At 48.1% G+C, this 71898-nt stretch overlaps 1 long non-coding RNA gene across 4 annotated transcripts; it reads left to right on the top strand.

Moving 5' to 3' along the window:
* Positions 1-44181: 44181 nt before the first annotated feature.
* On the top strand, positions 44182-48817 carry LOC141414766 (uncharacterized). 4 transcript variants are annotated; one of them, XR_012439613.1, is made up of 4 exons: positions 44182-44279; positions 44552-44679; positions 45117-45423; positions 47711-48817. It is a non-coding gene; the product is annotated as an uncharacterized lncRNA (long non-coding RNA). The 4 variants fall into 4 exon arrangements; XR_012439611.1 differs by having other exon boundaries at positions 44182-44327; XR_012439612.1 differs by having other exon boundaries at positions 44182-44679; positions 45156-45423.
* Positions 48818-71898: the final 23081 nt, after the last annotated feature.

The raw sequence follows: 71898 nt of genomic DNA, 5'->3' as shown, positions 1-71898 counted from the left end.
AACAAGCAGATGACGTATGCACAATATTTAGCATAATATGAAATGCTTTGTTTTTGGCAGTACTGGGGTTTGAACTCAGGCCCTCATGCTTCCACCACCTGAGCCATGACCCTTTTTGCTTTAGTTTTCTTTTCAGATGGGTCTTGAGCTTTTGCCTGGGGTCAGCCTCAGCTTATGGTCTTTCTACCTCTACCACTAGAGTAGCTGGACTATAGCTATGCGCCACCCAGCTTGCTTTATGAGATATGGTCTAATAATTTTTTGGGGAGGGGTCCTGGCTGGCTTTGAACCTCCACCCTTCCATTTCTGCCTCCTGAGTAGCTGGGATTATAGGCATGTACCACCATGACTCACTGAAATGCATTTTAACAGGGGAATGTAAGGAAAGGTCAAGGAGGTCCGAAGAGAGATCATGGAAACACCACGAGAGAGGTGACCTTCAAGGTTAGAGGATTTTGCCAGGAAGACAGGTGGGGTGGTACTCTGCATCTGCACATACAGGAGGCCAGAAGGAGCATGGAGTCCTCATAGATCACCAATGCTGAATGAAGGGTGGGGAGGGCAGAGGGATGGGTGAGGAGGCAGGAACTCTCAAGGAAAGGCACAAGTCCTCGTCTAGAGAACCTGGACTTCATCCCGGAGTGCCAAAGACCCTTGAAAGATTCTGAGACAAGAAGCACCTGCACATTTTGATCTGAGGGATGAGGGAGTGACAGGGCTGAGTGGGGAAGGGCAGGACGGGCAGCTTTCCTTCTGCAGCCCCAGCCCTCTGCAGACCTGCACGTGACTCTTCTCAGGGAAAACCGAGGCTGCTTCCTGCAGATTTAATTCAATGTCAGCTGCAAAGCTCTATTAACTAAATTGGCCATCAACCTGCATGTCTGTTTCACATAATGGGGTTTTGTACAAAACGAGTTTTTCACTGTGTTAAAAAGTGTCATGTTTGAATCAAAACTTATTCCAACGTTCGGGCTAATGAAAGCCTCAAATGAGAGCTGATCAATGAGTCCTGAGGTGTTTCCATGGAAACAGAAGCAGAGAGGCAGCACACCAAGGTGATGTTCCAGGGTGATCATTGGCAGGATCCCCTCCCCCATCAGTGCCACCTGAAGGGTGGAGACCTGGAGGTGCGGAGAGCTGACTCCAACTCCGTGTGCAGTGTGTGGTGTGAGGAAAGGGGGGGCGGCTCAGAAGTACCTTGGCCTGCCCTGGGGCTCAGTAGCAAGCTCTGAGTTTAACATGTCTGTTGTAGCAGCCAAACGTGTACTTGTGATGTATTTTTGCATTTTTACACACGGCCTCAGTGCCTCAGTTCAACAGACCTCCTCATTCAGGGCACTGGCTTAGCTGTTGCAGCCTTGGACAGCCCTGAGCACACTGGGGCAAGAGCAGTGAGGCCTTAAACCGGTGCCACACAGCAGACCTGGGGGAATCCACTTCCCCTCTCCGTGTCTAAAATAAGAATTAGACCAGGGTTGCCATATTGGTGACTAGGAGATCTGAATTCCAGTCCCTGTCTGCAGATGGCTTAATCGCTCTTGGGTAGTTTCTTCATCCCTGAATCAGGGACAGTGTCTTGGATCCAGACTGCCCTACTACCTCTGCTAGGATAATGTCACAGTGGTGGGCATCCCACAGGGCTTGAGCCAGCCACACAGGGAGCCTAGATGCCAGGGTGACTTTCACAGGGCCTGCAAGGAGTGTGTGGTGGGAGCTTTGCCTGGGGCCTTCATGTCCCTGGGGCAGGTGTAGGCCCCTTGTCATATCGCAGACCTCAGCCTAGCATTGGCCCCTTCCCAGTTGCAGCTCTTCCCTGGTCATGTTCCTTACCTCTCATCAGCTGTCATGATGGGAAGATTGCAGTTCTCTTGTCACTGTGAGACCACCGACTAGGGAAGATGACCTATTGTTTTGTGACCTGCCTTGCTCTAAACCCAGGGCTCGGCCTGTGCTCTTTCTGCTCTCCAACCACAGGGGACTGTCAGGTGCAACCTTCCTCCCTGAGTCAGTCTTGGGCCAGGGCCCTGGAGCCCTTCCTTCTTCTGGGCTGGTCTGTGCAGGCTGCTATGAGGCCTGGCTGCTGGCCACACGTCCACCCAATTTACCCACAAGACCACATGGCCAGGGTCTGTGTTTCGAGGGGATGCAGAACCAATGAATGGCCTGGTCTGTACCAGGAACCAGGGCCTGATTCGATTTAAACCTGCCTGTCCGGGGACCTGCCCGGGGGAAGAAAGACTGCTCTCTCTGAGAGGCGTAGCAGGCTGCAGCCAGAGGCCCTGTAATCAAGTTTGTGGTGGCCAGCCTCAGCCCCAGCGCCGGCCCCCTGCCCCATTATCACCCGCCTCTATGGGGTCAGTGTGGTGGCACGCCTGCCCTGTGGCAGCACAAGGCTCCTCTTTCCCCCTTAATCAAATCCGGCCTTCAGCCTGGCATTCCCCTGGCCTGAAGTCATCTCCGTGGGGAGGGAGCCAGGAGGGCATAAGGCACGAAGAGCTGAAGGCAGGGATAGCTGGAGCCAGGAGAGACCCAAGAAATCACTCATAGTGCATCCCGCATAGAGGCAGGGGTGGAGGAGCAGAAAGGAGCAGCTCGCCTTTTCAAGGGTCATGGGATTGGCCCTTGAGAAGTGGGGGACCAGTGAGCTTGGGACCCCAGGATCTACACGTGCAAGGAATTCTCCTTCCTTTCTGCAAAAAAACAAAAAACAAAAAAACACTTGGAAGGTTGAAAAGGGAATGAACAGATTAGTGTTCACTGAAGCATTGGCAAAGCTTCTACTGTAATAAGGAGAACCAAAAGACACAGAGCACACAATATACACACTATAGATCCCGTCTGCAAGGATCAAACATGGGGGCCGACCGTGGATATAGAGGGCAGAGGCCCCTACCTTTTCAGGGAAGTGGTGACTGAGCAAATGGGGAACTTGCTGGGATCTGGTAAGGTCTAGACCTGGTACACAAGCGTGCTTACCTTGTGACCATCCATCAAGCCATACACATAGGATTTGTAGATCTTACTCTATCTATGCTATATGCACTTCAATAAAAAAGGCTTTAAAAATCTGAAGGTTGAGAGAGAGAATTTTTAAGGAAATACTTGCATTCCTGTCCCATTCTTACCCTTTGCTGGGTGATCAGAGGAGAAAGGCATAACTTATAGCTATAATAAGCTCAGGACAGTCAGCAATGAGACAGTGCAGGTAATGTGTGTTCAGATGGACAGGCAGGCGTAACGCTGAACTGCTGAGTGTGGTGTGTGAGGACAGGAAGATCCTGAGAGAGGAAAGGTGTGGCCAGGTCTCTGCAGATGGAGGCTCTGGTAGGGTGTGGGAGGGGAGGAAGGTGTCCCCACACAGAGATCAGCTTGTCTGAGTTACACTGGTATGGGCTGCAGAGTGCAACCCATGAGGCTGTGTCTGAAAGGATTCTGTGTCCCTGGAAGAGCCAGTCTGTAGGAGCCTGGACAGTGAGCAAGGAGCCAATGACTCTACACTGGACATGCTCTCGGGTCATCCAGAGAGCTTGGTTTGCACCCAGGACAACAGGATCAGAATCTCCCAGGGTATCAGAACCAAAACAAAAACTGCAAAGAGGGAAGCCATTGGTGAAGTGTCAGCAGGAGAAGTGGATGATCAAGATTAACTCCTTAGAGACATGGTCTGATCCCTGGTCCAGACCAGTTAGGGAAGTGCTGAACCCTGGGCCAGTGAGAAGATCAAGTGGTTCATAGCTAAGGCTGTAACAGCTGAGATGGAGGGAGAGGGTGACAGCCTAGACACACAGGGAAGGAACATTGAGACACTTGAATGAATTTTGTAGCTGGCAGGGAGCTGCAAAAATGATGCCCAGGTGTCTAGGTTGAGGTAGCATCACAAGATAGGAAATCCTAAAGAAGCAATCATGAGAGTAAGATGTTGGGTTGGAGAGGCTGTGGAGGGAACGTTCAATGGCCCTGAGCAGTGGGGCGGGTGACTAGTGCAGTGGGAAGCATGAGGACTGGACAGAGGGTTTGTTGAGTCCTCCAAATGGAGAGATCCTATGTACAGCCTCCAGGGCTGACAACACCTCTTAGGATGTGTGTGCAAAGAGCATGACAAGGGTAAGTGGAGGATGAAGCCTTGGAGCATGTGTGTTTAAAGGCTTTAGGGGCATGGCCAGCTGGCCCTAGTGGAGGCTTATCCCTTAGGGAGAGATCTTAAATGGCTCATTATAAAGCTGTCAGCACAGAGCTGGCATGAATCTACGGTGATTCTTATCCTCACCCCACTCTTTAACAAGGACCCATGTTCCTTCACTACTGTTCCTTCTAACAAAGGCACTTCTGGCTTTTCCAGGCAGACCTGGTCTTTGCTGATCACCCAAGAAATGTGGACGCTGCCCAAGGTGATCTTCCTCAGGCAGATGCTTGAGGCTGGAGAGGAACCTGTGTTCTGGGCTGGCCATCAGCTTCAGCACCAGGCCCATTCTCAGTCTTCCTTCTGGCTGGACATCTGTCAGCAGAGAGCAGCTCGGTCCTCAGACCTCAACCCCACATCTGAGATGGATTGAGGAAATGCCATGTGCCAACTCAATGCATGGCACTCTGGAGGTACAAGAGACTGTCAAAGAGTCTGGACATTGTCTATTCCGTCACCTCTTCTGCCCAGGTGAACTGAGGCCCAGAGGACACAGGTTCTTTCCCAAGCTCAGGGCCCAGGTTTAGAAAGCTAGCTGGTTCCCTGCTCCCGTCTGAGCAGCTGGCTCTTCTTCCCTCCCGACTTGCCATACAGATAAAAACGTGCAGCGCACAAGAGACTCAGGCCTCAGTCAACTATAAGCCCTGTCTGCCATTTTTGTCTTTGCTCCTTGACCCTTCTTCCCCATCTCTCCCCATCTCTGTGATTTAGTGATTTAGTTATATTTGGCGTGAAAGTGCTTTTCTCTGGTGGTATCCACATGGTTGGTTTTGATGGACAGTTAGTGCTCAGTACTGGAGAAGGGGGCCAGGAAGTACCCTGCCCTGGGTCTCTAGCCTCTGTGTGTGTGGTGGGGGGGTGGGGGGTGCAGAGAAGCCGATCACATGCTCACTAGTAACGATGGCACAAGACTGGATGATGGCAGAGACTCATCCCTTCCATCTGCCCGAAGCTCCCGAGTGTAATTACATCCATCCGCTAATTATTTTTCTTCTCACTTAAAAAATTGGGACATAATTTAATATAGTAAAATCCATTCTTTTCTGTACACACTTTGGTGGGTTTTGACAAATGCATCCAGTCATGAAAACACCAGGGAAATCAAGATAGGAATCGTTCCATCACCCCAAATTGCCCTGCACCCCTTTGTGGTAAGCCTCCTACCTCCCACTCCCTGGAAACCTCTGGCTTGTTTTCTGTTCCTATAGCTTTATTTCTTCCAGAATGTCAATGTTCTGGATGTGCCAAAATTTGTTTGTCCTTTCGCTAGGTGAAGGCCATTGTAGTACATGGCAGAAGGACACTTCGGTTAGTGGTGGTGGCTTCCTGAGATTGTAACAGCACTGACAAACTTCCGCAGATAGCGCATGTCATGTGGGATGCATCACTCCCAGGTTTTGGATGGTGGCTGCAATTATGCACGGTACACTGCACGGATAATGGTAATGAAAAACCACGTTACTGGCTCTGTAATAACTCTACTACTTATCTTCATTTTAGAATGTGCTTCTTCTGCTTATCTTGTTAAAAAGGTTTCCAATAAATCAGTGTGCTGTGTGCCAGCAGCGACGTCTCAGACTTCTCAAACTTGTCTCGGTCCTCAGACCTCAACCTCACATCTGAGACGGATTGAGGAAATGCCACTTGCCAACTCAACGCTGTGTCATTTTCTGTAGAGGTTGATTTAATCTATGCTCTTTTGTTCCTCTCGGTCCCATCTAGGCTGACCATAGACATCTGCAGGTGTATAGTGGACCGTACCAACTAGGTTTGTTTAAGGACACTCTATGGTGATCACACTTAACAAAATCACTAACTGCCCACTTCTCAGAAAGCGTCCTCATCTATAAGCAATGTGTGGAGCCTCAGATCCACATTCACATACTAGATTTGTTTTTATTTTTTTAATTTTTACTGTTTTATTATTCATACTAGATTTGTTTTTAGATATGATCTCACTATTTAAGCCCAGACTGGCCTCAAACTCATGATCTTCTTGCCTCAGCCTCATCTAAAGAGATTATAGGTGTGTGCCACTGTGCCCAGCTCACACATTAGTTTTTATATTCAGTTCTCTTGGAAAAGAGACTACAAGTGAGATTGTTGGATCACACGTTAGTGTGTGTTTAACTTTATAAGAAATGACCCAGTTGCCCAACGTGCCTGCCTCATTTTTCCTTCCCCTAATAATAAATTAGAAAAGCTGTGGTTGTTCACATCCTCATCATTGACGAGCATTGTTCAGGGTTCTGCTACGCCTTTTTCTTCAGCCCTTCTAACAAGTGTATAAGACTTCATCTAATTTTGGTTTGAAACCCCTCATAAAACAGCCAGGCATTATTCTTACTTGCATTTTTTTCGGAGGCAAAAACAGGAGCTCAGAGCAAGCAGACGCACGGCCACATCATACTTAGTGACTGTCAGGACTGATGACCAGCTGGTATCTTCCACCTGGGACGCGGACTGTCCCTGGTGCTGAGTGGGGCCGATTTACCCAGGCCACAGTGAGGGTCTGACAGGGACACGAGGAGTACAGAGGATAGCTGATCCAAGTCCCGACCTAAGCAGGGGCTGAGATGGTGAATTGGAAGACAAAGACAGGGAGGAAATCAGGCAGAGGGAAAAACACAAGCAGAGGGGTAAAATATATGAGCATAGTTGGGGCTGTTGGTGTCACTGTGGAGTGGAGCTGCAGAACAGGGCTTGGAATGTCCCCGGTGGGCTGCAGGCGCAGCTCAGATGGTGCTCTCCCAAGTGGGGATTATGGTATTCCCTTGCAGTGCTGCAGAGGGGTCAGAGGCACGCTGTGTGGTGGGAGGAACAGTGAGTGCTGAGGGCTGCCGTGCCCACACATGGTAGGAAGCATTCACGGTTGTCTAAAAGAAGGAACTCCTGTCAATCCCGGACGCAAGACAAGTCCTCGCCCAATCCATGCAACATCCCTCCTAATCACATGCCCCCCGAGACCCCGCTAATTCTCCTTCCTTCCAAGAAGCTGCTGCAGATCTAGTTGTCAACACCCATCCCTCCCCAATCCAGGCTCCCGCGAGACTCTGCAAGGAATCTGTCCTGTTGACGGCTGTTTGTCATTGTTATCGTTGTCGTAAAATACACAGAAACTTATAAGCTAAGATGGACGGTCTCAGCCATTTTTAAGTACATGGCTTGATGGAATTACATACACACACCATGTATAAAATCATCTCTGTCATTTATTTCTAGAACTCCTTCATCTCAGAGTGAAGCTCTCCGCCCCACAGACTCCTCATCCCCACCCCGCAGCCACTCTTCTCCTGTCTATGAATCTGACAACTCTTCGTGCCTCGTGTAAGTGGAATCATGAAGTATTTGTCCTTTGGTGCCTGGCTTCCTTTCCTGAGCAAAATGTCCTCAAGGTTAACCTGGGTTGCCAGTGTGGCAGTACTGTATTGTCCTAAATCACATTTCGATGCGTGTGTGTGCCACCTTTGTCTATTCATTCAGCATCAAGGTTGCTCCACCTCTTGGCCACTGAAAATGATGCTGTGCTAAACACAAGCTTCGGAGCAGTGTCTGTTTGCATCCCCGCTTCCAGTTCTTGGGAGTGTCTACCTAGGAGTGGAATTGCTGTGTCGTGTGGTATTATTCCATGCTTGACTTTTTAAGGAACTGTGTCCTAACGCAGGAGTCTGAGGAGGGCAGAACCCATGCTGCAGTCACCTCCATGTAGCAAATCCTAAAGGGGTCTTTGGGACAATCCCGAGTTCAAATCTAACCTCTCCTCAATAACTGAGCCTCCATTTCCTTGTTCTTGAAAGACAGATCATAACCCCTACCTCAGACTGTTAGCATAATTATTCAAAGTACTAATAATGAAAAATGCCTGGCACACTACAGGTATGTAATAAATATTCACCCGGTCTCTCTTCATCTCCTTCTGTTTCCTCATCTGTAAAAAAGCATCCTATTTACTGAATGTTCATAAATCCCAAATGCTTTCAAACTGGGAAGAAACATTTTGTGGTAACTTTCTGTAGAAAACATGCTCCTCCCCTCCCCCATTTTAAAGAAGCTCGTAATTCCTCCACATGCCTTCCCATCTGTTCCCCCCAAATGTGATAATTAGGAAATGATGCTGTCACTTTCAAAAGTGAGAAAGCAGCCCCTCCCATCCCATCTCTGGGAGACATGGCAGAAGGATGAGCAGATCCTCATGCTGTCAGTCGGCCTCATCCCCAAGCCCCAAGTGCACACGTGACCCAGATTTCGATGGGGTCAGAAATCAGGTCTAAGAAGCTAGCCCAAGGTGTGGGGAGACGACGTCGAATCCCAGGGAATCTCAGTACAAGGTGCTGGGAAGTCACATTAGCCATCCCACTGCCATTTGGGGTCATTCTGTCATCAAGTCCTCACAGCATCTAGTATGGGGGAATTGAGAGGTCACCTTCAAGGCAAAGTGGACTTCTGAGTAGATCAGGTTGTAGGGGAGCCAAGGCACCGCCCATCTCTCTCCCCTTGCTGCTGACGACATGGGCAAGGCAGCAACCAGCCCCTTCCAGTGGGCTGACGGCCTAGTTTGGGCTTAAACAGGATGTACTAGCTTAAGAGTGTCTGCTCCAAATTCTACCCAGGACCCCAGAATGTGATGCCATGTTAGACTTTTTTTTTTTTTCTGCTGTACCAAAATGCCGGAGACTGGGTAATTTATCAAGAATAGAGCTTTATTTAGCTCACAGTTCTGGAGGCTGGGAAGCCCAAGGGAATGGCACGACATCCGCTTAGCATCTGGCGAGGCCTTGAGACATCTGAACATGGCAGAGCACATCACACCGTCAGGCTTTTTCTTCTTCTTCTTCATATTCTTTTTTTTTTTTGGTGAGACTGGGGTTTGAACTCAGGGCTTTGTGCTTGCAAAGCAGGTGCTCTGCCTCTTGAGCTACACCTCCAGTCCATTTTGGTCAGATTATTTTGGAGATGGAGGTCCCGAAAATTATTTTCCTGGGCTGGCTTGGAACCATGATCCTCTTGAGCTCAGCCTCTCAGGTAGCTAGGATTACAGGCAGGAGGCACTGGCACCTGGTTGCTTTTTAAAAAAATTATCATATTATTGTTGTACTGGGGGCACACTGTGACATTTAAGTTCTTACAGTATATCATAGTTAAATTCACCCCCCCACCACCATTCTCCTTTATCTCCCCTCTCCCCATTCCTGGAATAGTATCAACAGGTCTCATTTTTCCATTTACATACATGAGTACATAATATTTTCACCACATTCACCTCCTACACCCTTTCAGTATATCCTCCCCCACTGCTTTGCACTGATAACAACCTCCAGACAGGACCCGATTTACCTTCCTGTTCTCCATGTTTGAAAAAAGACATTTTTATTTGTTTAAGATAGCTATACAGGGGGTTTCATTGTGACATTTCCATGTATATATGTATTATAACCAAAATTAGTTGATATCTTCTATTTTTCTCCTTTCTACCTTAGTCTCTTTCTTATGGTGATTTCAACAGGTTTAAAAATTCTATATCCTTTCTTGTATAGAAAGTACATCAACCATATTCACCTTCTTAACTTCCTTCTTTTACCCTCCCTCTCCCATTAGTGGCCCCAGCTTTATAAGGGCTCATTTATATATAAAATTGCCATGATGGGGATCCTCATGACCTCACTTAATGCTAATTACCTCCCAAACACCCCATCTCCACATATCCTTAACATATGGCTTTGGGGATTAAGTTTCCAACACATGAGCTTTTGGGGGATATATATAGATATAAGATCTATCTATATATAAATCTTATTTAGAATTTGGTTTTACAGGTTTAATCAAGTTAAGATGAGTTCATAGGATTAGGATGGACTGTAATCCAGTATGGCGACTGGTGTCCATACAAGAAGGGGAAACAGAGACACAGATGAAAACAGTCAGTGACAGCCCCAAGTGAGGCTAGAGACTGGAGAGACTGGAGGGATGCAGCTAATCCTGTTTCCAAGATAGTCTGATGTAGTGGCAGGACTGTCCTCACAATCCAGGTTTGTTCCATCTCTCTATTCTGACCCCCAGTGTCAGCCCTGGACTTGACTAGCTCCACTCGCGCCTTGGAGAGGGTATTTTGCACTTCCAGCTAATGCACCTGACAACAATGTCCCCAGAAGAGGAGTGTGTATTTTTGTGATTCCTGTGGAAAGTACAGGTAAGTTTCTCAGAAGTCCCCATCAGACGTCTCTTCGCAATGGATTGAGAGAATCTTGGCCCCTATAAGCTAAGTGACACTGTGGCAGGAAATGGGATTATTGTGACTAACTATTGTTCTCAGTGGTCACTCATCCAAGAGTAGAGGATGGGGCTACATTCCATGAGCGTGGGGTTTCAGGGAGAAGTGGATGCTTGGAGTCTTGGAATCAAGCAGAAAGAGTTCATTACTCACTTTCTCTCAGCCTCAGTTTCCTCCTTTATAAAATGAGGGCAGTGAGATCTACTTTGTGTGGTCAAAATTAGACTTAATACTAACACCTCTTTAACCAGTTCAATTAGTCCATAGCTCACTATTCTCATTGCCACCAATTTGGTCCATCTCTTCTCTCTCTCTCTCTCTCTCTCTCTCTCTCTCTCTCTCTCTCTCTCTCTCACACACACACACACACACACACACACACACAGACATCTTCTAGGTTTTTTCATTGCCATATCTTGCATACAGAAGGTATATAAATCTTAAATATACAGCTCTGTAAGTTTTTGCATATGTATATCCCCAAGTAACCATTACTCAAATCAAAATTTAGAGCATTTCTAGTACTGCCAGAGAGGCTCCCTCGTGCCCTTTCCCCGTAAGTATACCCCAAAGGTGACCTCTGTCTGACCCATACCATAATATAGTGTTTTGCTTACTTTTGAGCTTCACATAAATGGAAGAGTCCAGTACATATTCTTTCGTGCTGGCTTCTTTGCTCAGCCTAAAGTCTAGGAAATTAATCCATGTTGCAGGTAGCATTTTTCACTGCTACATAGTATATCATTGTACGAATGAGCCAAAACTTATTTACCCCAATCTATTGCCCATGGAGATTTGAGCTGTTTCCAGTTTTTGAGTGTGTGTAATGCTGCTAAGAGCATTTTGTACATAGCAGCATTGCAGACATAGTCACTTGCTTTTACTGGGCATACCATGTGGGGAGGAATTGCTGGTCAGAGGGTGTACCACGATTAGCCATGGTAGTTATAACCAAATGTTTTCAGGAGGAGGTCTACCTACCAGTTCACCTTCTACCAGAAATGTGTCCTCCATAATCACTTAACTGGAATTCTGAAATGCCCTGGTCACTCTTCTTGCAGTTTAGATGCCTTCTCAAAACTGTCCACTTAATTATTAAGTAGTCCATCCTCATCATTCAAGAATTCTATGCTTGCAAATTGAACTGACTGCTGAACTTCATTTGTTAACATCCTCCTCCAAATAATACCCATCGTGCTGCTGCACTCACTTGCAGATGTGCACAGTGGTTGAGTTGCTCAAGTTCCTCTCAAGATCAAACCAGGTGAAGTGATGCTGCCTTCTTGTCTCAGCTCAGCTACTGTCAACAAGGATCCTTTTCACAACGCATTTAGACCACCCTTTTTGCATTTTTGTACTTCATGTTGGTAATTTGGCTGTTTAAAATGCCGCCTAAGCAGAGTGGAAGTGTTGCTGTGGCGTGCCTATGGAGAAAGTCTGTTAGGTGAGCATCCTTTAGGCATGAGTTATTGTGCCAGTGGCGTGAGTTCAGTGTCAGCAAATCCACAGTATATATTAAACAAGCTGTCTTTTAAATTTTTAAAATTTTTATTATTTTATCATTTTTGCATTTACTCACATGTATATACATTATTTGGGCCACATCCTCCCTTCCCTCCCCCCCACCCCCCACCTCCAGGCAGAACCTGTTCAGCCCTCTTGTTCTCCAATTTTGTAGAAGAAAAAAGTATAAAAGATAATAAAAACATGGAGTTTTTGCTAATTTGCAATAAAGATAACTGTGCAGAGAGATTCTTAGCGTTGCTTCTATGCACATGTGTGTTACAACCCACATTGGTTCATCTCTACCAGACCTCTTCACTAAGTCTTGGTTCCCTTCCCATAGTGGCCTCTGCCAGTTTAAGATTAAATATATTTGCTCCTCTACAGTGAGCACGTCCACCACATTCAAAGTTTAGGTTTCCTTCCCTCTCCCTGTTCCTCCTGTGCATGGTCTCCCATGTGACCCATGTCCATTAATATTTCTGCATTTGTTTTAGATCTATAATCTGCATACAAGGGAGAACATGTGATTTTTGAGCCTGAGTGACTTTGCTTAAGATGATGTTCTCCAGTTCCATTCATTTACCTGTGAATGACAAAATTTCATTTTTTTTGTGTGTGGCTGAATGAAATTCCATTGTGTGTAAGTACCACATTTTCTTAATCCATTCGTCAGTAGTGGGGCATCTTGACTGTTTCCATAGCTTGGCTATTGTGAATAGTGCTGCAATAAACATGAATGTCCGGGTGCCTTTGCAGTAACCTGAGTCACATTCCTTCTGGTGTATCCCTAGGAGTGGTACTGCTGGATCATATGGCAGATCTAGTTTAGTTTTTTAAGAAGCCTCCATACTGTTTTCCATAGTGGTTGTACTAGCTTACCTTCCTACCAGCAGTGTATGAGGGTTCCTTTTTCCCGCATCCTCTCCAAAATTTGCTGTTGTTGGTGTTCTTGATTGTAGCTATTCTAACAGGAGTGAGTTAGAATCTTAATGTGGTTTTGATTTGCATTTCCTTTATGGCTAGGGATGGTGAGCATTTTTTCATGTGTATTTTAGCCATTTGGGTTTCTTCCTTTGAAAAAGTTCTATTTAGTTCAGTTGCCTATTTCTTTATTGGGTCATTGATTTGGGGGGAATTTAGGTTTTTGAGCTTCCTGTATATTCTGGTTATCAGTCCCTTGTCTGATGTATAGCCAGCAAATATTTTTTCCCATTCTGAGGGTGGGCTTTTCAATTTAGAGATCATTTCTTTTGATGTGCAGAAGCTTTTTAATTTCATGTAATCCCATTTGTTGATCCTTTCTCTTAGTTTCTGAGCCACTTGCATTCCACTGAGGAAGTCCTTGCCTATACCTATTGCTTCCAGCATATTCCCTGCTCTTTCCTGTACTAGCTTCAAGGTTTCAGGTCTGATATTAAGGTCCTTAATCCACTTTGAGTTGATACTAGTACAGGGTGACAGGCATGGATCTAGTTTCAGTTTTTTGCAGGCTGATAACCACTTCTCCCAGCAACATTAAACAAGCTGTCTTGAAACAGAGACATACAGAAAATAAGGCTATGTGTTAAGCAGTTGGTGAAAATGTGACCAGAGGCTTACAGGAACCTACCCTTGCATATCTCTAGGAGCAGTAGGCTCCATGTTTGCTAAATCAGTGCCCATGGTAACTCAACAGGATATAACTACTGCAGACAGTGAGAACCAACTATTACTCTCATTGACTCATGAATCTTATAATTCACTTTTCATTAAAAAAATTTCTTTTGGTGGAACTGGGGTTTGAATTCAAGACCTGTTCTTGTTAGACAAGCTCAATTGTTTTTATGGACAGGGTCCTTGTTAAAAAATTTTTTTGCAAAGAGCCCTGACTACCCTAGAGGCAGCCCTGTTTGCATTATAGGGTTACTTCTGTTGCACCTCACCAAAGGAGGCAAGCCTTTGGTGTTTTTTGTTTTTTTCTTTTTTCCAGTACTGGGGCTTGAATTCAGGGCTTTGTGCTTGCTAAGCACTTGAGCCAGTCCTCCAGTTTGAACAACTGTTTTCTTTCTTGTTTTTGGGCAGCACTGGCATTTGAACTCAGGGTCTTATGCATGCTAGGCAAGTGCTCTACTACTTGAGCCATGCCTCCAGTCCTGTTTTGGTGTTCTGAGTCATCTAAGTCTGCCCCAACCTCCATTTCCCAGCTGCCTGGGAAGAGAAGTATGAAGATGACCACCAGGGAACCCTGTGTTAGAGTTCTCCAGATAGATAGATAGATAGATAGATAGATAGATAGATAGATAGATAGATAAACTGATAGATGAGAAGGATTTGTTAGGGCAATTGGCTCATGTGATTATTGGGGCTGAGAAGTCCCACACTAGACTGTCTGTAAGCTGGAGACTCTGGGATGTTGGTCTCATGGTTCCATCCAAGTCCAAAGGCCTCAAAACCAAGGCAGCTGATAGTGTAATTCTCAGTTCAAGTCTGAAGGTGGGTCTACCTGAAGGGGGCGGGGCACTCACAGCTTTAAGAACCACAGAGAGACAGAGACAGAAACCGGAAATAACTTTTTCTTTCCCTTTTTCATCTACCTAGGCCCCCACTGATTGGATGGTGCCCACCACATTGATGATGGATCTCCTGCACAGATGTACCAACTCACATATCAACCTCATCTAGAAACACCACATAGACACACCAAGAAGGAATGCTTTACCAGTTCTCTAGGTATTCCGTACCTCAGCCACAGGATTAAACCAACCTATGTTAGTTTGTTAGTGCTGTTGTAAGAAATCTCCAGAGATGGGTAGTTTAAACAACAGAACTTTATTACCCATAGATCTGGAAACTAGAAGTCCAAAATCAAGATGTAGGGTCCTGAGGGTCCTCCCCATGGCTTGCTGATGCCTGCTTCTTGCTGTGTCCTCACAGACCTTTTCTCTGGGCATGTATATGACTGGTGCCTCTTCCTCTTCCTGTAAAGACACCAGCATTGCATTGGATTACAGCCTCACTCTTACAACCTTATTTAATCTTAATTGAATCCTTAAAGGCTCTCTATCTAAATATAGTTACCTTGGGAGTTAGGCTTTCAACACATAGATTCAAGAAGAGGAGTACAACTCAATCCACAATGGGCCCCGGATAGAAGAGCTTCTAGTCTAGTACTCCATTTTTAAGAGGATACCTATGATCATTAATTTTATGTGTCAGCTGGACTGGGTTAAGGGATTTCCAGATAGCTGGTAAAACTTTATTCCTCCGTGTGTCCACCAATATGGAAGGCAGCCTCATCCAGTTCATTGAGGGCTCAGAGAGAACCAAAAGGTGGAGAAGGGAAGAGCACATCCTCTCTTTCCTTGCTGGAGCTGACACATTCATCTTCTCCTGCCCCTGGAGGTTGGAGTTCCTTGTTCTTGGGCATTTGGACTTTCACCAGTGTCCCTCCTGTCCCCTGGTCTTAGCCCTTTGGACTCAGACTGTGCTACAGCCCTGACTTTCCAGGTTCCAGCTTACATTCAGCAGATCACAGAACTTCTTGGCCTTCATGATCACACAAGCTAATTCCTATAGCAAATTCTCCTCTTGTATATCTCTGTGTAACTTATTGGCTCTGTTTCCATGGAGAACCCCAACTATAGTGAGCAGAAAAGGCAATGCAAGAGTCTGAAAGTGCTGCCGGGAACCTGAAGCCCCCCTCTGCTGCTGACCTCCCTTCCACAGTCTTGACTCACCTGATCCCTGCCCTGGACTGGCACAGCAGCTGATGATCATTGGCTCACAGAAGAACAGGGTTAGACAGGAAGCCTTGGCCAAATCCATCTGAGATGGGTCTTGAACAGCCTCACAAGGCTGTTGTGAGGATCAAAATGGAAAAATCAACATGAGAGGCCTTTTGTGAACTGTAAGGGTCCCCAAACGAGAAAAGAAACATGGATATGGCTGCAAATTTATCTACAAAGGTCAAATTTACTTGGTCAAGAGCATATATAAAGAGATTGTGGTTGTAACTCAGTGGCAGAGAGCTTGTCTAGCATGTGCAAGACCCTGAATTCCATCCCCAGAACTGCCAAAGAGAGAGAGCGAGAGAGAGAAAGAGAAAGAGAGAGAGTATATAGAAACCTGCCCTTCGGCATTGACTTTGCATGTTTCTGGAGTCTCATTCAGCCAGGTCTGTAAGCAGGAACCAGGAGGAGACCCCATCTCAGTCCTGTCTGAATGTCTACACAAATAGCACTGGAACTGAGCCATTGTTTTCAATTAACATTTCCAAATCAGGCAGCCTGGGTAATTTTTAGAAGAAAATATACATACATATGCATTTGTCATTTGGCTACCACTACAGGCCTGAGAGCAATGTATTGAATTTTTTCAAAAGGAAGCAATTTAAAAAAGAACAAAAAATAAGCATTAAGATCAGATGATATTGTCAAGAAACCCAAAACAGAATTCTGGTTCAAAAAATAATGAAAGAAATATTTCAGTATAAAATCAATAAAAATAGATAAATGGTAACGAATAGACAGTAAAACCATCTCTGAATCTTTTAGTAACTTTCATAAAAGTGCCAATTTGATGGAGTCTGAATTTAAAACATTTTATGAATTAAAAAAAAAAAAGAAACTACAAATTAAACTGAGTAACCAAGGAAAACCCCAAACCAGCCTCCAGGTCTTCTTCTACTAGGTTTGCCCTGATCTAATGATTGCTCCTTCTTTTCTGTCTTGCTCTATATTTGTCCCCAACAGCTTGTCCTAAGAAATCCACCATGATGAACCCACAATTGGCCAATTAGGTTCAGCGGCAAAGCTGGAATTAGACAGGTGAAATGTTCCAGCTTAGTTTAGGAAACAAATAAAACAAGAAAGCCCTGTTTTAGGTAATGAGGCAAATTTACCATCATTAGTGGCAATTAAGATAAAGTGTTAATGGCTCTGTTTACCTTGGTGGGAAAACTCTGCAAGCTGGACACAGAGCTTCATCTGGGATGGAAAATCTCTGGGGCTTGGAGGATGTTCCCTTTTCTTTCCTCATAGAACTTTAAAAGATGGAGGGTGCCTAAGTGAGCAACATCTTACCTGTGGAGAAACTGAGGCTCAAAGCATGAAATGGGGCTTACCTGCCCATGGTCCCAAAGTGAGTTGGAAAACCTTGCTTGGAAACCCACCTCCCTTCATTTAACTACTTTACTGCCATGCAGAGTTTTTGCAGAGGGAAGGGTTGGAGAAGCAGAAGGAAAAGGGGACTGTTTATAGGGTACACCTAGGGGACTGGCACATAGTTACTATGTATACACATTACATGATTAACTAACTTAACACTAACAACTCCAGCTTTTCTGGAGAAAAATTCCCACCAGCCCCATTTTATGGATGAGACCATTGAGGCAGGGGAAGTGAAGTCTTTTGCAAAGATAACACAGCCCTTAACCATTACCCCCAGTTTGACCCACTTTATTCTCAAAACCTCAAAGGTCATCTCACCTAGCCCAGCCTTCCTTCCTTGCACTTACCCAGCCACCCTCAACCCAAACTTTCTGGAGGGAGCCTGAAGTAGAAGACAGGGATCAAAGAGTGTTTGGGGCCTGACGGGGCTTGCCCAGCTCTCCTAGGGCTGCCTGCACTTGTGGGACCAGTCCCACCAAAGCTCCTCCATGGCTTCGGGGCTGGGAAAGGGCAGGCTGTGATATTCCTGAGCTCAGGGGTGGAAGGCAGCCGAGAGATAATGAAGGGGTAGAAAACAGTCAGGAATTGAAACAATTATCCAAGTAATTGAAGCCCAGTGGCCCACTTTCCCTGAACATCTGGGTGCCAGGCCCAGAGGGTTGACAGCCTCAACTGTCCGGGCAATGGCAGCTGAACAGTCCCAGAAGCGGGGGACTCCGGGAAATCACAACACTGCTTTGGGGCATGTCTTCGGCCATCTTTCCTGAGGTGAAGGCCAGGCGTGTGCGACACTGACCACGGGATTGTTCACAGGCTCCCACTGAAAACTGCTTTTCTGCAGAGACATTGGACTCAATCACTTCTCATCATGGTGTCATCTCTTTGCCGTGCCACAGTGACCTCATTTCACACATGGAGAAAGTGATTCGTAGGCGGGAGGAGGGATTTTTGAGTAGATTAGGGCAGCCTGAGTCTTTCCACCTCAGGTCCAGTTGTTTTTCCCCTTCCCCACATGGCTTCTCTTATGCTTTCCACCCTGGATCGCAATGCTTTGCCTTTCACGTGAGTTAGGACACATGTCCCCATCCTCAACCTTCCCACCTCTAGCCCCCTCCCACAGAGATAAACCTATTTGCCATCCCCGGAACGAATGTTGAGGTCACCATTTCAGGAGCCCAGCTTTTGTGTTTGTTGTGTACACAAAGACAGCCTAAGTTAGCCCATGTGTCCCAGCAGCTTCCACCTCCAGCCCCTCTCCAAGGACCCACGGGGAATTCTGCTAAGATAATTATCTCCAACTGGGGTTTTGTTCAGTCCGCTGGTAAGACAAGCTTCCCGTTTAGAATAATAAGGGTATGCTATTGAAGGCTCGCTGGGAAATATTTTTCAAATAAGCAATTCATGTGTGTGTTTCACATATGCCACTCATTAAGGTTTATAAGACCTTTTGGTCTTCACAATAAAGCTTGTTTTTTTAAAGGTTAAAGTCAGCACGCCCTTCGTTACTGCCAGCACCCTGCTTCTCTCTTCAGATGGGACAGAAATCCTGGGAAGTGTTGAAAGGGAATCAAAGAAGCTGATGTCTCTCATCCAGCCGAGGAAGGACTGGTGCCCTCTCCCTCTAGAGGTTTCCATTGCCAGGAGCTGGGGTGGAGGCTCAGCCTGACCCCAGAGGTGCACAGAGCTCTGACACTGAGAAAACAAATGCATCTTTAACTTAGTGATTCACAGCCTGGCCAAATCTTAGGCTCACCTGGGAGATTTTTAGACATCCAGCCTCCAAATCCAGTGCTCAGAACCTGGACCTTGGCATTGGGTCGTTTGTAAAGCTTCTTAGGTAACTGTAACGTGCAACCGTTTTCTCTTGAGTTTCTGAGCAGTGCTGCAGGTAGAAGCACCACTCTAGAGAGGCAACCAGAACAGACATAGCCGAGCCAATGAGTACAGATTTGAGGCGTAACACGAATCTCCCTCCTGGCACCGTCTCCCAAACCCTTTTCTTTGTAGTCCATGGAGTGGTGATGAATGTCGTGTCCTGAGCTCCAGACTTGGCACCTGAACTCACTTCATCCTGACAGTCTGTGGACAACCATATTGTGACCCCCTCCCCACCATTTTGCAAATGAGAAAACTGAAGCTGTATGGCATGCCTGATGCTACACATAAAATACAGAGAGTCTGGTTCCAAAAGTCCTACAGTAGACAGATAACTTTGGCCACAGGAATTTGACTATTAGGCTTTCACCTCTTGGCAGTGGGACCTCTCCTCCTTGTGTTTAAAGAGTCGTTAAGAATCTCACACACAAAGAGTTAGCAAGTGTCCCATTTACCGACCATTGTCTATGTGCCAGCACTGTGCTAGCATTTGCATTTAAATATTTTGATCATATAAGGCAGGTATTGCTCTATCCAATTTAAAGGCAAGGAAAATGAGGCCAGAGATGTTGAGTGACTTGCTCGCTCATGGTCACAGGACTGGCAGGGATCAGATTAAACTCCAAGGCCTCTGACCTTTGGCCACCCCACATGGCTTTTCCACTGTCAAAGTGGCAGGTGTGACCTTCCCAGACATAGAAAAGGAGAGTCTCAGGCAAATCTGAAAACAACAAAGATAGGTTTAAAAGGCGGAAACACTTTTACTGTGTGGCCTTGGCTGGATTTTATTGTTTTTGAAGTCACTGTAAACTTGGTACCAGGACATCGTAATCAATTAGGTCTAAGTTCCCCATTTATGAACCCACTAAGCGTGTGCTTTTGCTTTTATTACTAATTAAGACCATTATTCCTGTTAAACATTCTCCCATCAAGCCATTCTTTGCCTCCTACTTTCTTTTCAAAATGTGGGCATGGGGGCAGACAAAAATAGAAAATTATGATTTGGGAGGAGCTCAGAGCCAGGGATCAGACAAGCAGGGCTGATCCCAGCACCATCCAGGCTCTCAGTGTGACCTTGGACAAGTCACACGACTCCTGTGAGCTTCAGTTCCTTCCCCACATTGGAGATGATGGTCACTATTCCATCTTTCCTGTCAAGGTTGTTATGAAGCAAAAATGAGGCAATCAAAATAAAATGTTATCATCCACAAAGGGTTATGCAAATAGGGTTTATTGCTAAGGAAAGAATTGCTATTAAAACTAACAACCTTTTACTAACAGTGGTGTGACATGTTCACTGTTATTCCTGTTTGGAAAAAAGGTTATCAACAGTGGAAGCCAGCATTGTCCTTTGAGTCCTGGAGCCTGCACAAATAGATTGTAGAATCCATGTCACTGGTCCATTCATCCATAGCTGGAGTCTCTTTTGTGCCAAGCCCCAAGCTGGGGAAGGTGTAGGTCAGACTTGGTAGCTGGTCAGGTTGGGGAGGAAGCCAATACTTAGGAGTGTATAAATGAGGTAGAATAAGGTATAGACAAGCAGAGGAAAAGGAAGGCTTTCCATGAAAAGAGGTGGAGTGGGAGAATGCTTACACTCTCTGGGATGGTTGTAGGATTTAGCCTGGTCAAACTTTGTTTCCCTGTGCACCTTTGCTCTCAACCCTCACCTCCATCCAGGATCTCCCAGAACATGTCACCTGGGAGCTGTTAGGAAGGACCCTGGTCAAGAGCTGCAGGCAAAGGTTTTGGGGGTTCTGGTCTGGAGAACATGAGCGTGACCAGGGCCTTGGGGGTGGCCATAGAGCTTGACTCACTGGTCTACTCACTGGTCTACCTTCAGCTGCTCTGAGTATGGATTCCAGAGAAAATTTCTAAGGGAGTCATTCAAGTAAGAGTGTCAGGTGTATGTCCCACCTATTCATTCACTCACCTACCCATCTAATTATTCATTCTTCCCTAGCCAGATACCCCTGACCCATGTACATTTGACCAGCCCCCTTCCATCTGGCTTCAGCACACAGACCTCTGCAGAGCCTTTGCTTGTAGCTCACATTCATTCAACAAAGATTTATTGAGAGCCTGGTATGGATCCAGCCTATTCTCTGTCACAAGGCCTTTTTGTTTTTGTTTTGTTTTTGTTTTGTTGGCGGTACTGGAATTTGAACTCAGGGACTCACACTTGCTAGGCAGGTGCTCTAAAACTTAGGCCAAGTCTCCAATATCACAAGGTCTTTTCAACAGATTTCTCTAAAAGCCTGCCTAAATTCAATTCATCATTATAAGGAAGTTCTTTCCTCTTTTTAGGTCACCTAGTCATAGAAAAGGTAACTTACACTCCTGGTAAGTATTATGATTCAGTAATTACATCACAGTCCACATTGCCTCTTTACTCATACAATATAAAATCCAGATTCATTCAAACTTTAAGGGTACAGGGATTGAGACTACTTCCCATTTTACAGATGGGAAAAACTAATGCCTAGAGAGTGGGAATAAGCTGCTTCAGGTTTGCAGAAGACCAGTGACAGGACCAAGACTCTGATCTCCCTACCCACCATCCCGTCTTCAATCCCACTTTAAAGTGTATTCTGGAACAGCCAAGTGAACTTGGACAAACTCTTCTTTGGCCTCAGTTTTCTTACCTGTAAAAGGAAAAGGTTGCTGCTGGTTTCTATCAATCTTTTAGCCCTATTTTCTAGAACTCTGCACAAACCATCAACTACATGCAGTCACTAAAGCGACAGAGAGCTGGCTTGTTTGTTCTCTACCTGGAACACGATGACTGTCAGTGGCTTCTGCTTGACTGAAGGACTATTGTCTCTGACCCTCATTAGTCCTGGGGGCCCCTGGGAGAGGCTGAATGCAGAGGGCTTCTCTGGTCTGCAGCTCTGACCCATACCCTTTTTAGGAGCTTGGTGTGTCTCAGCCTGCACCCAGGTATCAGGAAAGTGGGTAGAATTGTCCCTGCTGTGATCCCAGGTCCTAAAACATGCATGCTTTGCTCACAGCACACAGGTAGGATACTGGTGGAGTTCAGAAGGGTCCCTACATCCACCATCATGCAGCTAAGTAGCCATTCATCTAACAGCAAACTGAGTGATTGGACCCTGTGCAAGTTGCTTTATGACACCCACAGGGATTTAGTCAAGTAAACCACCAGATGACCAGCACAAGAAAGGCAAGAACTTGTCATTTATTTGGTGTCTTAAATGCCACACATTGTAGGCACTCAATAAATGATTGCCAATTGAATGAACTGTCCATCAGGAAGCACCTTACTAATGTGGAGACAGTGGGTAAAGCCATCTCCCTGTTCTGAACCCCCTTTCTCATGTCTGAAATGAGAAAATGAGTAACACCGACCTGAAATGACTTCCAAATCTTTTTGAAGCTTCAACCAGAAAATCATGTGTAGAAGTACTTTGTAAATGGCACTGAGAAAAATGTTAGCTCTTGTTACTACCATGTGGCAAGATAGGAGTACAAATGGCTGTGGGAGAACCCAGAGTGGGAGAGGTGAGTTGGGCTAGGCTCCATCTTGAAGGAATGCTGAAAGAAATATGGCACTGAAAACCTAAAAGATAAGACTACAAAGGATCAGGTCATTTATTTGCTTATTTGCTTTTTCAATAGGGAAAAATAGTGACTGAATGAAAGACAGTGTGGCTGCTCACACTCTGAGCAAGAATTTTGGTGAAAACTGAGCTTTTTTTCTTCTTATGGTTGTGGCCCAAACTTTAGACCAAACTGCTAAGGGGTAACTCACATCTCTTGAGTCTTTCCTGGGCACAGGGCTCTTTGCATACCTTATCCCATTTAATTAGCCGTTTGAGGCAGATTCAAAACTGCCGGCCTGTAGTTATTTGGTTCTGGAATCCAGGGATCTGGGAGGGCTCAGGTCAAAGGTTTCCCATTATCAAAGTGTCCAGAATGACAGAAAGATCCAACGCCCGCCGCCTGACCTCTACCTCCACCTCCGCCTCTCCCCACTCGAAGCCCCAGCCAAGCCTTATTCAAATAAACAGTCATAGGTCCCAAACGGAGTTCCCTTGAAGCCAGAGCAGAAGTCCTAATTGTGGTTTAATGAGGCCCGGGTTTGCTTTCGACAGAGCTGTTTACTGAAGCAATTTCAGTTTGCTCCTTCTGGCCAGAGATCGCAGCCACTTGCTATTCTGTTTAGGATAAATGTCACTATGGGCATGGGGCAGTGGAGAGGGGGTGTCTACTGGCTCCTTCTCATTGTGTCAACCCCAGAGAGAGTTCTCAGCAACCACCGTGCTCAGACTCTGAGAAAGGAGCCAAGAGCACTGAGGGAGAAGGTACAGATCTTGGCTCTAAGTTGGTGGTAATGCCCAGGAAGGCAGCAAGTAAAAAGGGCGACAGTCTGGTTGAGGGGGAGCCAGGAGCTATGGGGGCCCAAATAGAGTTCCTGAATCCAGCTTTGTCCAGGCCAAAGAGGGGGGAAACAGGTTTCCTGGGGGAAGGAAGTATAGCATAGCAGGCGCGAAGGTGACTGTGTTCCAGGAGTCAGGAGTACCATGCCTTCCCCACAGCATGACCTCCAGCAAGGCTCCCAGCAGCTGTACCTCCCCTGGCCAAAGAAGCTCCCTGGACTCTGCCTCAGAGTCTCTGGGCAGCAGGCACTTAAGCAACTTCTTTTTTGGTGTGATGGTTCCTTGGAAAATGGAAGCACCCAAGCCTGGTGACCCAAGGCCTCACGCATATATTTCTTTGTCTTACCCCTCAAGCCTCAGAGAGGATCAGGGGAGAAAAAGAGAAGGGAGGCAGCATTTACGGAACACGTCTTCAGTAAACACCTCAAGTATTTTCATTGATCAGTTATTGCTCCCAATATCCGGAGGAGAAAACTGAGGTTGGAGAGACAGTGACGGGCCCAGGTCACACAATGGTAGAGCCAGAATATATTCACTATCATTTATTCACTTGCCAGCTAGTTGCTTAACTATAAGTCAGGTGTGGTTCTAGATGCTGAGGCTAGATCCAAGAATAATCCAAGACCTGGCCTCATGGAGACAAGATTCCAGCCTGGGAAACAGACCATGAACACATGGAAATAAATATAGCATAACGCCAGTGAGACCTGCCTCATGTGCTCTACAACGCATGGCTTCCATCCCTGGAACATCTGGCCTCAGACGACTGCCCCCATTGTGCTTATTTCCAGGAGCCGGACATGCAGGCTTCATAGCATGCTGCCTGTCCACACGCCCTCCATAAACCCTAAATACTCCTTTGGGGGTTCACGCCATCCCCACAGAGGCAGTCATGGCATCAAAGAAAAACTCTGTTCACTGCCTGGTGCCTGCAGGGCAGCTGTCCTCAGCAGGCCTGGAATCCGCCCCAAAACAAGTCGGCCCCTGGGGTTCTCCCGTCCTTCCTGGAGGTACCCTCTGAAGTTCCTGGCGAGGAAGTTCTGGTTCAGATAAAGGTTACCCAAATAGCTCCAGCCGCCCAAAATGTGGTGGGAGATTTACAGGAAGCAGGGAGGGGCGGCTCCAGCAGGAGCGGTAAATCTCCCCTGCCCGAGGCTGGGGAGAGAAGGCGCAGCAACCACTAAATCAATTTCATTGGCGTGCTGCAGTGTCTCTGCACTTGGAGGTCGGGCCTGGAGTGGAAAGGAAACAGTTGTCAAACATCAGGAGTGATGAGGACAGACGCCGGAATCACAGGTTTTGATTTCCTGTGGACCAGAGAGTTGGCTTGGTTGTGGTCTTTTCTTTAGGCTCTTGTGACAAAATGCCTCTGTCCCATGGAGTAACTAGCCAGAGTTTGATGGTCTTGGGTACCAGGCAGTGTCAGTCTTCTCTGGTGTCTCTTGCGTCTGGTCACAAATCCTGCTCCTTCCAAGGCTGCTTTGTCCCAGCTGTTTGCATGGCTGGCTCCTTCTCATTCTGAGCCAAGTGACCCTTTCTGGAGAGGACTTCCCTGGACACTGTCTACTGAAAGCCCAGATATTCCACTGCTCACTCAGGGTCATCATGGCTGAGCTCCTTCATGGACAAACTTGTTTGAAAGAATCTTGTCCCTTTAGTCACTAGGACCATTATACCAAGACTGTCTTGTGCCCTTGTTTTACTGGTACCTAGGACTTAGAATGCCACAGGTGCCTGATTCCTATCAAAAGAATGAACAAATCAATGAGCCATGGAATTCCCAAAAGGCATCCACCCTTACCTCCATCTTCCATCATGAATAGCAAAGACAGGGGTGAGTGGGGTGGGAAATAAACTTATATTTACCCCAAACACTCAGAATGTTGAAGGAGGACCTTTTCCCCACAACTATTGGTCATGTGTGCTTGGCTCTGGGCGAGATGTTAATGTGTTTATTTCATGCTACAGAAAGGTCTCATGGAAATACAGCTAGTCATCTTTCCCACAGATCTCTACGCCCTGAGGTAGGTGCTCAGGCAAGCACAGCCAGGGTACTGACTGCTGACCCTTCGTACTGTCCTCATCTTTTGAGTCCCCAAGGAGAAGTGCGGCTGCAGGTGGGTTCACCTCCCCTCACTAGAGGCTCCGAGTCTGCACCTACCCCATGGTCCTCCCCTCCCTGCTCCTGGGAGAATCTGCACAAAGGGCTTGCTTCTTCACCTGTTAGGGGGTGGCTCTCCCTAGAGACAGGAATCCTGTACCACTTTAGTCAGGGCCTTTAAAAATAACCTGTCATTTTTCAGAGAGGCAAGTTGGGACTCAGAAAGAGACAGGATCTTTCAAGGTCACATAGCTGATCAGAGGCAGATGTCCTAGGTCCAGGTTTTCTGATTCCCATACTTATGTCCTTGTACCATTTGACCTCCTAGAAACACATGACTGCTGGAGAGCAGTGGGGTGGGGGTGATCCCTCCCCCCCCCACCGTGGTAGCACAATCCCAGTTGAGATGTGATGGAGAAAAGAGCAGGGCGTTGGGGCTGGATGTGACTGCATGGTCCTGGGCAAGTGCTTCAGGTCCCGAGGGACACTGTCAGATAGCCTGGAGGATTTAAAAGACACATGCCACTGCCTAACCTAGAGTTTTTCAAAAGACTAGAACCTTTCTCTATGGCTCTCCATTTCTTTATTGCACACACACAGGCACAAGCACACACTTACACACTCCAATATGCTATCAATTTCAACTTCCACATGTCTAGTATGGTCACTGATTTAGGGATGTTCCTCTCTTGCTATTTAACACAATTAGGAAAAAAGACCTTAAAAACAAACTTCTAGTTACATCTTCCAGGCAGCATTCAAGGATATCCAGCTCCCTTGAAATTGTCTTCAATGGGAAAAAATGTCAATCAACATATGTAACTTCTCCTTCTGGTTACATTTTAAAGTAACCAGTATCTGTCAATATTTATTCACTCAACCAACGCAGAGCTCCAACAGTATGGCAGGTCCAATCATCAGCTTCAAGAATAAGAAGGCAGTCAAGCACTAGTGACTCACGCCTGTAATCCTAGCTATTCAGGAAGCAGAGATCAAGAGGATCTCAGTTTGAAGCCAGCCCAGGCAAATAGTTTGCAACACCTTATCTCAAAAATACTCAAAAAAGGGCTGGGAAAGTGGCCCAAAAAGTAGAGCACCTGCCTAGCAAGTGTGAGACCCTGAGTTCAAACCCCTGTAACACATACGCACACACAAAGAGAATAACAAGACAAATCAGACACAGCCCTCTGTCTCAGAGCTCCTAACCTAGTGAGAGAGAAAGACATGCACGCAGTCAAATGAAGTGCTGGATATGGTGTTTAAAGGGCAAGTCGTTAGGTTGGCGCCAGCTGCTGGAACAGAAAACCCAAAGTATCCGTGGCCTAACACAGTAAGATTTACTTCTCATGAGTGTAGTAGGTCAGTGCACATGTGCTGGGAGTGGGGACCATCACTGCTGGAGGGTCCCAAGCTTCCAGCAGGGGCAGGAATGGACAGTGCTCAAGGCAGACCAGCGAAGCCGGTTCAGGTACTGGTTTAGATTAAATCACGTGTGCTCAGGCTGTCCCATCCAGGCAAAGCAATGGGGTCTTTTTCAGGGTGGCAATACACAAAATTCTAAGAAGACTCTAAGGGACAGGGGTTGGGACCATCTCGCAGTGGCAAAGCACACTTAGGAAACATCTGCATCTCCACTTTCGGTCCTCCCAGTGTGGTCAACGGTGTCTGAAAGCCACACGCCAAGGAGGGTATGCTCAGTTCAGACCTGTAACCTTTGTCCAAAGGGCTGGGGTAGAAGAGTTGGGGAGTGGTCTCCACAGAGCGTGATCTCGCCTCTGCCAGGACAGGTGGTTTAAAGGTGAAGGAGCAGCCAGCCTGGTGCACTTCTGAGCTCTCAAGGTAGAGGAAACCGCTACGCATCCAGCTAAGGAGCCAGAGACAGGCAAATGAGACTTGCTGGTCACTTGGCCCTGCTCCATCGAGTCTGGGTCCCTGTGCACAGTATCTTCGTGGTGGCTGCCCAATCTCAGCCCACATTGTCTCTCTAGCCATGCTAGCATGCTGGGAGCGCTGAGGGAAAGAATTCCTCCAATTCCACTAAAACCTGGCTCCCAGGGCCTTCCAACCCCAGGCCCTCATTTTTCCTCTTACACCCACAGTTTGTTTTGTCCTTGCTTTAGAGTTGAGAGAACAGAAGGAAGAAGTGACTTGGTCGTCACTCAGCAAATTCAAGGCAGATCTGGGAACAGAAACCGGCTCTCTTCCCTAGGATAGGTTCTTCCCGCTTCCCTGTGTCAAATCTGTTTACAAAAGAGAAAAATCAAAGGAGTTGTGTTTCTTCCAACTCAGTTTGGAGTCTCGGAGGCTTTCCTGGAGAGACAGAAGGCACGGGGGAGGCTGGAAGAGGGGCTGCTTCCCCAGGCAAACGTGACACAAGGAAACACATTTGCACAGAGAGAACATGGGGGAAAGGGAGCAATTTCCCAACCTTCAAGTAATTAGGAAAAAAGCATCTCAGGAAATAAAAAATGACCCCTTTCAGGAATGTTCTTCCAGAGTGCACAAGAAGCCCACACCTATTACATAAAGTAAATAGTCTGGTTACCTGATTTTCTGCGTAATTGATGGGATATCAGCACAGTCACTCTGGCATTCATTAACAGATCTTGAAAACCAGTTTTAACACTTGCCACACACCGAAAAAAAAAAGAGGGAGAAAAAAAAGGCAGGAAAGATAAATCCCCCTGGAAGGAATTTATTTCACTGCACCACAAACGGGTCTGCGCAGATAGCAGCTCCCTTAGAAAGGGGACTTGTCTCACTCTGTCATGTTTGTGTCTGCCCCACTTCACCACACAGGATGAGTTCACCCCTGTTTTACACCGGGCTGCCAGTGTATTCCTGTCCAGGATACTCGTTCAGAGCGCTGCCCTTCCAGGATGCTCCTACTGGCGGCCAGACCTGGGCTGGGGAGGGAAGCAGGCGGCAAAGGGGACGCTCACTGCGGGAGAGGAAGGCAGGCCTGCGGGCTCTAGGAACAGGCTGCTGGAATCCTGACCGGCCCCATCCTGGCTCTGTCACCTTGGGTCTCAATTTCCTCCTTTACAAAATAGAGTCAAGCTCAGTATCCACTTCATGAAATTATACCCATGGAATCCTAAGCATGGGGCCAAGCACATGGTTAGTGCTTAATAGAAGTGACCTAAGATTGTTTTGGGCAGACCCCTCCCCTTCCCAGAAAGAGCTCCAGGCACGGGGAAAGAGACAATTAGAATGCAGTGTGTTAAGTGCTCTGTGGGAGAATCTTGAAATAGAAGCAGAGCAGCAGAGAGGCGAGGGTGATTAATTATCTCTGGAAGGGAGGGAGTCTGGGGAAGTCTCACTGAGGTGGTTCTGTTCAGGTGGGACTTGGAAGGACAGAAGTGAAGAAGAGGGATGGTATTCCAGCCAGGACCAGAGGTTCAGAGGAAGGAGACAGCAGAGGGTACAGAGACCTTCTGTGAGGTCAGCTGGGCTGTGGTACAAGGTGCAAAGAGAAGAGAAGAAGGCTGTGACCCGTGCTCAAAAGTGATGTATGTACTCAAGCCACTCTGCAGACCAGGACCTGGCCTCTGCTGAGGAGTCTGATTGGGTCCAGAGAGCCTCAGAGCTGGCAGGAGCACTGCCTGTGGCAGAAGGTCCCTGCCCATGATTGCTTGAGTTCAATCTTGCTCCAATGGATGTGTCCCAGATTGTGTGTGGACACAGAACCTGGTGTTATCGACCATTGAATAAGAGCTGAGAGCACATCTACTCCAGGGTCTGTAGCTGATACCTACCAAGGACTCAATGCCCTATGCACATAGAAACCCATACCATGGCACCAGCCTTCTGCAAAAAGAAAGAGCAGTATTGTAGATCAACAAGAAGAAGGGAGGTGCATTCAAATCTGCCTCCCCAGTGGCCAGCAGAAAAGGAATTTAAGGGTCTGGGATAAGGGGAAGCTAGAGGACTGACTGGTTGCAGCCAGGGTCTTGTGGACTAGACCAGAACACATGAAACTTGTGGATAACAGAACCATGAACCGCACCTCTCACTTCTAATCTAGGTTCACAGAGCCTTGTTCTTACTCCTTAGGTTCCGGTGAGTTTGGTGTCACTGGGATTTCAAGGTTATCTTAAGTCAGCAAAGTTTTGCACCCACATCTGGAAAAACAGCTTAAACAGTTTTAGGAGCAGGGAAGTTGCCATTTTATGGCCCAGTTTCATAATTATTTCGCTTGCTCCATCCCCACCTACCCACGGCCAACTTTGTTGGTTAATACGTACAGCGGTTGCTGCCGAGCTCAGAGGAGGTCTCCCGGTTCTTCTCCAGACTGGACCTAGGATGGCCATCGCTACCTTGTCCGTTAGAAACATATTTCCTGGGTGTCAGGCTCTGCCCAGGTGCTGCTTGGAGTTGACCTTGAGTGGATGTTGTACAGCATTTCTGACGCTTACTCATCAACCACACGCAATGTTGGCCAGTAAGTGGAATTCCATCTTCTGATTCCAATTCTCCTTTGTAACCATCAGGCTGCCTCCCAAACCCTCTACATTTTCATCTCCATAACTCCACTGAGAACGACCGGGAAAGCTCCACCCCATATGGGGGTCCCCCTTCATCAAGTTCCTTGTCATTGTTACTTCAGAAGGCTACAAAACCTAGCAGAACCCTCACCATCCCAGATTCCCTGACCATTTACAAATAAAATTATACTTGTGGGCTTCTCTTCACTGGGCACTTTACACCCTGCATACAACTTCATAAAGTAAACTAGAGCCAAATCCATTCACACATTGGATGCTGTCTTTGTGGGGAGGGGGGGTCACACAGCCCCAGAGGCAGACAGAGCTGAGCCAGGTCCCCAACCCCAGCCTGAATGTGTCTGGCTATGCCCTACTGCCTTTCCAGACAGGCTGACAAACAGCATCGTTTGTGTTCATCACTCTGTTTCACCCTGATTTAAATGTTAAGCTTTTTCCTTCAAAATATCCTGCTTTAATTTGGTGTTGGCTTCTGCAAGTGTGCAGTTTAAGAACAATATGAAAATCAGCATTTCATCAAGATGTACTGCTTGTTAAGCGAGATCTTGGAGTCCCTAGAATTATTCTTCCAGGGTGGAGTGGAACAAAAGATGCTTGAATTTTAAACATTCATTTTGAAAAAAAAAAAAACTGACATACATGTTTGTGAATTTCTAAAAAGGAAGCCCAAGCAGAGATGATTTTCCATCCTGGGAGATTGTGTAGTGAAATTCACCTCCTCGCAATGGCACCATGAATGTGTAGCGAGAGGACCGTCCCACTGTGTGACTCTGTGCATCTCCAGCCAATCTCTTCCCCCTGTCTGGGTCCATGTTTCTTCATCGGTCCTGTGAAGAGGTTGGACTGAGCACTTTCTCTATTCCTCTCACCTGTGACTCTCTGTGAGTGTGGCTTCTAATTCAGCACTATTTGCCCTTGGATGAAAGCTGTCTACCCAGAACACTCTCTCTACAGCTACATCATCTCAGCTTCTCCCCCTTTGGAAACTCAGAGACAAAGCTTGTGTTCAGGAAAGTTTGGTAGTCAGCTTTTTAGGGCATCCAGCTGTTGGTGTTGGATCATACCAACATCCATCACACACCTGTGGACGGAGACCTCCATGTTGAGGGGGGCTGAAAGTTTTGTGATTACTCCAGACCCTGTTCCTCATGTGACATGATGTATGTCCTTTGGCCTTCCTCTACTCGAGCTGTGCAGGACCCACAGGGAGTGCAGGCAGCTCTGTAGCTGTGCCTCTGGAGAGTATACCCCTGAGGTCAGAGGAGGAAAGAAAGTAATGTGTTGGAACTTTGGCAGAACCAGGAGATCGGCCCAAAACTCAACAAAAGGACTTTGACATGGGAACCAGAGCCCAGCAAAACTACTGTTGTTTGGATGCCAGTTTGCTTTTAGGAAGGTTGAAAGCTTTGCAGTGTGGCAGGCCTGTTGCCTCTACAATTGTAGATAGGAACAATAATGTCTACAACCTGACTGCTGGAGGATTTGAGTTGGGTGAGGTACAGAAGGCATGTGGTGAAGTTTCTAGCCCATAGTGGGTAATCCCAAATGCTTGTTAAATTAAGGTGGAGGATTATGATCATGCAGTGCTAATTGATGCTTTAGGAAACCTCTGAACCATGAATGCAAGTAAATTCCTCTTCACCCCTACTCCTTTTCATTTCTCTCCCATTCTTACCTTAGCACATGGAATCAAAGAGGAAATGGGGATTTGTGTGAATCATCTGTCTTTGAGACCAAAATAACTGCTGCTATCCTCTGTGTGTGCAGTACCAGCCCAAGACCTCAAAGAAGGAGGGTCCTTCAGGTTTTAAAAACAAAAACAAAAGCCAAATCAACCAACCCTCGCCCCCACCCCCCCAACCCCACACACACACTTTGCTTATCCCTTTGGTTCTACCAATCAAACTAGTGCCATAGTGTCCAGGAACACTCCTCTTTCTTCTGGGATGTGGCATGTCACTGGAGTCATTAGCATTTTTTTTTCTAGAAGCATCCAGAGAAGGAAGGGAAGACCCTGCCTTTCTTCTCTTCCCTGGGCTGGGCTAGCTGTAGCTCCCCTACTCCCCACACCTTATGATGGATTCTCTTGGCATGCTTTCCAAGTTGGGTCAGATGTCTGTTTTCCTGAGATTGTGATCTCATGGCATACCTTGATTTTTATTATGTGGATTAAGAAAATTGACTTAAAAGTCCAGCTACAATGGAAGTGACTGAGACCATGCCTTGACGGCTATGCTGAGTCACAGCATCCTAAAATTTAAAAAATACCAAATGTATGACAGAACAGTTATGTTGATCATGGGCCAGTCTAGTCATTAGACTATACCTGGCCAAGAATGGGCATGCAACAATGTGAACTAAATTCAGTTGACTCTGGTTCATCCAATTGATTTAAAATGTTCACTGTGGCCTGTTAAGGTAAAAACCCAGAGTTGATAGTTTCTACACTGGCTGCTGCCTGGTGGTCTGATGAAAGCCCCCTCAGCCGCTCCCCACCACCCCATTGTCTAGACTCTTTCTGGGAAGTACAGGCCCATCTCCAGTTCTGATGGCTGAATTAACATGCACCTGAGAGGCAGTGACATTTGGACAACTGCAATGGAATCCTTTCCCTCCCTTGGTGGCCATAAGTGGCCTCTAGCACCAGGGTTTGAGACAATGCTTGGACCAGTTCCTATTCAGCTGTCAGATGTCCTCACACAGAGATGACATATGAAGATGCAGTGTCTGAGGGAATACCATGAACAAGAAAGTTTCCAAGGAGGCCACTTGGCTTCTCCTTAGGAAAATGAAACTGCCATTCGCACTCAGCCCTGAGAGGCAGCAGGGGCTGTGGGGAGCGTAGTCTTTGGAGTCAGACATATCTGATTTTGAAATCTGGTCCAGTAACTCAGTAGTTTTGTGACCTTGAACAATTTTACTTAACTTCCCTGAGCCTCAACTTTCTTATCTTTAAAATAGAGGTGATAATACTAATAATACTCACCCTTTGTTGAAGGGATCATCAAGAAGTATGTGTGAACAACTAGTATAAGGTCTGGCATACAGTAGGTGTTCATTAAGTGCAGCTTTGATTTTCATTGCTGTTGTAAGATGGCTCCAGGGGGCACACATAGTTCCAGTGAGAAGGAGCAAGGTGCCCCCTGAATGGATGTTAGCAAGTAAGTTGAGAGCCTGGGTAATCCATTACTCTACCACGTAAGACCTAAGAGGATCCGGGTTCTGGAGAAGTCATTTCTCTGTAAAATGCTCTTCAATTCCCACGTTGTTCCTCTCAGACAGCAAGTGGGTCCCTGAGAAGGAGTGAGGAAAGGAGGAGGTGTCATAGTCCTATAGTCAACCCAAGGGGCAGGTGCCTTAGGCTAGTAATAGTCCTTTTACCCCATTCCCAGTCATTCTCTGGCATTGTTTAGACAGGATCGCATCATGGCTTTGCATCCTAGCTCTTTTCCAATTTTTTTGAAAGCAATTCTCAGCTCCATGTCATCAGCTGACCATTTTTCCTTTTGCTCTGCTCCATGCCTGTTGTTGTCCAAGAACTAACTAAACCAGGGGCTTTGCAGGGGACAACAGGTCTGTGTCCTGCCCCGAGCCCTCAGGAGTCTGGTGGGCATTCACTCTCCATTAAAGGCAAAGTCGTGCCATGCTGCAGTACAGAGCCACCTTCTTGTTGGGGAATGAGTGCTTTCAAACTTGAGGACCAACTGGAGTGGGGATGGGACAATAGACCACAGCACCCAAAGACTAACAGGGAAAAATGACTCCACACCAGGACCCTTCCCTCATCCCTAAGGAGGACCAGACAGGAGTCTCCACAGCAGCCTCTGCCATAGCCCTCTGATGAGGAGGAAGTGAAGGGTGGTTGGGCCAAGGACAAGCAGGAGCAGCATCCGCACTGGGAAAGGCAGCATGATGGGGGGAGTGAAGGGAATAAGAAGCTGGGTTTTAGGAAGAGATTGAAACCACTTCATTAAAAAAGGATTTCCAGAAGCTTTGCTGTGCCTCAAGAATGCAATCCTCCCTCGACACTGAAGTCAAGATTTCTACTGCTTTTAAATTACTGTGGATACAATATTGGGATTTGTTGAATGAACCATGGAGCAGAGACCAAGCTGCAGGACAGCCTTGCCCTGGTTGTGTTCAGCCCTTTGGGCTCAGCATACACCACATGCATTCGTTTCCTCTCACCTCCCACCCCAACTGTGAGCCTCCAAAGGGGCAAGGTTAGTGCCTTGCAGTCTTTGAATCTTTACCTACAGCTGAGGCTCCATATACATAAATGAATGATGGCAAATCAGAGAATATGAATCCAGGCTGATGGCAAAGGCAGACAAGGGTCAAAGTCAGAGGACTCTGCTCCATCCTTTCTGCTGTCTCACTGGTGAGTAGCTTTCTTAAGCCCCAGCATGTGCTGTAGATCGACGTCTCAAGAGATGACTTGAAAAGGTTGAGGGAAGGTGGGAGGTAGGGATGCCGGTGGGAGTTAACAGTCTTTCAAAGGCTTTGAAACTGGCTTGCCAGAGGCTGAAGCCACAGGAGCTAAAACCCAAGATGAAGGAGGAAGGCAACAGGTTGGAGGTGAGAAGAAAAGTGAGAGCAGCAGAGAGGAGACACAAAGTTAAACCCACCAAGGAGGAAGATGGAGGATGAGAGACAGAGGGACAGAGGGAGGGAAGGAGGAAGGAGAGAAGCCCCTGGATGCTGCAGAACGATGGGAGGAGGCCTAGCCAGGGCTCATGTCCTCGACAAAGAACACTCCTTTTATTTCATTAGACAAACATGCAAGAGCTCTCAACCCAGGGCTGGTACTACAGTACGAAGTGTCCTTCCAACTCCCTTTCTCCTTTGGATACAGGTAGGAGGCTCCATCTATCCATCGATCAGCATTCCATCCACTTGGCATTCCCAATGGATCTGTGTGATGAGACCTTGGGTACGAATCCTAGTTGGAACCAGACGCTCAGGTGACTCTCTGCACCTCTTTCTTGGGGTCCCCACTCTACTCATGCCCTCTCCCTCTGGTTAAGAGACAGCTGGAGCCATGTCGGTGAGCGTGGCTGAAGGCCTACTTTCTGGAACAAAGCAGTGATTTCCTCCAGCACCACGGTCCCCCACCTCCTCCCCAAGTCCTCAGGGAAGGGCAATTTGTGGAAACGGAGCTGCTGGGTAATAGATTTCTCTGTCAACATGATGAGTGAAAGAAAGGACGAGGTAATTACCAGTAATGCACTTCAATTATGGCTCTGTCTCCCATCCCCCAACCAACCCCAGTTCCTTGTCCCCATTTAATTTTCATCTAAAACAAAACAGTTGCCACAGATCCAAAGCTAAAAACAGAAATCCCTTTCAGCTCCCAGCAAATTAGTAGGAATGTCTTATTATGGAAGCTGTGGGCGACAAACTTCTTCCAGAGCGATACAGGAAGCAGGCCTCCCGGCACCCGCACCCTTGCCTGCTACGCCATTCTCCAATGCTCCAAGCAATTAACCTTGTCCCTCCAGGCCCCAGATCGTCCCCCCCTCCTCTCGCAGGCCTGACCTAGCCTCTTTCAAAGCCCCTGCCTAAGGAATTCTGTCAAAAATCAGTAGCACCTTGAAGGAGGCCCGAGGTCAGGGGACTTCCTCGCTGCACAGGAAGGCGTGTTGTATTAGAAAAGGAAAATGTTCTTGGTCCCTCAGATCTTGGGCAACTAAAAATAAACTAATAGGCCTTAAATTAACTTTTTCTTTCTCTGGGCCCCCCCTTCCAATCCCCCCCCCCCACTTCCCACTAAGACTTTTCAACTTGAAGGAAAAGCATTTATTATCTGAGAGTGACACACAGGAAATTAGACTTATAAATTGTGCTTAAAATGTTATAGTTCCCAACTTTCTTTAATGCTAATCTTAATGCTAATAGGTTGTGAGATATGTGTTTTGACTTGAGACGGTTTTTTTCCCTTTCTAATTAATTCTCAGCTACACCACATGAAACATTTGTGGTGGAGGAGTTCCAGAACTTGCATGCTGCTGGAGAAAAGCTCTCTTGTTGGTTCTAAAATGGCCATTTTCCCATAGAGGCTTCCAGAAGAATTCTTCTTGATGAGTGTTAACCTTGCCTATTCAGAGAGTCAGTCACTCCTTCTCTATTGCAAAATGCAAAATAATGGCCATGTGTTGCCCTGGCATTCTGACCCCCAGGTTACCTCCGGGGCCCTGGTCCTCTGCACTTCTAAAACATGTGCTTTTTTGGTTTTGCCTGAAAACCCCCTGATGTTTCCCATGCAGGCCAGGCTCACCCACCACTATAGCTTCATTCTTGCCACTCCTCCACCTGGAATGCCACCTGTGGCCAGCATTTCCATGTGGGTTCTGACAACTGTGGCCCATGCTGGGCTCTTCCATTCAGTTGTTTTGTGAGAGAGGCTCACATCCACAGGTGTAACCACTCTCCAGGCCTTATCTGCCTGGTCCCTGTGCCCTCCCCAGCATTGCCAAGTAACACAGACAACACTGAATCAGGGGGCTGGAGGTAGTCAAGCTGTCTGGCCTTTTTCGATTCACATCTGTCATCATGGCAGGGAGGGTGGGGTGATATGGGAGGAAGAAGGACAGGACTGTTCTTATGGCTTTTCAGATGAGCTCAAAGACCTTTTCAGAAAGTTTGATTTATAAACTTGGAGACCAGGCTGAGCCCCCCACAGTTGATTTGGAAAAAAAGATACATATTTCTCTAGTCTTCAAGAATGAAAATAAATGACATGAACTCTATCAATGGAAGATACTGGCTAACTGTTCCCCACCTCCCTTTCTTCCTAGGTACATGGATATACCATTTTTCCCAGCCTCTTTTGCAATCAGCTCTGGGCATGTGACTAAGTCTGCCTGATAGACTCTAAGGACACATGATATGTGTCAGCGGCAGTCCTGGCCATGAAGCCTGCTGTGCAACCCTCAATGCTTTTTCCACATCTTAGCCCCTAGGTGGGGGTGGAGGATCCAGTGGTACTCTAAGGCTCTAGAGGAAGGCAGAGAGTCTACACTGGTAGTTTCCAAGTGGGGACAATCTTCCCATTCAGAGAACATTGGCAATACCTGGAGACGTTTTTGCTAGTCGTGCCTGGGGGGTGCTATAGGCATCTCACAGGCAGCTGGTCAATGGGAGAGTCAGAAACTTAAGAGATGATGGAATTTTAAATGATAAATGCTGCGAAAGAGGCATGCATAGGTGCAATGATTTTATAATTTGCCACTTGACATTATGGTGTCCTCCCCCAGGGCATCCCTGATGGAGGTAGAAGGATTGCCAGAAGGCAGCTAGGCTTGACTGGTGACACTGGTCCAGCTCTTCAGCAAGACTCACCACCACTGCTCTTCTCTCCTCTCCATCCCCATGGTCCTTGTCCCTCAGAGCTTCATTACTGGGTTGAGTCTCCTGCCTCCACTTATGCATTCAGCAAAGACTTCTGAAAAGTGTCACAAATTGTACCAAGCATAAGGGATGGCCATCAGGAGAGTCCTGCTTTTCTGGTTGCATCTTCATGCTGCTATGGTTGGGTGGGGGCCAATCTTAGCCCCCACAGCATCTTCATGCTGATGTGGTTGGGCTGCTAATCTTAGTCATAGGCAATGACCATGAAGCAAGGTGTACACTACAGCTGGGCTATGGAGCAAGAGCACCTCACCAAACCTTGGAGGGCAGAGAAGCTTCCCAGAAGGAAGTGAAATCTAAGTTAAGATTTGAAAGAAGAGTAGAATTTGGCAGACTAGGTAGAGTATGAATAATGGGAAACAGGAAGCCATATGACTGTGGGGTCAGGGGGAAGAGAGAACGTAGTACTTTCAAGGAATGTTGAGTTTGCTCACGTAAGGGGGTGGTGTGGTAGGAAGTGGCAAGAGCTGAAGCTGAGAGGTGACTTGGGCCTACATCACACAGGAACTGCCTGACAGGCCATGGGAAGATACTTCAGGCTTTAAGCAGGGGAAGGCATGATGCTATTTGCTCTCTAGAAGGATTGACCACATTGACCTTTTGAGAATGGACTGGAGCAGGCAAAACTGGAGGTGGTTTCAGTCATCCAGGCAACAGACCATGGCAGCCTGAAGTATGATGCTGAAGTGGGATCCAGAGAAACCTACACTCAAGTCTAGTTTCCATCTTTAGCCCATCTACCATCCACCATGCGGCTATCAGAGAGATGTTTCTTAAACACTACTCTAATCATGTCATCCTTCTGGTCCAAGTTCTTCGGTGACTCTGCCTACAAGATCAAGCCCGAACTCTTTGAAATCAAGGTTCTTCATTTTCAGGTTCCTTTGTGTCTTCCAGAATGGCATCCTTTCTCTAGATCCAAACTTTTTCTCCTGCTGGCCAACCTAGAATTGCCTACAACTCTGAGTCCCAAGTCAAATATCCTCTTTGTTCTCATCCAGGCTGGGTTAGTGTCTAGTGTCCTCATTGGCTATCTCTGTAACTGGACTGGGAGTCTCCCAAAGACAGAAACCAAATCACTCATCATGGTATGCCCAATATTCAACATCATACCTGAGCATATTCACATGATCAGTAAATATTTGCTGGAAAAATGAATGGACGATCCAAGCATGGTGGTACATGCCGGTAATTCCAGCTTTCAGGAGGCTGAGTCAGAAGGATGTAAAGTTCAAGGCCAGCCTGTGTTACATAGCGAGACCCTGTCTCAGAAAAAAGTAATATTTGGGTAAACATTTATATGTTTGTGTGTCCAGTGCCTTCCAGCCAGAACGACTGATTTCCATATCTTCTTCTGGAAGGCTCATCTAGCTGCTTATCTAAGTTGCTATAACAAATAGTTCCCAACAATTCTAATGTTTCAAGAACAAGACACTCATTTCTTCCCATACAGTCATGGGGTACTGGGAGTATTTAGCTGGGCAGTGGCTCTATCTCATCCAGCATCAGGAATCCTGGTTGCCTGAGGGTCTTTCACCTTCAACATGTGATATCCAAGGTGTGAGTATTCCCAAGAGAAAGGGGAAACGCACGCGAGATCATTAGATGTGGAAGTACCGTGACTCATTTTTGCTCATATTCCACTGGCAAAAACTCAGGTGGCTCCACCCAACCTCAAGCAAGGCTGGAAAATGTAGGGTAGCTGGGCAGTCACATTGCCAGCTACATGGAAGAGTGGATCTTAGTGGGGAGCTGGCAGTCTTCATCTTAAAAGTCTGGTTCAAAGGTCATCTACCTTGAGACTTCCTAGTTCTTGTGATCTTGTAAGGATCCTCTCTTCTCTAGCATGGGAGGGTCCTTGTACTTTCCACAAAGATGGCAGAGGTCACGTGTCCTACTCTTCTCTCGTGCTTCTGTAGATTCTCTTCTCTTCAGAATAACCAAGAAAACAGTCTTTTTTCATTTTTTCCTCTCTGATTTTTGTGACAGAAAAGGAGAAGGAGTACTGAGTAGGAACCCCAAGAGCCATCTGCCTGTGGTACTTGCTCACTAGGCAAGTCACTGTTCCTCTTTGGGTCTCAGTTTTCCTGCATACAAAAAAAAAAAAGAGGCTGGGCAAAATGCTTTTGAAGGTTTCTTTCACCTCACCTATGGTATCATGGTTGAGCTCTCTTCACTCCTCAGTCCTGGCCTTATCACTCATTCTCAATCCTATAGTTGGGAAAACAGAACTCTGGGCTCGCTGGCAGGGATGACCACAAGCATCGCCATATGCATTTGTAGGCCTGTGAGGGGATAAAGGGAATCAAAACTGGACAGCACAATGGGAGGTCTGAGTTCAAGTCTTAGCTCCATTTTTCTGCAGCCTAGAGAAATAGGTGTGTGTCTCTCTGAACCTCAGTTTTTCTTGTAAATGGAAATTCCAACATTGCCTCACTGGCACAAGCAAGTGAGATCATGAATGTGAAAGCTGTTTGGAAACAGTAAGGGTTATTTTTTAATTTTGCCTTAAAATGTGTATATCTTACAATAGTTATTGTTCTATGGTCTGATGTGCTCAGAGGACTGCAGTTTCCTATTCATATTACCTGTGTTTCCAGAAGGAGGGTGGGAGGAGAAGAGTAGAGACAAAACTTTCATGAGGCCTTAGCTCACACCACCACATTCATATCTGATCCACTCCCCTTCTTGGACATTTGGGAAGATGACTCAGCTGTTAGGTGAGGTGACCTGACTAGTCTAGCCAAAGAAATGGACAAAGAATGGCATACGTCCCTTTGAGCTGAGGTGTTTAAGGGCCACTGTATTCCAATGATCTTGGATGCTACATTAGAGATGGTGACATCACAGATTAGAGTGTGGCTCCCTAAATCTGAAGGGATTTTATAATTTATCACTGAAACAGAGACACCTTTGAGAGCAAGGGGAAGGGTATACAAATGATAATTAGGCTGGAATTGCAGGTGTGAACTGCATGGCCCCAGAAAATTGGGAAGAACAGTCCTCCTACATCAGTCATAGAGCAGAGAGAATTCCCACCAACCTGCACTGGATGTGGAGTGGGCAGCTTCTGTTGTGTTACGCTGCTGAATTTTTGAGGTTTATGTGTCACAGGAATCCCTACCTCAATTAATACACACACATGATCAAATTCAGTTTCCACAAATATTCTGAGATGGGTATTATTTTCTTCAGTTGACACCAAAGGAACATAAGTTTTGGACAGTAAACTTACCCAAGATCACACAACTGAATCTCAACTTGGCCTAATTCCAAAAGTCATGTTCTCTCTATTTCACATTGTCATCCTCCCCGTGACTCAGCTGAGACTTCCTAATCACCACAAGATCCAATGCGAAGAGGCTGTAGCTTGAAAGTGACAATATGTGCTCCCCCAACGGCACCACCTTCAGCCCCTGAGATGACAGCCTTGTTGCCTCTTCCTCTGCCTGCAGTGTTCTGAAGGGAAATACCCATATTTCATTAAAAAAAAAAAAAAAGATCAAACGCCCTCCACCGGTGACTTTAACTTATTTATGGGTTTGATTTTTTTTTCCCTGGGATCATTTCCTTTCATTCCTGCCAGAAGCCCTTGCCTGCGGTCCTCCCAAGTTATTAATAAAAGAAGTCAAACGGTAGCAAGCACGGCGGAACGTTCTTGGCTCCTGCTGCTATGTTTGGTTTGGGCTGGAAGCAGATGTTTTCACCCAGATCACAGACACTTGCCAGGCCCTTCACATCTGTCCTGTATTCAGAGGAGGACAAAGGAATTCAGAGGACAAACCTCTTTCCAACCCAAGCAGGGAAACGTGAGCAGTAAGAATTCACATTCAGCGTTGTGCACCGTGCACACACGGTGTGTCCAGCTCCGTGAAGGTTGCTAAGACCCCCCCCCACCCCCAGGGAGCAAACCGGATGTAACACCCCATCCTGCTTCCCTCCTGCTGCCTCAATGGGGTGCCATGTGTCAGCAGTTTCTGGGGTGGGGGGTTGTAAATGACTACACAGCCCCAGTGCACATAGCTCTCCTTTTATAGCTGGGGTTAAGACAGCTCCAATATTTTTTGCCATGTTTATGGTATTCTGAATTTAAAAAACACTCAGTGGAGAAGTTTTAATGGATACCTAAGTCAAGAACACTCCACAGATCTGTCGTAGCTAAGATTCCAGTGCCCAGAGGGGCAAACTAGACCAGCAATAGTTCTTAGGGAACTTTGTCTTAGGCAGGACTGTGCTCCTCACTGCCCCATTCCTAGCTTCTACCAGACCAGTTAGATAGCTGATGAGTGCTTTCTTACATGTCCAGTTAGAGTGCTCTGAAATGACCAAGTTGAAACATTCTCTCTCTCCTGGGAAGTCTTCCGTTCAGGCTGGCAAGGTGATACACACCTGTAATCCCAGCACTCTAGCAGGCCGAGGCAGGAGGCTCTCAAATTCAAGCCCGGCCTGGGCTACATAGCTTGAGAGGCCCTGCCTCAAAGCAAACCAAGAAGACAGTCTTCTGTTCACTTGTCCCAGGCAAGAGAAGACACAGCTCCATTGCAAGGACTCATGAACATGAGTTGGAGGACTGAGCAAACAGTGCGAGAGCCAGGCAGCATCACCAAGTGCACAGGACTGATGACCAGGCTCATGGCAGCCAGGCCGACCCAGGGGAACAGCATCAGCCACAGACCTTGTTTCCAGTGATGACATTGCTGCTGACCGGCAATTTGCCTGGCTTAAGTTACCGATACTGGCCAAGCCTCAGTGTCTTCACCTGGAAAGATGTTTTTAAAGCGGTTGGCTAATTAGCTGATCTCAAAATGCAGCTGTGGGGATCAATACACTCACAGAAGAAGAATGGCCATGCGAATTCTGAAGTCATTTTAACATCGCTTGCCCATTGTCACGAAGGCTCTGGGAACTAGGCCCCAGTTGTCTGTTTTTCTGCTTTTATGCATGTGCCTGGGTGTGTGAGTTCCTTCTGGAGGCAAGAGTTGGAGAACAGGAATCCTGTTGCCAACACGCTTTATGTGGAGGAGCCAAGATAGGCAGCCTTCCTGTGGGTCCAGCTTGTCACAGCCCAAGCTGCGTGCCCAGGCTTCTGGGCTTCTCCCTTTCCTCCTCTTTGCAGTTGACTCCTGGCCCATGGCCACCCACCCCCATGCGCAGGCTCATTTTCATGTGGCCCCCGTGGGTTCTTGTGATGGATGCCCACACAATGACATGCTTGTGCCCAGGCCTCTGCCCACTACGGTCCAGCCCAAGGCCTGCTTTCTCACTGTGAGCTCATTCATCCCAAAGTTCTGCCACCCCACCACCCTGGAGGATGCTGAGGGCCTGTGTCATATGTCATCAAACATTGCCCAGATTCCTGGGGGTAGGGTGGAGTGATGCCGAGGCGGGTCTGGGCTGCACAGAACCTCTTCCCCACTGAGCACCACTCTGGGGACAGGGCTTCCTTCTTTCCTGGTCAGCTCCTGGCCCTGCCTCACTTCCTGGCTCTGAAGTTGCCCAAGGCTGGGCAACTTCTTCCTGCTACTTTCCATTCTTCAGAGACAGCACACTCTAATGGGATAAGCAGATTGGGTCCCAGGTGTGCCACACGCCCGTGGCATGCCTTTGGTCACATTCCTTCCTCTTTCAAAACCTCTAGTTCCTCATTTGTAAAATGAACGTATTCATTTCGGCTTCTCAAGATAGTTGCCCAAATGACATGTGCAAAGTGTCACCGTGCTAATAATGAGTAGGTGTCAATCAGTGACTGTGCAATAGAACAAATGGTGTGGCTTTGAGCCAGGCATTTAATCCTTCTGTGTCTGCTCTCCACCTGGCAAGGGGGTGACTACCCCTGCCAGCTCAGAGCACAGAGCTTTTTGGAGATACAGCACAGCTGAAGGGACAGATGTGAAACCTCTATCTACTGGAAGGCCTTGTTTTGGCTTTGTGTTCTGTCCTCTGGGACATGGAGTGATTACTGCAATGATTTCAAAGTCCTTGGTATTCACTGTGCTTGGGTGGGGGTCAAGAGTGGGGATGGGACTATGCCTGATGCCAAGGTGCAGTGTGGAATTCAACCAAGTGTCAGTCCTCAGCTTGCCAGGCTGGCTGAGCCCTGCCACCCTTCCTGCATGTGCTTCCAATTCTGGTTTCACGCACTGACATCACCAGAGCGCTATGGCTGGGGTTAGGCTCCTGACCACCGGGTAGGAGCACAGGAATTTTGGTGCCAGAAAAATTGGATAATGTGAGACAGACTGACTTGGCTCTACAGCACCCAAATCCTCTGGGGATGCTTCTGCACTTCCCCACAGGCTGTGGTCTCTGTCACTCATGGACAGGGAGGCTCAGGCCAGGGTCCCAGGGTCACCAGGCACCTGCCCCTTACCTGCACTGCCTTCTTTTTCCAGAAGCAGCTGGAACTTCATGGCTTGTGGTCTGGTAACCCTCTTCTCTGCAGAACCCTTTGATGACCTCTCAGGGTGGCCTCTCGGGGCCTCCCAGCATGTCCTGGACAATAGTAGAAGCAGGTCAGGAATTTGTGGGGTGGGGATGGAGGGAGAAGGTTGAGCATGTGAGACCTGGTTTTGCCCTTTTGGGGGTCTGTGACTCTGGGATTTGATTTTACCTCCCTATTACAGAGACTTGAAAATGGGTTGATAAGGGACCCACACTTAGCACAGGCCAGATGCTCCCCAAGTGGAAAGGGCTCCATGCACATTGATAGTGTCAATGTGCTTATTATCCCTGTGATGCTTATCTCTGCACCCCAGGGCCAGCACAGCACCTGGTATTCAAAGCTGCACTAGAGTTCAGGTGATGACACTGAGTGGCCCGTTCAGCTCTGTAGGGGATGGTCTTGAGAATTATACACCACCTGTCTCCCGGGAGCGCCATACCAGTGGGACAAGGTAAGCCACTTGGGCTCACATTTTCACCAGGAAACAAAGCAGAGCCAGGTAAGATCATGGGCTGAATAGCCCAGGTTCTCTGTCAGGGAGCAGGTGGGACCTACACCCAGACAGGGGACTCCTCAGAGGAGGGAGATGAGGTGGGTGGAGAGGAATTGTCCATGCTGAGCACAGGAAGGGCAGTGGATGGACACCCCAAGGCACAGGCTCTTCCTCTGTCTGGGACTCTTTTTCATCCAGGGTTCTCTCTTGCCATCTAAATCTTTGTCCAGGTTTCTCTAGCAAAGCTCCCTCTGATCACTCAGGCAGCCTCTGAGGTTCCATCTTACCATGAAAGTCCCTATGCTGTAACACCCATGATCTGCATTGCTACAGCTCCTCCTCCAGTGGCTTCTCACAGGTGGGTGTCCTTCATGCTGGATGCCCAAGACAGACCCTCACAGCCTAGAAAGTAACCTAGCAAGAAGCCACCAAATGATTCTAAGATGGGACAGTGAGGATGGGCTGGGCCATGGGCAACTCTAAGAAAGGTGAGTGTGTGTGCAAGTGTGTGAGAGTTTATTCACCAGGGATGGAGATGAGGCTGGAAGTGACTATTATGTCCAAATGACAGGGGTCTTGAAGTACAAGCTTGGCAAGTTTATCTTTCCCCAGAAACTTGGAATCAGCCTTGCACCCTTTACAGACACATGCCTACCTCAACCCTCTGCCCTATTGCTGAGATCAGGGCACTTGACTAAGCTGTCTTAGGGACAGAAACATTCTCCCTCTCTCCCTTTTTCTCCTCCCTCCCTCCCTTCCTTCCCTCTCCATTTCTCTCTTACTTCCACTCACCAGCGTTTTCCAGAGTGCTAAGAAAGTGCTGTCTGTGCACAGAGTAATCAGATCGAAGCTTGTCCTCAAGAATCTCACAGTCTGATGAGAAAATGGACATAGAAAGAAGTAAGCAGTGTACCAGATTCTGTGATGGAAGTCTATTCTGTAGGAAGCATGGAACCTAAACCAGGCAAATAATCTGGAAGACTTCCTGGAGGAAGCAATGTATCTGCTGAGTCTTCATTGAGATGTCTCAGAAGGCAGCAGAGAAGCTGGAGGAGGCATTCCAGGCCAAGAGAGTCAAGTGTGCAATGGCCAGGATTGGCTGGTGAGTAGCTAGGGAGGTGGGAAACAGAGAAGGACAAGACTAGGCAGGACAAAGGGCAGAACCTGAAAGGCACCAGAAGCCAGGCCCTGGATTTTGGGCCATTTGCTCATATCTCTCTGGGACCCCTTGGCTCTGAGGGTCAACTCAGGATCCCCACCTCCCAGATGGCTCTGGGCATGGTGTGCCCACACACCTGTGGGCAGGCAGTGGTTGCAGATGTAAGTGCGCAGCTGTTGTGGCCAAAAGGTCTCGTGTCCCCAGCCAGAGTCTGGCGCTGAAGGACAGAGAGTCATCCAGGGATTTGGAAGCCCAGAAAAGGCTGAGGCCTCAGGTTCTCTCTGGCACTCGCCCTCTGCCTGGCTTGGAGCAATTAAGGAAGGCTTCCTAGAGGAAGCTACTGAAGCAAAGACTGGGAGTGGTTGGGACTTTGGGGGTGGGGTTGGGAATCAAAGGCATGGGGGGGAAGGAAACCCCATGGAAAGTGGGAACCCTGAGCCCTGTGGCCTCCACTCATGTGTATTCAGTGACGACCCTCGAGAACACTGAGAGGCAAGAAGAGGCTATGGAGTTGCTCTCTGTGTAAGGGAGAACTGGGGCTACAGGAGACCAGGGTGGTGGGACAGTCAAAAAGGGCTTCAGGGAGGAAAATCTCAGGCAGGGAAGGAAAAGGTCACCAGGTCCCAAAGAGCATCCAGAAGCAGGGCGGAACCTCCTGGGTAGAGGTGAGGTTCACTGACCAGGAAGGTTATGGGGGACAGCATATCGCAGGAAGGGAGTTCACCTGTCCCTTTTCCCTTGCTTTCTACTCCCAAGTCTGTGGTTTCCTCATTTATTTGGCTTGAAATTTGTGTCAAACTTTTTTTTTCCAGGTGTAACTGAAACCAAACATCTAAATGCTTGTTCATTCCTGAGGGAAATTAAAGGTGATTTCAAGCAGGAAGATCACAGATTTCAGAAAAGGGGCTGGGAGAAGGAGGGGAGGGGCGTGCATTTTGAACCTGAGCAGTCAGCTGGTGGAGCCCAGTGATTAGATTAAGTGCAGCTGATTAGGCTTTCCGGAGGGAGGGCCACCGCTTGGGAGAGCTGGGGAGACACTGACCCACCCAGCATGGGGGCTCCATGAGGATCAGGAGGTCCACCAGCTCTAAGCCTCTTGCTCAGGGAAGTCCAGGATTGGGGGTGATGACAGCTCAAATGCCCCTCTAAACGCCTTTCTGACCCAGCCTAGAAGAGGAGCTAACAGGAGATCAGGGAGAGCATCCTGACCCCAACCTCCAGGGCTGTGTGGCCTCACGCGTGTCACTCAGTCTCTCTGGACCTCTCTGCACCCCAGTTCCCTGGTTCAGACAAAAGGAATGAAAATGCCCTAGCATGGCTCCGAGGGTGTCAGTCATAGTGGGGACCAACAGATAGTGATGGAATCCAAGATGGGTTGTGCCAGTTGAGGGAAGTCGCCTTGAGTCACACACACATAGGGGTTTAAGTAAGACCCACGTTTTCCTTAAGGAGTAAGGCTAGTGCCTTAGAAACAAAAGCTATTTTCCTCGCTTTCCTGCTCCCCAAAATATATTTGTAAAGACTGCAGTGTCAGGCTTTATTCCTGCCCATCAAAAACCATTTTAAAAGTCCACAGCCTCTTCTATGTGTCAGACACTGTTCTACTATACCGTATGCATTTTAGCATTTGATACTCACAACAAAAATAGTCATTATTGCTTCCATTTTTATTGTTGAGTAAAAGAGGTTCAGAAAACCCTGAGGACACAGGACTGGGATGTGGAAGTGTCTGTGTGAGCCTGCTCAGGCCTCTGTTCTCCAAGCCTCCCTTCACACCAGCTCCAAGCCCATCTGTGATTCCTGTTTGCCTGCCTGGTCCTCTCAGCTGGGTGCAGCTCTTTGAGGTCATTGCCATTAAGAGGGTTGCTGATGCCGAAACTTTCCACAAAGAGCTGCTTTTGGCCTACCCACCTTGGCCTGCTCCCTTCCCTTCTCCCTCCTGCTCCTGACTTTCCTAGTGTTCATCTCCACTTCACCCCTTGGGTGTGCAACCAACACCTGCTTTCCATGTGGCTCCTCCCAGGTATTCACAAGCAAGGCCACCTCACATGGTCTCCTGTAGCACCTGTTTCCACCCAACTCCCAAATCCCTCCTCCACAAGCTCCACCCCAGGACAGGTGACTCCACACCCCAATCATCCTCAGCTCTCAGAACTGGACCAGATGTTGACTTCCCATGTCGGAATTATCATTGTATGGCTTATGGATTTGTTCTGTGTCTTGATGGCAGTGTCTGGAAGCAATAGAGAGAAGATTCCTGCTGGCCTTGGACCCAGGGGCCCAAGGGCTTGGATGCAAGTCTGGCTTCCTCAGGAGAAAATGAGCTTCCTGTTCCTGGAGGTATGCAAGCAGAAACTAGATAGCCCACTGGCAAGAGTGACACGAGGAGGTTGGGGATGCAGCTGGAGGATCACACTAGCTGCCTCCTGAGGAAACTTTACATCATAAAAGAGCCCTGCTACTTGGGTCAGCATCAGTTATTTTTGCACTTGCTCCTGGCCTGCATATCACTCCCAAGCCCTTTGTGATTCATCACTGGTTATTTCTGTTGAAACTCCCTGGTAGACCCAAGGTCTGCTCTCTGCCTGGCTGCAGCCTCACTGGGTGGATGGGTTCTGTAACCCAATACTCAGGTGCTAATCTCATCCAGATGTTCCCTACTGGCTGCAGTGGGCCTGGCTCCTGGTCCATGGGATACACTGCCCCTCCATCTTGGAGCTTCTCCTCCAAGGAAAAGCTTCATCTGTTGAGCACATGCATATAAGCTCAACCCCAAAACTCAACTAGAGCACCTGGTTTCCAGGGGGGGCTGTGAGTGCCGAGGAGGGCTCTCCCAGCTTGGCACCCCCAACACTCCCATTGTATTTCTTCACCTCTGCATTTCTTCCTGGGTGGCCTCAGCAGTCTATTCAACCTTCTTCCTCATCAGCTAAAGGAAGCTGGCATGGTCTCCAGTGAATGAGTCTCCTGGGGTCCTGTGTAAATGCACATCCTCCCAGCAGGTCTTGGGCAGGCCTGAGACTCTGCATTTCTAACCACCTCCCAGAGATGTGCCTGCAGACTTGAGTGGGTGGAAGGCAAGGAGAGGAGATGGGGATACCTCTGGCCAACAGTGCTGAGATTGGAATCCAATGGTGCCCACTCACTGGCCACGCCAATTTGGAACCACTCATTAAACATACTGTGCCTCAGTTTCCTCACATGTGAAATGAAGATAATGATGGTAATGACCTCATAAGGTTTTTGGCAAGATAAATAGTCGACACAAAGTACTCAGGACGGTAATTAACATGCAAGTACTGACTTGGTTTTTTGTTTTTTTTTTTTTTTTTTTAAACATAATAAGACATGTAAAAGCTCCAGCATGTTTTATGGTATATAATAACTGTTCGATACTTGTGACATCTAAAATCAGGGTATGGGTGAAAGAGCTTTGGATCTGGCTTTAGGGAAAATAGTCAACAAATTATACCATTTCAGGAATGCATACTTTCATCTTTTTCTTACTCTCAACGAGTCACAGCTAGCTAGTTTGAGAAATCTTAAAGATTGATCACTGATCCAGTCTCCTTGTTTTACATCTAAAAGCAGGGGCAGCAGGAGGAAGAGCCTCACCCAAGGGTACACAGAGCTTCAAACTAACTGGCTGCTGCTCATTGGTGCTCAGGGCTTCCTCTGGCTGGGCTTGCTCAGATCCACCAAGCCCAGCTGCATTACTTTACTGGGAGAAGAAGCGGGGTGGGGATCTGACACAACTGACTCACCCGTTGTTTGGAGTCATGGCCCCTGCCTCGCCCAGGGTCTTCTTCTGGCCTCACACTCTGCTGGTACACAGGTAACAGTTCATTACTGATGGACTACAGTGCTGCTAGCAGTGTGGCCCACAGCTCCTGGGGAAATACCAGGTTCTGTGAACTTCTCACATTTTCACCAGCCTATCCATACTATATTGTTTGATGTGCACTCCTGTGTAAAAATGCTTTATTTATTATATATTCTTGATGCACTGGCATTGAACTCCAGCTAGTACGCACAGTGACTCATGCCTGAAGAACATTTTTTCCACAGGACACATCACATCCCCTCTGGCTTAGGAACGGTACACAGTACTTTAGCATTGCACCCTGGGGTTCATTTTAATCAGTGAACTCCCAAAAAGAATTACAAAAAATGTGAAAACATTTTCACATTTGGGGCCCTAAATAGACCTGGAAAGGAGAATTGTCTACAGTGTAAGAGCAGCAACAAGAAAGCAGAGCTCACGTTGTTGACCTCAGCTGGGAACGTGTGCATCAGGTGATTCAAAATTTTTTAGCGCTCTGTGCCTGTTTGTGAACAACTGAAAAATGCTGCAAGCACTGATTTGGGGCTCCAAATGCATTTTTTCAAGGAGGTACATTTGCAAATGCAAAATCTGTGAGTGATGAGGGTTAACTGCATTTGTACACATGCCTTATACCCAATACTGGGTCAGGCACTCTAGGGGTAGAGACCCCTGTCTGCTGTCCTTTTAATCCCTACAGTCTGGGGCCTGGGACACAGGAGGGAGGGAGTAGGCTACAAACCTCCTGGCAGATCAGCAAGGAGCAGTCAGTTGGTATTGCTAGAGGAAACTCCTCTTTAACAGGCATTAAGGGACCCTGGGGGAAAAAAGCCAAAACCACTCACTCTCTAACCACAAGAACCACTTCCCCTCATGTGATCAAAGCTGCTAGAAACCAGTTCCCACCTGTGTCTCCCCCTCCCAGCCATTCCCACCTGGCATCTCTGGATGCCCAGAATGCACTCTGGACACCAGCCAGGGTGGTGGTGAAGGGCAGACAGTGTGGCTAGAAGTACATGGTGTGCTTTTTCCTTCTGACGATCTTGAGAGATTCCTTAGAAAAGGGAACTAGGATTGAAGGGAACCAGCTCAGCTGCTTGCCTGAACACTCACAGGTAGTAAGTGATGGAGCCCCAGCCAAAGCCAAGGCTCGGGCTCCAGATCCCATGCTCCATCCTTAGCCTGTCTCTCAATTGATACTGACCCCTGCCACATACAGTGTGTCGAATTTGCTGCTATCCTTGGTCCCCAGGTACTGAAACAGCCAGCCCTTCCCCCCATGGCCAGGAACAGAGCAGTGGTAGCCTCATTTCCCTTTGCGGAGACTCTAAAGGAAAGGGAGGATGGGCCTACAGCTGAGGATGGTCTTCAGCTCCAGGCACAAGGCAGAGAGAAATTACAACTGGATGAGGTACGGAAAGCCTTCCTGGGAAGGAACAACAGGATGTTCAAGGGCAGAAACTGGGTGGGGAGAGAGAGAGAGAGAGAGAGAGAGGAGAGAGACAGAGAGACTCCCAGGCCCAGAAAATGGCTGGGGGAAAATCTAGCAGCGTGAAGTTGCCAGGTGCTCATGATGCTACAGCAAAGCATGGAGAAGTAGGAAATGAGACTGGCAAACTCATGCTAGGCCTGGATTATTGAGACCTCTGGAGGCCAGCAAGGAGTTTAGAGTTTATCTAATAGACCACAGGGAGCCACTGTGGGCTCCCAAGAAGTGTCCTTGGGGAGGTGCTATGTTTTTGATCTTCTAACATACCTGGCGCTCTTCCTGCTCGCTGGGTGACAGCACCAGCCAGGCTCTGTGTTCTGCTTCTTTCTAGGTTGGCGCAGCAGACCCCAAACCTTCTCTGCACCTCTGTGATGCAAATGTCCCCACCTGGCCCCTACTGTCCATGCATGCTGAGTACTGAATGCTTTCTATTTATTGAGCATCAAACACTGTGCTAGGCTATGTACATGAATCATCTTACCTAACCTAAAACTAATTCCATTTGATAATCATTACATATTATCGCCAGTTACGGCCAAGGGACTGGGAGAGAAATATTCTGACTGGACAAATGTCTAGTCTGGGCAAGTTTCACTGGGAAGGCCAGGAGGCCGTGCTGTTCCAGGGAGGCCCTGAGTTTCAGCCACACAGACCTAGGCTTCTGCTGTGTTCATTGGGATGCAGAAGAGCACTCTGAGGCTGTTTCCACACCTGCAAGGTGGGAGCCTGAGTCCTCCCTTGTGGGACCTCCTGGAGTAAGAGAGTGGGCATTGGTGCAGAGGAGGAGTGTGGTATGTTGCCTGGCAGTAGTAGGCGCCCATGACGCCCACCACTAATAAATGGAAAAGCACTGTCACCTGAGACCACGGCCTCCACTGTAGACCCTGTGCAAACCTCTCCTGCTTCTCTCCAGAAGGGCTCTGTGGATGACCCTGAGACCAGGATGAGGTCTTCTTCCATGTGGTTACAATTGGCCCTTTGAGGGCCATCACCCGAGGGGACAGAGCTGGTTTCCCCTCTCCACGCCAAGTGGTCCGATTAGAGCCAGCCACCAGAGTGAGGCATCCGGGGGCAGAGGCCGGGCAGTGATGGATAACCCCATCCAGGGATATACACACAGAGCTATTTTGGGGCCTCCTGCCTGGGAGGCAGCCTCCTTGGGGCACAGGGGCCACTGACCCGGAAACAAATTAAAGGCACATCTGTTGGAAGCCATTTCCAGCAGTGGCTCCAAGCAGCCGCCTGCATTCCCTGAACAAGGGGACTGTGTGTGTGGAGAGCCAGGCACAAACTGTCCAAGCAGAGAGACAGGGGCTCAGTCTCTCACCAGGAAGGAGCAGCTGTGGGAGATGTGGGGCCTGAACAGAAAGGAAGGGCCATTCCTGGGCCTAGCTGGTCTCAGTCAAAAAGGGAGTTGTTTCTCAAGTGACAGAGGGCACAAGGTTTTGAGACATTGGATGTTGGGGAATTCCCAACCCTCAGAACCCCAAAGCTGCTCTCTCCACTTAAGGACCTAAGGCTTAGCTCTCCTCCAATTCCCTGTGACAATGGAGTCCCTTCTTATGGTCACACATGGGTCAGTCATCTTGGCTCAGATACTACAAAGGCCAGAAATTCAGGGTCCTCCAAACTAGCTATAGTATACCTTGACATTTAGAATCTGCTTATGGATAATAATGCATTGTCTCTGGGCCTCCTTCTACTGACTGTGTGCCCCCGGGCACCGTGGATGTGCTCAGTAAGTGTTCTGTGGGTAGAGATGGATACATTGAGGATGCGTGCAGGAGAGATGGATGATGGATGGATAGATGGATAATAGATGGATTGATTGATAGACGGATGACAGATGGATGATGGCTAAATGATGGATGGATAGATAATATGTGGCTTGATGGATGGGTAGATGGATGGTTGGAGATTGGATTGAATGAATCATCTGTGTCTACACAGACCCTAAAAGGGGAAAGATAAAAAGATGTGCAGGGCACAGCCCCTTAGAATTTTGGACAGTGTTATCTCCACATGAAAAGAAAACTGTCAGGAGCTTCCTCCTCGGCCCTTTCATTCTTCAAGGCTCAGCACACACCACTTCCTCTGTGGACATTCCCTTACTGACTGACCTGCTCTCCTCCCCCACCAGGAGAAATGACATGACAGACATAGAGAAAGAGGTAAAATCAGTTCTGGGGCCTGGATCTCAACCCCTGAATTTAGGACAAGCAGGGAAACCCTTAAGACCTTCTCCAAAAGGCACACATGAAAAACGTCTGATTTTGCTGACATTGATTTTGAAAGCAGAGAGAGAGTTGAAAGTGTCCACTAGTTTGTTCACTGATTCATTCATTGAACAAATACATTCTCCCTGCTCGCACTCTGGACCAGGCTCTGAATCATTTAAGTCTCCACCCTCCTAGGGCTCCCAATCTACTGGCGGAAGCAGATAAACCACATAGGCAGAATGATGGTAGCAGCATGTGTGGTAGGGAAGGGTGGAGCTTTGAAGCCCGAATGTCTGGATTTGAATCCTGTCTCCACCACTGATTAGCTGTGTAGCCTTGGGAAAGTAGCTCAACTTCTCTCTGCCCTTTTACATCATCTGTAAAGCAGAGATAATAGTGGATTAAAAAGTTATTACTTATTAAAGCACTAACAACTCTGTCCCACGGATGTTCTATTTGTTAAATAAAATAGATACAGAGATTTCCTGCTGCTGTCCATCCTGAACCAAGAGACGCTGGGTGAGCTTCGAGGACAGAGACCTCCTGGGGGATGTGGCATCTTCTGTTGCTTAAGTTCTCAGTACCTGCTGTCTTCTAGAGCCTGTGTTAGACCCAGGGCATCCTCGGTCTTCCATCACACGCCAGTAGGCAGGTGTGATTGTTCCAGGCACTTCACACATAAGGAAACCCATTCAACAAGGCCAAGTAACTTTCCCAAAGTCAACCAAGGGTAAAGCCAGGCTGCAGACTCAGGCAATCCAACCCCAGCTGATATTTTGACTTTATCAATTGTCTACAGGTGAGCTTAAGAAAATGACTTTCATGCCCTGTGGGGATAATGAAGGCACCCCCGTTATCCCCAGTTCTGGTGAGATTCAAGTGAAGTAACACACACAGCACACTTAGAACGATAGGTGCACCAGAGGGTCCTGGAAGACTTACTTGGCTCTTCAAACTCCCAAACCCACTCCCAACCTCCTCACTCTGTGGCCTTGGGGCCCTACAGGATCCAGGCGGGTGTTCCCTTTTGGAGGTCCTTTCATTTTTTAAGGCTCCTGTGCTGATGTACCTCTCCCTAGGGTGGCAGTGTATTTGTGTGTGTGCACACACATGTGTGGCTTCTGGTCTTTGAGGGTGGCGCGGTTAAGTTTGAAAGCTTGTTACTTCCTCCAAGTCTACGAAGCCTCTGAATGGGGTTAGGACAGGGTAAGTCAATGTCTTCTTGTTAGAAAATACTGTGCATCTCAACAGGCCAAAATCTGCTTCCCACCAGCTCCTGCCTCCTCCCCCAAATGGGGTATCTTCTGCTGTTCTAGAAGCTTCACCCCCAGTCCCAGGTGAGAGAATGCGTGGCTGACAGTGTGCTCCTTGTCTGTCATGTGAAGAGATCTGGACTGAGCCAGGAGGTGCAGCTCAAACTCTGGACTAGCCCCTCCTCTGGCCCTGGTCTCCCCAGGCCTATGGTGCTCAGGCAGGATTGCAGAAGGACACCAATTCTTAGACACCACTGGAAAGTGGGTCACTGCCCAGCGTGGGAGGCAGCCCAGCTGGCTGGACATGCTGTTAGGGAGTGAGGTGGTACCAGTGAGGTGTTGGTCTTGTGACTTAGCAGTTGTGTGTCCAAGCGATACAGAGCATCTCGGCACAGGCTAATGCCAGGTTTTTGCTATGCCCCAGCCACCTCACAGAACAGGGGGTCTTCTCTCAACCGCTGCCTTCTTCAGGAGCATCTCTGCATCTTCCCCAGTCACCACTCTCTGGATGGCCCATGTCACTGCTGGATGGCACTGTGTACATTGTGTGTCTGTCTTCCCTCACAGCCATGAAGCCTTCCTGGAGCTTCTCAAGGGGCAGGATGCAGCAGAGCGCTGTTTTTCCTTTGCTCTTCTTAAAATAGTTGACCTGCTAGGAACCTTCCAGATCACAGAATCATCCCTTCATTTTCAGATAAAGCCCAGAGAAGGTGTGGGACCTCGTCAAGTCACCCAGAGAGTCGGCCTCACAATCAGAAGCCAGATAATCTGCCTGCACTCTTCTCTGACCACCACGTCCATCCTGGCAAAAGATGCCCAAGATGTTGGAATTTGAAGTAGGAAATGATTCTGTGTGTCTGCATGTAGTGTGGATTGTGCAAGTTACATGTTATATGTGTGGTATTGTGTATGATGTGCATTGTATGTGTGCTGTGTACTTGTGTGATGTGTATCACGTGTGCTCTCCATGTTCTATGTGTACGCTGTATAAATTGGGATGTTGTGTGTATTATGTGTGTGCACTGTGTGTCATGTGATGACATTACATGTGTGTTCTGTACGATATCATTGCATATGTTGATTGTATCATATCTGCGTGTTGTGTATATTGGGTATTGTGCATCATGTGTATTTCGTGTGTTGTCTGTCATATGATTGTCATTGTGTGCTGTATTTGTGTTGCCTTATGTGTGACATGTATCATATATGTGTTGTGTGTGTGGCATGCATTGTGTGTGACATGTGTTGCATGTGGGATGATGTGCATTGAATGTGTTGTGTGTGTATATTGGGTGTATGTATTATATGTTGTGTGCATTGTTGTCATGTGTCATATGATTTGCATTGTGTGTGTTGTGTGTTATTATAGTGTTGTGCATGTGTGCTGTGTATTAGTGTGATGTGTGTTGTATGTGTACTCTGTGTTACATGTGTATGTTGGATGTGCTGTGTGTTGTGTGTGTATTGTGTGTGCTTTTACTTAGACTCACTACTAAGAAAGCTAAGAGTAGGCAGAGAATTTTTGTGCAGGTGAGTGAAATTGTCGGGTGTGCAGACAAGTGTTTTTCACCTGCCTTTCCAGAGCCGATGCGTGAGTGGGGAAACACACTTTCCTAGGGAGCCAGGTTCCCCCTCCAGAAAGGGCCACAGAGATCCTAAACCAGCAGAGGGTGGCTCTGTGCCTCAGGAACTTGAAGGAAAGGTGATGCATCTGACTGCCTGGCAGGGTTGCGTTGGTGCTCTTGGAGAACAAGGCATCTGGGTGGAGGTCACAAGGAGGAACAGCTGGTCCCAGCAGAGGAGCCTGGAGCCGCTGCGCCCTCTGAGTGCTGTGTTCACACCTGCTGGAGCTGGAGCCACCAGGGAGCCTCCCAGAGTAATGAGAGCAGACCATGTATGGGAAAGTCATGTGCAGAGCCAAGACAGTGACCCTGGGTGACAGTGTCTTGGTGGGCACAGCATATATTGGAGGGTGATGGCCCTGACCCTCAGAGGGTTCCTACACTACCAGCACAAGGGGCAAGAACTCCGGGGGCTTGGGAGTTAGAGGTCAGGACAAGCTGGGGAAGCCAACAGGTGCTCCCAAAGGAAGGTCACAGGCTGACCTTGCCGAATGTAGAGATGTCTGCCCAGGTGGAAGGGCATCCCACTGGCAGTGAAGGGGACCAGCATCTTCAATGAGGAAAGAGATCTTGTGTCCTGGGGTTACGGCATCCCTGCAGGTCAGCACAGAGGTTCTCTGACTTCAAGGAGGACAAGACATGCAAGGCAATGTCCAGGAAACCGGCAGTGACTTGCTGTGACACATCACTGTACCCATACAAGCCATTCTGTGGTAGTCCCCCAAATTGTTCTGAGGACAGGGCCCATGAGGCAAAGAAGTCTTCCTGCAGCCAGGACTCAAAGGGGCCTTAGTATCATAAACTCCTGCCATCCCAGCAGCCCTCAAGTTTCCTCTCTCCTAATCAGCATATGTGTGCCCAACTCCAGGCATGGGGACCTCACTCCTTCCCAAACAAACCTCCTCCTGCTTTCATGTTCCATTCATTTGTGACTATCGAACTGGGATCTTGTCACAAAACACCCATGCATCCATTAGGAGCCCCTGATCTTCAGGGCAGAGATGATTTTTTTTCAGCACTAGATACAAAGTGTGCCCTCCAAAGAGGGGAAGGAATGTCCAGCCCAATGTAGGCCAAATTAGGGCTAACCATCCCAGACAAGGGGCACAAGGAGTTATGGGTCTGGCCCACATCTATCTCTTACTGCCTGTGTCTGTGACTCCATGTCTCTGGGTCTCAGTGCACTTCCCTGAAAAATTGACACTAATTTATGCCCATTTCACAGGCAGTTAGGATGATCCCAGTAGCCCGGTGGGTGTGAAAGCCTGGTGGGATGTAGAAGTTCTCTTTGAAAGCTGTTACCTTTAGCAGCAATGACCATGAATAGTGGCGGTAGTGGGAATGATAACAGTACCCCATCAGGAAGTTTCTCTCTAACTCCCTGAGTACTTAGAACACAAAACCAAGGTCAGCATCCAACCTGTAGTCCCAGTCACAGACAACAGCTCAGCCCTGCACAGATTTGGCTCCTATGCCACCCTCCAAAGGAACAGACCCAAGAGCCCCATCACTGGCAGCATCCTAGCAGCCTCTGGGTCACCCCTTGTCTCTAATCCTACAGAGAGGGCATCAGTCCTGGGAGAAAGTTTTGGAGTATTAACCGGAATATGCAGCTCAGAGGAGGAATGCAGTCTTGCTCTCCACTCCCCTTAGCAGCCATGGACATGCCTAGCAAAACCCAATTCTTGGTTTCTCTGGGGCCCCTGCCCCATCACATCCCTTCCCCACCTTTGAGTCTCTGCCATGCATTCCTCTGTCAGGAGCTTGGGAAGGGCCTCCAGGCCAGCTGGAGCATCAGGGTGGTCAGGAGACCCCTCCCCGGGGAGAGGGGGCGGGGAGAGAAGAAAGAAGACTCCAGCGACCTTCCTCTATGGTATCTCCTACCATCTGTAAACAGTGCCTGCTGGCCCTCCCCCGGGCAGCCACAGCCTCACACTCGGGGTGACAGGGTGTTTGGACACTCAGAGACCCTCACCCGGCCGCCTTTGTTCTCCAGCTTAATGAAGGGACTGCTAAAATCCCGGTTGCCAGATAAGATGACAGGGCAGTCTTTTAGGGTTATGGATGGTACACAAGAGGTGACAGAACGAATTCCTCTGTGCAGAGGGGTCTAAGAGCCCCGCCTGTATCTAGAGGTGTGTTCGTCTTCTCGGATACAAGTGTGGTCCTTCAGCCACCAAAACAAACATTGCTCACTCATGCCAAAAGATCAGAAGAAGCCAGTGGAGACAGGCACTTCGGGGGAAAGCAAAGGCCACTGCCCGCCACACTGAAGGGCGATCACACCAGGGAGGGTGTGTTTCCACATCGACCAACTCACAGTAGGAACCGCCATCCCTCAGTGAGTGTGTTTGAGTTTACAAAGTGCTTCTGCCTGATTTTCCACGACCAACACACCCCTTGAGAGTGCAGGTATTAAGAGAGGGCTTTAGGGTGACACTGGCTCTGCCACTCATCAGCTCCTTGAACATGGACTCTCAGCCTCCTGAGCCCCATGTCCTTCACCGGGAAGATGGAGATTCTCCCCAGGGTGTGGTGGGAATGCCATGAACGGCATGCTGGGAAATGCTTGGAAGCTGGGGCCTCCAAATGTGAGCGGTGGCTTCCCTCCAGGGCAGCCTCCATCGACTGTCCTGAGCCGAATCACACGGATGCCGAGTGCGGCTGAGGGTGCACTTTTGCCTCCCCACCTTTCCAACCTGCCTTGATTTCTCAGCTCAGTTTCTTCTGCTGAGCCCAGGTGGGGCAGAAGCCGGTGCCACGCTCAGCTGGCTTGCTGGGCCCAACCTGCTGGAGTACTGAGCCTTATCACCCAGCCACCACCCACAGGCCCCAGGTCTGAGGCCGACAAAGGCCTCTGGGGCAGAGTCTGGGGACAGCCTCGGCCTGACGCATTATATCACAGAAAATAGACTGTGACAGAAAACAATAAACACCGGGCCTGCAAGAGGGCCTTTTTCCCTGTGACTGCCCTGTTGGGGGAGAAATACTTCTTCACTCGCTCTTTTCCTCTCACTGATATGCCCACGGGAGGCCAGCACCCACTCAGGGAGGTCTCACACTTACACCTTCCTCGCCAGCTCCCTCCACCTCTCACTATCTCATCCGTTCCATTGCAAGGGGCTCTCACCTGCATCCATCTGCACACGGTGACGATTATGAAATACACCCCCTCTATAACCTTCAATGGTTCCACACTACCCCAGGAAAAACACTGACCTCGGAGTTTGGAATTCAAGACCACCTTCAATTTCCAAGTTTCTTCTCTCACCCAGGGCTCTTCCTGAGAAGACAAAGCAGGCTTCCTGACCACTTTCCTTATCATACCAGCACTCTTGCTATCCCTCCTGCTTGAAGTGCCCGCTGCCCCAGGGGCTTCCTGATCTGTAAATTGTCCCCACTTTTCAAGTCCTAACTGAAAACTCCCTGTGGCACTCAACCCTGTCAAGGCACAAGGTAAATTCTTTCCCAAAATGCTTCTCACAGTCGCCCAGTAGCTTTTTCTGTGACTGTCTCTCCATGTCACTGTGACAGCAGGATTGTGACTTTGTTCCTGTTCTAGAACTGCTCAGAGCAAGAAGAGGAGGCAAAGACCTTTTGCTGCAAACACATGCAGCAAAGTGTTGAGAGTGGCAAGAGAGAAATGCACTGTTTCAGCCAGGCAGTGTCTCATGCCTGTAATTCCAGCTACTCAGGAGGTAGAGATCAGGAGATCCCACCTAAACAAATAAATAAAAGCTCCCCAGGCTTTGGGGAGCTCCTGTGAGCCCAGCTACCAGGGAGGTGGATGTAGGAAGATCAGTCTGAGTCTAGCCCAGGGCAAAAAAGAGACCCTATCTGAAAAACAAAAACAGCAAAAATGGACCGGGGGCGTGGCTTAAGTGATAGCAAGTGCAAGGCCTTGAGTATTTTGCTTCATTTCAGAAATGTGGCAATGGCAAAAAAAATTCAGCAAATAATAAGAAGAGATAGTGAGGAAGTTGAGGCATCAACAGTGAAGCTCAAGACAAGAAAGCAAATCACAAAAACCTCCGAGGGACAGGAGGAAGGACACTTCTCACTGTCCCACCTGCTCAAGTACACAAAGGGAAAAAAGAGCAACTTACAGGAGAACCACAGATCATTTTCCGAACCACAGATCATTTTCCAAATCACTCAGCTTCTCATAAGCATCCCCTTCCACTAGCCAGTGCCACCATCATTCAGTAATACGCGTGTCTAGGCTCTTTGTCTGAACAAAGATGCTCCATCATCAGTCTTCTGGCTTATATATTAAAGTGCCCAAATAGAGTCAGAGAGGGTTGGTTAAAGTGTGCTGGTAATAAATACATGTGGTCTGCACACACACACAGAGTCTGTATATATAATGGAATACTATTCAGCCACAAAAAGGAAAAATACTACAACATGGATGAACTTTAAAGACATTATACTAAGTGAAATAAGACAGAAAGGACAAAAGCTGGATCATCTCATTTAAAGGAGGTTCCTAGAGTCCTCAAATTCACAGAGACAGAAATCAGGATGGGGGTTGCCAAGGGCTGGAGGAGGGGCTGGAGAGCTAGTGTTTAACGGGAGGATGGCACAGTGCTAGAGATGGATGAGGAGGTGGATGAGGACAATGTGAGCAAACCTAATGCCACCAGATTGTACACTTTCTGAAGGAAGAAAACCAAGGCTCAGAGGTTCCCTCACCTCCACATCAGCCCTGTCCCCACCCTGGATCTTCTCAGCACCCCTCAGTTCCATGCACCCCAGACCTGCACCCGGCAGAGTGCTGGAGCTGGGTCCACTGAAGGAAGGTCACTGGGGTTCAAGTCCTGCCCGTCCTGAAAGTGTCACTTTCCCTCCATGGGAACCTGGGCCTGCCCCAGGACTGCCTGCCACACGGGGCCTTGCACCTGAGCTGTCGTGTGGCTCCCGCTTCTCTCCAGGACAGACTGAGGGTGAGGGAAGCCAGGACCGTGGGTGGACTTTGAGCATACAGAGCCAGATAACAACAGCACTGGTGGCCTCATGCAGAAGTGGTCCTTGGAATACTGCACGTCAGGACAACATATCAGGCTGCACCTCCTCCCAGAGAGGCAGGCATCTCAGCAACTTTGAAATGGGGGGACACAAAATTAGAAGTGATCAGAAAAGATTGGGATGCCCTTCCCTCCTTACAGCCCCCCTCCCCACCACCATGAGATGACTGTCCCCTCGGAAGCATCTACTGCCCTGAGCCAGGGGACCAGTATGGATGCCCAGGGAGCCTAGGTCTCACTGGGGACAAGCACACGCCCAGAAAATGTGGCCAAGTCCTCTTCACTCATATCACCAACACCTGTAGTGTCCAGAGAAGCCCTGTGCTTGGCACTTAGCTCACTGTGGCACCCCTTCCTTCCATGGCAAAGGAGTGACCAGAAAGTGCCACCTGCCACTCTTACCGGAAGCTCTCAGAAAGAGGGTGCCAGGGGCTGGGGAAGCACAGAGGGGGTCTCCTGAGCTTCCCCCGGCTCCACACCAAGCAGTGAGCCTGTGCAGGGCCACAGGTGGGAGAGAGGCTGGGGAAGGCTTTCTGGAGCAGGAAGCAGACCTCCAACTGGGCAGCATTTCTCCCTGAGGAGGACCCTAAAAAGGGCTTCAGAAGCCCTTTGCCTAACTATTTCTATAAGAAACAGCGCCCCCCACTGGGCTCTCTCTGAAAGGGACATGGCAGGGTGGGGGGGTGGCACAGGGTGGCTGTAAGACAGGAAGACATCCTTAAGCATGTTTGCAAGGGACCAGAGGGTTCCAGACACTGGGTCAAACCGGGCAGGACAGAGAGTCCTTTAACGTGACTCCCCATTCAGAAGCCAAATTCCAAAGCGAGAGGAGAACTGGGCCACAGGGGTACTGGAAGGAGAAAAGCAGATGGCAGGATGAACCCAGGTCAGGAGGAGAGCGGACAGGAACTCTGCACACAGAGCACGGCTGCCCCAGGGCCTGTACCTCCCTCTGCAGGCTCCAGCAGGGACCTGGGGTGCCTCCTGGCAGCTTGTGCAAAACAGGCTGGATACTTAGGCTAGGGCCACGTGGGCAGCACAGAGAGGGTGAGGGCGGAGCTGGCCCGGAGTGGAGGTCATGAGGCCCCATCCCACCGACTCTGCAACCAGCTGCAGTGCTCCAGGACAGCAGATGTGCACTGGACAGCCGTGGTCACTGTTACAACTTTGCCACCCTGAGTCCAGCCAGGCACCGCCATCATTCCTGTCCCACTTCCAACTTGCCCATCTATAAAACACGGAGTTGGGTTCCAGATCTTATTTTCCAGTTCTGGTTTTCTGGGTTCCATAATTTTGTAAATCTAAAAGCACCAGAGTTGATGACTCCTTTGGCCTGTGGGTTTGGATCCCAGCTTCACTTTTCACTGCTCACTGGCCGTGTAGATTTTAGACATGCTACTAAACGTCTATGCCTCAACCTCTCTGCCTGTAAAATGGGATCATAAAAACTGTTATAAATGCCACAATGTACCCCCAGCACAACAATTAAAAAAAAAAAAAAACTGGTGGTCTCCCTAGCAGAATTCTATGAGGCCTCCTCTATCACTTTTTAAAGGGCCCTGCCTCCCCCCTCCCCACCAACTGTCCCAAGAGGACAGCTGTGTTTGGGGGAAGAACCAGGATGGATTGAGGGTAATTCATCTTCCCACAGTTCACTGGTTGCGCCAAAGGAGTTGGCAGAACTGAAGAAATGAGGCCAGCCTGGAGGGCAGAGAGTAGGAGAGTTAGAGTTAAGACTGGTAGGAAGAGAAATTCTGGCTGACCAGAATGAAGCTCAGATTTGCTGAATGTGTGGCTGGGATTCCAGACTCTGGACAGGCACTTGGCTGGCTCTGCCATCCTGGCAGCTGCCGCTGAAGTGGGCAGGCCTGTCTGGATCATAGGTGCAGACAGCAAGTCCCAAAGAGGTCAGTGGAACCTCCCTGGCTGCCTGGGGCCCCCTGTATGCCAAGGAGCAAACTGGGGGAGAGACGTTTCCGGACAATAGCCTATTAACACTCATTACCCATAAAAGGGGTAGTTTTCAAATAACCAGATAATTGAGGCCATTGAAGCAGGGGGCTGGAATTACCTGATTAATTGCCTCACTTGTTTAGACACAGCCTGAGAAGCTGTTTGTGTTTTGAAGTCTTGCTACACTTTCTCTGTCTCTCTCTAGTCTGACTACCTCTCTGCTTTGCCCATGAGCTGCACACCTCATCTGTCAACACAGAACAGCCATAAACTTTTATTTTTAATCCTCATTTTAAAAAAGCAATCCTTTTGGCCTGTTTTCTGCTTTTATCTAGGTCCAAGCCCATAGATTCACTCATTTTTCATTCATTTAATAAAAATGTATCATACATTGATTACCTGCCAAGCTCTATTCTAGGCTCCAGGGGATACGGGGAAAAAAACAAAACAAAACAAAAACAAAAACAGCAACGGGTGGGGCCACCCATCTTAGCTACATCCCTGTGAGATGTGAGCCCCGACTGTGAGCCAAGTCCAGATCCTTCTCTTAGAATAAGCATGGTGACAGTACCTACCTCCTGGGGTGATTTGGAGGATTCAGGGACACATTATCTGAAAAAGAAAACAAAGCCCAAATTCCTGGTTCATATGGAGAGTGCATTGTGGAGGGGTCCCAGACAAATAAATAAACAAGGCTTTATGATGCCAGATGCCGACACGAGCTCTGGAGGGAAAAACAAGCAAGCAAGTGGGTGCTACCTCACGGTGGTAGTCAGAGGAGGCCTGAGAAGAGGCTAAGATACCTCTCTATGGACCCAAGGGAAACAGGCCTGCCGGGGAGGGTCTGGCATTAACGCTGAAGCTCCCACAGCTGGGGAAGCCCTCAGCCCTAGGACAAAGGGAGCAGTGGTTATCCCAGGAGCAGCCAGCTCTGTGTCCTAGGGTGGAAAATGAGCTTGGCTTTCCAGGACCAGTAAGGGAGGTGGGGGTCTATGGAGCAGAATGAGCAGGAACAAGGCTGGACAGGACCACACAGGCCACAGGGCTCCTTCAGTAGCTACCCTTCCTCCCTCAGGCTATGGGGAAGGGGTTAGGGAAGGAAGGTGTGGTTTCAATGGCAAAAGGGTGGGGAGATTGTCTTTAACTGAACACCTAGTATACACGGGGTATCTTAGGTAATGTGGCCTTTAATCCTCCAAATAACCGCAAGGGGCACGCATTTCATCATCCCTGTTTACAGAAAAGGGGATGGAGGCCTGGAAGTTCAATTGCTACCCCACACTCTGGCAGCTGAGATGAGGTGTGAACCGCTTGACTTTGCAGGACCCCACAGTTCACACACGCTGTCACTCTCACCACATACAGGAGAAGAAGGCAGGTCAGGGATTAATCTCTGGTTTTACAGTTGGGGAAACTGAGGCTCTGGGGATTATGTGCCTGTGGTCATTATTTGAATGGTTTATTCAGGCGGGAACATTTCAGTCAAGTCTTGCGAGGCGCATTCCTAGGTCCTGTCTTTCCACCGAGTTGTAGAATAACTGGTAATGCCCACAGAGAGAGGACCCCAGGCCGGGCTCCTTTCATAGAAAGAAGGGTTCTAGAAGGGACCTAGAGTTAACCTAACGCGTCCCCTTGAGTGCAGGGCAGGAAAGGACTCACCACGCGCATTGCCACATTGCCTCCTCCACCTGGACCTTTCTTTTCCCACCTCTGCACAGGTGGACATGGGAGTGCAGTCAGATGCAGCAAGAGAAGACCCCCAAAGACCCTACTGCACGTCCCCCCACCTCCCATGCCTCTGCTCCTTTCCCAAGGTGGGGGAGAGAAGTATTTGTTTCTCCTGTTGCCCTGATTTATGGGCCACTTTGTTCTTTATCTATTTGCACAAACTCCATGAAGTGACCTGCTCTTTCCCAGAGGGCAGGGACGCTGTCATCACTTCAGGTCACAGGTCAGCCGACCTGCCCAGAGAGGACAGGGTTACCGGAGGTCACCTGGGAACAGACCCAACATGGGATTTTGCTCAATTCCATGTTGCTTCCTTGGGACTGGAGAAGGTGGACAGAAAGAGACAGTCCTGCCCTCAGCTCCTGAGCACATTCCCTCCCTCATTCTGACAACAGCCTCACCAGGGAGGTGTTGGCTCCTGCAGTAGGCAGAGGTTTAGAGAGCATGACACAGGCAGCAAGTGCACAGCAGAGCTCCCCTCAAGGCCTCCTGATGACCAGCGTAACCATCCTGTCACAGCCTGTCACAGTCTGTCCTTACCTGGGATAGGTGCAGGACCAGGGCTGCATTCTGCTTTATCTAGCTGGGTGCTGGGGTGGGAAAGGTCAGTTGGACCAACCACCTTCCTTTCATCTCCTATCTCAAGCCATCTCTTGCCTCTCCTATCTCTGTGGACCACAGGGCTGTCTGGGTTGTGCCAACATGTAGGTGGAAGGGGGACAAACTCAAGCCCTTTGTGGCCACCATCACTTGGTGTATGTGCATGCAGGCTGGGACCCTTTCCCCGCTCCTCCAGCTCCAGGGAGGCTCTGAAGGGCTCCAGAGGCAGCCAGACAGGGCCAGGATCCCCTCTGGAGCCCCTTGGAACAGAGTGGATGTCCCCTCAGCCATGTGATGTTGGCAAGTCCTCATCCTCAGAGCTTTTTTGGACTTCCCAGGGATGGATGAGGATTCAGGGATGGATGTTGGGGAGTTCTGTGTGAACTGAAGGAGCTAAAAGACCCAAAGGAAGAAACAGACTAGAGCAGGAACAAAATGGAATAAAACCAGCCTTGCCTGAGATGTGGTTCACTACACCCCACGAGCTGCAACACTGACACCATCCCTCTCCAGCCAGTGACAGCGAGGCCTAGGAACACACATCGTCAGGGAGAAACCCTCACTTTAGTGAGACTACTTCCAAATATGATATGTGAAGATCTAAGGCAATTATTCAGATAATTAATGGCAAAAATACTCCCACAGACTTTCCCCAATCATTAGCATATTTCGGGTGTAAATTGGTGGGGTTTTCACTTAAATTATTTGGTTAATTGTCTTGCAGGTGTAGACACATTCTCCGAGGGAAGAGATTGCCAAAACTGTGAACCCAGACCCCAGCCCCAGGCACGTTGGCACAGAGAGACCTTTGTGAGTGAACCATCTAGTACAAATAACAGTTATTATTATTATTTAAAAACGTGAGATGTAGGAAAATTGGCATGTGCCCAAGTGCAGAAAATGTGTCCCCTCCAGGAACTGCCTGTATGGGCAGAGAACGCTAATGAGTTCCTTAGTCATTATTTCAAAACTGACCTGGTTGGAGATTTGGCCTCTGGAAGTATTGCCAGGGGTTTTGAAGTTAATACATTTAAAGAATGTTAAACACCAAAGATGGAAGAGCTCTTAAAATCATCTAAGCATACCCTCATTTTACAGATAGGAGCGTGCAGACCAGGAAGGGCAGACACTGAGAGGTAGAGGGGTCACAGGCCAGCCTGGCTTCCCTCCCTGTTCATCTTGCTGGGTCTCACTTTCATCCTGGTCCAGAGGAAAGTGGGCTGCCACTGTCCCCTTTGTCCCTCCCCCAGTGACTGCCCTGCAAGTGTTCAGGACAACAGCACCCAGTAGGGCAGAAGTGGGTTGTGAGCCTTTCTGCTCAGCTTTATATCTGGGGCTTTTGTCCCCACATTCAGTGTCTTCAAGAGCTAGGCACTTAATCTTCACAGAGGTTTGTTTCACTTTACAGATAAGGGGAACAGAGCCCCAGAAAGCTAGGTGTCATAGACAAAGCCACCCAGAGAGTGGTCGTAAGCCAAATCAGATCAATTTGGAATTATTAAAATGACACTTACTCATTTTACTACAGGGTAAAATTGTGTGTCTGAAGGTGACAAGCTGGAGTGGAATGCAGCAAGATTGAAAAGAGACAGGGAATATGGGATGGGACTCAGTGAAATGGCCATGGTTCTGTCAACCATTGGGAGACCTTGAGAAACTTCTCCATCCCCAGGCCCCAATTTCTTTAAAACAGTCATGTTGGGTGACATGCTGACAGTCCTCAGAACCTGATACAACGGTCTCCTGGCTCCACACACTCAACTTCTCCCTCCTAGAAATCAACAGCTCTGCCTGGGACCCTGGGGCTTTTCAAGTTGTTTCACTCCATCACTCGCTCATTCCACAGATACTCATAGAGTACCTGGATGTACATTACACTGTCGAGATTTCACATCTATAAGCTGAGTTATTCCTCACAATATTACTGTCCCAGTGGGGGAATTGAGGCTGAGACGGGGCCAGTGACTTGCTCACAGCTGTCCATCTCTACTGCAACACATCTGGGATGTTGGGGGATCTTAGGACTCCAAATTCAGTGGTCTTCCCCCAAGACCAGAATGCCTTCTCATGCTTACAGTATGATGTGCCCATACAAGCTTAGCTAGCTGGGAAGACAGGGTAAGCTGCAGAGGGTCCTGGATGGGGACAGCCATTCCTGTGCGTGCTTTTCCCCATGAGACATTTACGTTGCCTATGGCAACCATGGTAAACTGATCCTAGTCTGGGCATCAGTCAGGCATGCCTGTGGCTCCTTCCTTACCTTCTGTGGTTTGAAACCAGAGCCATCAGAAACCCCATAAGGCCACAGAAGCCAAAGTAGTGGCCTCTGGGAAACATACTCTAAATTCCCCACAGACACAGACCACAACAAGGGGAGCAGTGTGTGCCCTCCCTCACCCATCCCCCACTGGATCTATGAGCATTCTTGAATCATACCAGCAGCTCCCTGCATCCCACACACACATCCTGGGAGGAGCACAAAATGAGAGACAGGAACAACTAAAACATGGAAAACTTGCCATTTATCTCTGATCCAGTGGAAAATCCCAAGTCCCTCCTCCCCAGCCCAGAGCAAGTGTCACAGCAGAGCTGGTGCTGAGAAAAGCCATTTCCCTTGGTGTCCTGGTCTCCATGAACTGGAAAGAGATCTGAGCAAGAAAACTAATTCCTGGGGACAAGGTCAGCTTGCATTCATGACTTCCACAACACTTCTGCTCTCTGGACCTCTATTCCCTCATCTTTAAGGTGAGCGTGACAAGTCCTGTTCAGCTACCTTGCTGAGATCCCAAATCAGTGGAAATTTCTTTCCCTTTTTATTTATTTATTTATTGGCAGCACTGGGGTTTGAACTTAGGACTTCATGCTTGCTAGGCAGGTGCTCTTACTGCTTCAGCCACTCCACCAGCCCTTGGTGAAATTTCTTCTTCTTTCTCTCCTCCTCCTCCTCCTCCTCCTCCTCCTCACCTCTCCTCTTTCTCCTCAAATATTTAGCTCCCATGCAGTGTATACCCACTAATGATGTTGATTTGACATTTGTCACCTTGATAGCAAAAAATATCTGAATCTCCTTGGAGTGTGGGAGAGTACTAGTCACCCCTGAGTTTTGGTTAGGGGCAGAGTGCCCATGACACAAGCTAACCATGACCAGCCCTGAGTGGTCAGCCTGCCTTCTGTCCAGAGTAGGATCTTACCTGGGTTCTACTTATAGATTTGACTTGTGACTGATAACACAGAAAATGGGGACAGTCTCTAGCGGTATGCATGGGGGTGGGGCACAGAAACAGTAGCTACAACAGATAGAGCTCCTGGAGCAGAAGTGGCCACTTGGCAGGCAATCACGGCCATGTCCAGAGTCCACTGTCCAAGGGCAAGAACATTGATGGAGCAAGTCACAGCATCGAGTGCTCGATGGTAGAGGTGCCCATGGCCCTGTCATCCAGTTCTGCCATTTGATTTTTGCCCTACAGTTGGTTTTTCAGACCTCCTTGGTTCAATGAACCACCTTTTCTGTTCTGTTGGCCACATTGTCTCAGTTGTTGGCAGTGAGAAACTGGCTGCTGAAGATACCACCTGACCATCACTTCCAAGGCTGTCTAAAGTCACGTGTTTTGCTCTTAGCCTTGTCTATCTGCCTGTCCTTCAGCTTGTCTTTAACTCTTGGAGATTTCCTTGTAATAACTACCCATAAAATGGTATGATAGATGATATGATATGATATGATATGATATGCCTAGAAAGAGTAATTGAGAGAATTCATGAGCTCAGTGGCAGCTCCCGGCACAGAGCATGTCACATGAGCAGGCTCTACGAGTTCTTGCTCACATCCCTTCCTGCTTCCGTGCATGAGGTTAGACAGAAACAGCCCAAGGTGATCCATTATGAGGACTTAAAGAGTAGACTGTGGCCATGAAGGCCACAGCGTCTTGTACAAATCCCTTACCTCCTACCTTGGCTCAAGCAACCCTGCGGTGTGGCCATCCCCCGACCCGGTACCCAGGTCAGTCTGGCCCCCACGCCTTTCCAACTCTGTCTCCTGCTTCTTGCTTCCTCTCCAGTCCAACCTCTGCTCAGCTGAGCATGTGTCTTCTTTCCTCTGTACCTTCACCCACACTCCCTTCCCATCTACCACTCCCTCTTTCCTCTTTATTCACCAAGGCCCCTCCCACTCTGCCATCCTGCCCAAGTCTTCTTACTCCTGCCTGTGGCAAGGGCTCATTCCTCTCCACGCTTCCTGGTAAAAGGAGAGGCTCGCACACTCTAGGCACAACCTCACTCCTCTACAGGAGCCAAGAGCCCAGGGCCTGGTCCTGAATACACTGGAACAGTCAGCCCTGGACATTTTCACCAGCGCCTCTTAGGACATCCTGTAAATTGGGGAGTAGGACAAAGAGACTAGGAACCAGGAATGGCCTTCTTCCACCAGCACACATGGAGCTGTGACTCTAGCACCTGACTCTTGCACAGCCCCTCCCCCACTCCCCAGATAGTAGTGGGTCCAGCTGGAGAATGGCTTTGTGACACGGCAGATGTAACAACCCTGTTACTTAGTTGGCACTATTTCTACACTTCCTATGAATTTTTGCTTAAAAAAGAAGAAGAAAGAAACATCTTTGTGGGAAGGAAACAATTGCTGTCTGTAGATAATTGGGACTCTATTTTTGTGCTAACGCAGAGGACAGGCTGAGGAAGTTGACAAGGAATTTCACAAAAAAAGTGATGGGTCTTACTTTCTCTCTAATCACAAACAATTCAGAGTTCTCCCTTCCTTTCCAGAAGTGAACTCTGCTAGCCTAGGCTAAGCCAAGCCACAGAGCATGGATAGGCACTTGGACACCATCCAGGCTGAGCCCTCTGTGCAGGAGGGGAAACTGAGGGTCCACAGGTATAGGCAACCCAGCAAGGCAGGACTGGAACTCAACTGGCCAGGGTACCATAGCTGAAAATACCCTCCAACTTGCCAGCCTAACACCAGAGCATGATCCTCTACTTGCTCTTGCCCTGAGCACTGCCCATGGTCCTGACAAAGTCACCTTGGTCAGAAAATGTCCATGCTAAGGGGTCAGGGTTTGGGTTCATTACTATAATGAAATGCCTGGGCTAGGTGCTTATAAAGAAAAGAGGCTTGCTTAGCTAGTGGTTTGGGAGGCTCAGAGACATGCACTGGCATCTACTAAGCTCTGGTGAGCACTTCATGGTAGAGGCTTCCAGCATTTGAGCCATTGGGGGACAAATCACCTCCAAATCCAAACCACAACAGGCTTTGAGTCTACAGCCTCAAGGGAAGAGTAGGGTCAGACTCGCATTAAAAAAATGTTCTTGCTCAATGACTTGTCTACTGTATTGACATCTGGGGTTTATCATTTTTTATCACTCCCTCCTCTACACAAATGATTTTCAGTCATAGGCAATGTTTTCCTGATCATTTCTTTAGTTTAAAATCAGGGAATTAACAGCTAAAAAGAAAACAAATGCATGTACAGATACTATACAAATTCAATAAAAGTAGTTATGTACAAATTAAAACTTATTTACCATGTAAAAATATTATACCTAACAGCTCATATTGTGTCACTGTTTTAAACTTTAGACACAAATAAAAATCTCTGAGTGTTCACCTGAAGAGCAGAATGAAGAACTGGAGTTGCATTTCTTCCTGCTGCTGCTGTTTATGTCTGATGTACTGTGCAAATTCAGAGTAGGCAGAACCACAGGGCAAAAGATGCCATTGTGAGCTTATCCTTGAACCCAGCATACACCATCACAATCAATTCACAGCTTCTTCCGTGCATCCCACAGAGAACTCACTCTTCTCTCCTCCGTTACCCCAAACTATGAGCAAGGCAGAGGTGGGTGCTGAGAGTAGAGAAAAGCTTGAAAAGGAAGCCCTTTTGAACTCTCAGCAGCAGTATGGCCCTAGAAGAAGTAGTAAAGCTCAAGAGATGTCTTTGCCACTGTCTTAGCCCCATTGGAGCCGCTATAACAAAATTACCTGAGATTGGATGATTTATCAACAGCAGAAACATTGCTCACAGTTTTGGAGTTGGGAAGTCTAGATCAAGGTGCCAGTAGATTTGGTGTCTAGTGAGGGCCAGTTTCTTGTAGATGGTGCCTTCTGTGTGTCCCCACCATGGCAGAAGGGCAAAAGGGCCAGACAGCTCCCTCAGCGGCTTTTTAAGAGGGCACTAATCACATTTGTGAAGGTCCCACATCATGTCCTAATCACCTCCCGATGGCCCCATCTCTGATACATGAAGTTTAGATTTCAACACATGAATTTTGGATGGGACACAAAATTCAGACCACAGCAACAACTTCTTAGCTCTGAATTTGAATTAATTCAATGCCTGAGCTATCTTGATTAATAATCACTTCCATCTCCACAGCACTTGCTAACTTTCAAATCACTTCACAGTTATTATTGTGATAGATTGATTCCTCCTAGTTTACAGATGGTCAAACTGAGGCTAGAATTAAAGCTGTTTCCACAAAAGCCTGGACGAAAGATTCCACAGAGAAATGCAAAGGAAAAGTGTTGAGTTATCTGTGAACATTCCCAGCCACAATTATTTTCATAAATAATTCTTTTATGTATGACCTTATCATTACTTGATCATAAAAATTATGTCTAATGTCTTGTGAAGTGCTTGAGCTTTTTAAAATTCCATTCATTTTTCATCGTTTCATCTGATTTTCTCAATAACTTT

Source organism: Castor canadensis, chromosome 12, assembly GCF_047511655.1.
Source record: "Castor canadensis chromosome 12, mCasCan1.hap1v2, whole genome shotgun sequence".
NCBI lineage: Eukaryota > Metazoa > Chordata > Mammalia > Rodentia > Castoridae > Castor > Castor canadensis.
Note: the sequence above shows the minus strand (reverse complement) of the source record. Positions and strands in the feature narration are given on the sequence as shown.